Source organism: Dioscorea cayenensis, chromosome 5 (assembly GCF_009730915.1).
Source record: "Dioscorea cayenensis subsp. rotundata cultivar TDr96_F1 chromosome 5, TDr96_F1_v2_PseudoChromosome.rev07_lg8_w22 25.fasta, whole genome shotgun sequence".
Classification (NCBI taxonomy): Eukaryota; Viridiplantae; Streptophyta; class Magnoliopsida; order Dioscoreales; family Dioscoreaceae; genus Dioscorea; species Dioscorea cayenensis.
In genome coordinates, this window is record NC_052475.1 from 30,390,993 (window position 1) to 30,441,508 (window position 50,516).

A 50,516-nucleotide genomic window follows, 5' to 3' on the forward strand; every position below is an offset into this window, starting at 1 on the left:
CACTTTAGATACACACACACATACATATAATACATACACACAAGCATAAAATTAAAAAAAAAAAAACATAAAATAAATATGAATATTTTCACTTGTTTATTTCTCGCAATATATATATAATCCATCAACCACCATTAACTTGTGATCCTGAATTACCCTCATATGTTGTCGTGCACGTGCCATCTGTCTCTCCTTGCACGTGTGAGTAACTTGTTGTATGTTCAACTTGTTCATGTGGTACTATAGTTGGCAAATCAGCTGTCGCCATGTGTTGCTAGTAACATCATCAAGTAAGATTTTAGAGTGACAAAAGATATTATTCTCATACATAAGTTTAAGTTGTTTAACCCCATAGAAATGCATATTTTACATCCCCATGGTCCATGGAGGCATATATATGACTCGATGGTGAAAATAACTAATTACTTAAAAAGCTATTTTTTACCACTATATTTTTATTTGGTAAAATGAGTTAGGGTAATGTAGTATATGACATCCGAAATAAGTTAAAGGCTTAGAATTACTTGGAGTAAAGGGAAGGGGTTATTGGCTGCAATGAGGTTGGAGAGGAGTTCTGTTGACGTGTATGCTTGGTGCCATGCTGGGAGGTTGTTGTCACTTTGGTTGCTTATATGGCACCCTCCCATTTGAGGGTCCATTTGAAGGCTTGTGCCTTGTGAGATTTGGTGGGCATACATTCCATGATCTCTATAATTAGATAAAAAAAGAAAACCATATATATATATATATATATATACATTACTCACAGCACATGCATTTATTTAAAAACAAAATAATAATAGATCTTGGGTTTCATTACCTGAGAGGAATGAGAGATTCTGATCCTACAAATATATGCTGATTAGGGTTTGTTGCATTCTCAGGGACCCAGTGAACCATTTCATTCCCAAATGTGGCTTGCATGTGATCTTCTTGGTGTGGTTGTAAATACATCTGCATGGCATTCAACATAAACACAAAAAATTAGGATAAATCATACCGATCAATCTACTAATCTATTTTTCATTTTTTTCCAATATATATATATATATATATATATCTTACTTGCATGCCTGTGTTCGAAGTATCGTAAGACGAAAGATGATCGCCGAGCAAATATTTCTGTGATAATTTGAAGAGTAATAAGTTTCATTTGGTGTATAAAATTCACTAAATTTATTATATGAGGAAAAAAAAAACCAAGACCTTTCTATCTGTGATTCTTGTCAATGCCTCCGTGAGAAACTTCTCACATGATTCTAGCTCACTCATGGATGTTGCACTCATAGGATCTGGCTCAAAATATCTGAAAATTTTCAGAAAAATAAATAAAAAAGATTTCTTTGCGCTTTTGATAATTAACATCCATGTATGAAAAAATGGTACAAATTAAAATGAAGATTAAAACCTTAATCTCTCTTCAGAAATCTGAAGCTGGTGTTGAAACCTAGTAATCTCTTGATGAAGCTCCTACAAACAGGCTTTTCAATTAATCTTATGAAACAAGGAAAAAGTAGAACAGCAATGTTTACTAATTACCTCCAGATTAGGGTTGGCATTCCCAGAGCTGTATCTCATACAAAATAAATAAATCAATACAAAAGTTTATCTCATGAGATCATTGATGAAAACAGAAGAAAAAAACAAGAGCAATTTTATAGATGACAAACTTGGAAATTTGTGTGGCTATATCAGTCTCACACTTGAGTTTCTTCAGCATCCTGCTCAAATACTGCAAAAATGAATCCAATTCATTGTAATTCTCATGAGGAAAAATTATTCAAATATAAAGAACAACAACATTGGCTATTACTCACATCTCTATTTTGAATAACCCTGCATGAAAAGAAAATGCACATAAAATCAATCAATCAATAAATCGAAGGTACGTACATTTAATTAATCGAAGATTTAAAAAAGAAGTATATATGTGTACCCTCCACGGTCATGCTCAGGGAGATGAATAAAACGAGCAAGAACATCTTCAATCCTAAGGATGAAAAGGACAAAGACCTGAAAAGGAGTTGCATTGAAGAAGAAGATGAAGATGTAATGGTGGTAGAGTTGTGGGGGGAGGGAATGCACCTGCGGTGGCCGGAGAAGTGGCTGAGACGGCCGGAAGGGGAGAACATGATAAGAGCAATATCAATGTCACAGAGGACAGACAGTTCATAGGCTTTCTTAATGAGGCCATTGCGCCGTTTGGAGAAGGTCACTTGCCTGTTTGTGTTGTTTTCTATCCTTTTTATTTGAAGCTTAACTCTTCCCATTATAATTATCTATTGATTTATAACTGCATTAATCTATAAGATGATGTTGATGATGATGATGATGAATTACTTGAGAGAGAGAGAGAGAGAGAGGTTATGAGGAGAAGAGAAGAATGAATGAATGAAGGAGAGGGAATGTAGAGGAGAAGATGAATGAATGAAGGATGATTGAATGAAGGAGAGGGAATGTAGAGGAGAGGAATGCTTGAGTGTAGACACGCTAATGTCTCATGCATGCATGTAAATGCTGTTTGATATGTATTATTACGTGGAGAATATGGAGGAGATCGGGTTAATTACAACCAAGCTGAGAAGTTGTTGGATGGTCGTTTTGTCCGACAGCTATTGCTTTAGGATTAGTGTTTTTTGCTTTAAGATTGAGCAGGTATTTTTACATTTGAATCCCTTGATGATTAAATATTTATGCATTAACTTGTGCATGTAATAAGTTATTATATCATCATTGTAATATTATCAAGTACAGAGAAAAGTTCAAAGTAATCCAAAAATATTATTAATAAATATTACGGTCTACTGTTGACAGAGATTAAGCGTGGAACAAATACATTAAATCGTCCAACACTTGTTGTGCAATTTTATATACACCTATAAATAATATAATGGATAGACAACACAGGGACATAAGCATTTAAACAAAAACAAAATAAAGACACCAAAGAATTATTAAGTTTTAAGAATTTTTCTTCACCTTAAAAACAAATATCTTATTTTACTTTAATGAGATTAGGAAAGAAAACAAAAATTCTTCTCTTCATCTTTTTTCACTCTTTCTTTTCTCTCTATATGGAGAAATTCATTTTTCATCTCTATCTTTTTCATACATGACATCCAACAAATATAACTTTATAGAGAAATTTTGACCATTGGATTAAATTATGATGCAGTTTAACTTTCATCCCAACAATCAAACCATGTTCTAAGTGATATCAAGCCAATATTTAACATCTACCACTTTAAGCTATTTTTTTTAAAATAAACATACATGTGTTGATAATATAATTAAATCAAAGTGCAACAATGAAAACAAAATCATAGTGGGAAGGAAAGACGAACAAGTGGATTCAGATACAACACTATTCTAAGAAAGGCCATCACTAAATTACACCATAGAAGGTGAAGTTTTTAATTGTCTTTCCATCCCCAATTATCACATTAAGATACATAGAAATACGCTTTATATTGCTCACCGTCAATGAACTAGGGGGGAAAAAAAATCGAGCACAAACAAAAATTATTAAAACACACAGATTTATAGATATAATTACTAGAGATTTGAATATTCATTCTGAACAATTTTCAGAAAATCAAACATGGAAATTTAGAATTACATCACCTCCAAATTTCACCAGCCAAACACAACAATGATTAATTACATTACAGAACAAGCATTAGGGTTGTCATCACTAAACAAGTTAGTTAACTGTTCCTCCGGTTTAGTGACCTGAAGTGATGATGCATTGACAACCTCCACATTCCTCACAAAACCAGGTGGTGCCTTCTTGTCATAAGACTGAACAGTGTAAGGATGTGCCACTAAATTATAGGGCACATAAGGCCACATCTCAGCCTTCTTTCCAATGGATATAACCTTCTTCAACACCCTGCTTGGCTCCACAAATCCAATTACTGTCACCTTCTGTTGTTTTCTATCAACTTCAACTGATTTAACTCCTACAAACACAATAATATAATACATTTCCATTTGGAAGGTCTACTTATTAAGATTATATAAGAATAATAAAGTTTCATGTATACCTTTCATGGAGAAGAGGACCTTCTTGATTTTGAGCTCACATCCATCACAGTCCATCCTGACCTTCAACTCAACAGTGTTGAGATGTTTCCTCATTTTGGTTTTGTGTCCACTGCCAAACATGGAAGAGAAGTAGTCAAAGGTGCCTCCCATGATTAGAGTGTGGGGAAAGAGAAGATGAAGGGATCGGAGAACTTAATTTCAAACAAGCCACTCTGGTTAATTTATTGAACCAACCTGACCCTCTTTTTTTTTTTATTGAGGGGCATTTGCATATGTATCATCCATCCCTCTATAAAAGTAGAAAATTATGCATATGCCCAATATTGTTAAAGAAAAGGTTATATATTTCTTCTCACAATGAAATTTAAATTTTTGGATATATAAAAGTATTTACAGGGGTGTGCATATAATTTTTTATAGGAAGAAGGAAAGGTAGAAGAGGAAAGGGGGCACTTTTTTAGGAAAGCCCAAAAGGGTCCTAGGAAGCAATGTCCTTCTCATGTTTTTGTTGGGACTCTGCCCTTCAAATTAAAAAATGGCTTTGTGTGCATGAGTGGAGAAATTAAAAATCCTTGGAGTTGCAAGAAAGCTTTTGGAAATTGGAACAGTGGCAGGACTCATGACTCTTTGCTCTATTCTTCATGGTAGAAAAGAAAAGGTAGTGTGGTCCTTGTATAAAACTGGTTTGGGTCTCCATGTAACTTTCCTTTTGCCACCTTTGAGGTTATTGGGAAGTCCATGTTGGATTTTGAAGCAAGTAAAAATACATCAGTTGTTCCATTGTGTTTGCTGATTGTGATTAATAGTTGATTGTTTTTTGTTTAGGAGTAAATGGATGAACTCACTTATGATCATTTCCAAAACAAATTGAAACAATATAATTATATTCAAATAAAAAAAATTTAGCTTGATTTTAGAGGCTTATAACAATCTTGTCAAACTAATTACGTAAAGCCCAATGAATGGAGTCGTCTTGAATACATTATGGAATGTGCATGCTTCAATCGGTCAGGTGCGAATTATCGGTGGGAATTTTGATCTGCCAACCAAAACCATCACAAGATCAGTATGCGAAAAGAGTCTAAAGGAATGAATCCTGGCTGCATACCTGAGAAGAACTAAGCTTCTGAGCATTGAGTTAAGTTCCAACATATCGACGAGAAGGATCTGTGAACAAGTTATTAACAAATCTCACACAAAATATTGAATGCCAAGCACAAACAAACCCATTTAAAGGAAACCCTTTAGATTAAAACACTGAGATTTACATTATTGCTGAGAGACTAGTTTATCAGAGACTTTCAACCGATAGAAAAGATGGAAACCCCAGTTATTACAAGCAACAACAAGAGAAGGCAGGGCGAAAGAGAGTTGGATGTAGCAGCTGAGTTATTGGTAGGAGCCCGGACAGCAACAGCTGGTGAAACGGCTGTACCATTGGGTGAAGCCAACTGCTGATCAGATGGCAAGGGATTCTCAGGCCGGTTGTGTGACCCTGCTGGGGGAGTTAGCGGTACAGTCCTGCTGTTGTTAAGATCATTGCCTGGGTAATTGAATACAGATTCAAATGATAAAGAAAGTTGTTAGTGAACAATTCAATTCTTTTTGTCCTAATTGCAGTATGCCAAGCGGCAGATACATGAAGAAGATAAGCAGTAATCGACGTGTTAGAAAAATAAGTTAATAGATATCAAGAAAGGTGATGGAGTCGTATCATTCAACATAGAGAACAAGGAAATGAAGTCTTACAATCAGAATGTGACCATCCTAGTTTTAAATTTTCTCTGTCAAAGACCATTTTGTATCCCTTCATGAAATTCTCTGGACGGGAAATGTAAAAGCTGAGTAAATAATTGACATGATACTAGACAATAAGGTATGAAAGTTGTGACAAAGGGTTTCCAGAATACTCACGCCCAATGGTTCCCAGAGTTTCCCCAGATGACTGCACAGCTAAACACACTGCCACAAGCCCTCCCTGTGTGAAATATTAGGATAAATTCAAGACGGAAAGATAGGTGTGAATGTGACTAATTGTATTTCAGCAAGTCATGCCAACTACCAAACAACAAAATTTCACTTATGGCATGAAATTTGGCAGAAGATTGAAAGCCTTAGAAAATTATAGTTTTGGTAGAGATAGTTGATCCTGTGTAACTATGCCTACTAATGATAATTTGGTAGAATATATTGTTAAGCAACAACTACAGAACAACTCACCTCCTTACTATATAGCGGGAAAAGCGGGTAGGTGACTTCAAAGCTCTTGTTGGCGGCAAACGACAGTATCACAGATGGTACCTTAGGCATCTCCAGTAGGCTGTGGCAGCAGCAATTAGAAACCAAGAGAGATGTTGAACACACTGGGGTTGTTCATTATAAAGGCTTACCTGGCTTTGTAACAGTACTCCCAAGGAGGTGCATCCTGCTCAAGTCTTGGGGCCTTAACTTGTTTGTCAAACTTCAAGTTTTAATAAGAAACAGGTTTAAGGTCGAATAAAGAAAGAAAAATGTATATCCTCCAAGGAAACAAAGATACCTCCTGACTAACACTCTTATAAACATCAGAAGGAAGAAATGTGAATGATGATCCACTGTCGACTAATGCTTGAAAACCACTCTTTCCAAGACAGTGAGCACCAATGCAAAAGCTCTCCACCTCAACAATGTATGTGACACTGTACCAGAAGGCCAAATTATGTTAGTTTCTGTAAGTTAACTTTTTGGAATTTGATAGAATCAGATAGGGTTTAAATTTTTCTTACAAGGATCAACAATTAAACATAATGCAAACATTTTTAAGCTCAAACATCTAAAGGAAAAATAAGTGAGATTGTGTTGATGGCCCTATAATCTAGGAATCTCACTACATGGTTACCTTTGAGAAATCAAAATGGATGAAGTCCAAAGTATCAGAGCATATTTATTCCTGTGATACACAAAGTGCAGAATACAAAAAAATTCCCACAACTTAGAACCTCCCACTAGAGTTCTAATTATTGTTGGATTATGCCTACTAGTGGATTAGAATGAGGGATAGTGAATTCACATGTTATTAGCTGATTATTATTCTACATTTTTCTGATAGTTATTAACAAATTAATGCAGATATAGTTCGTACAAAGTTATACAAAAGTTTGGACATGATAAATAGAGTTGAAGACTGGGTGGCATTACCAAGCATAAGACATGAAAAGCATGATTCGCATGCATATAACAATAGCAAATAGATTGAAAAAACAACAACAAACTTTGGCACATAATAAGAATAGCATCATCGTTACAGATGGTACAAGCTTAAGCCAATTGCTGCAAAAAAAAGCTTAAGTCACTATCTTTCTGGTTAACTTACTATTTTCCACTCAAAGGAACAAATGGAGTTGACTTTTGTTTGGCAACCCCTTGGTCTCCAAATAGAATTCTCCCAGAATCATCTTCTCTAAAGCACATTGAAAACGAATTGCACACTAATCCAGCCTTTGCAAGGATGCTAGGGAGAGATATCTCTCCTAACCCCAATCCAAGAAGACCATCAGGAGCTATGCCATCCAAATATCCACCACTTTGATTCCTACCACAACTGAATTTGAGAGTGGAGGAAATCCGTGAGTACCAAATTAGAGAAAAGGAAAAGAATTGAGCAAGCAGCAAGCAGCAAGCATAAGTTGAACTAATAAATTCTAGTGATATTATAGCCCACCCTATGATCACTTCTGCCTGGACTGCCGTTTTGTCTGTAGCAGTGGCCAAATACAGTTTATCTTTAACCAGCACCCCCGAACTGGCTGTGTTCTCTGAATAGTAATCAATGGTGTAAGGGCATGGCTCATTTGGATTTTCGCAGTTGGGACCAGAAGCACATAATTTATGGTTGCAAGAAAGATTCTTGCTGGTTCTTGATTCTGCAGGGCTATATATCCCAAGATCTTTAACCTGCATAATAGATGCTCCACATATGATGGAGCACCTGCCAATCAATCATCTGAAATAAGTGCAAAACATGCGTCCAAATTTTAGCTGTATAGCCAGTGTTTCTATTTAAAAAGTGAGACTTTGTAATACCTCCAATGGCTTTATTCAGTTCTATTTTAAATTTCAGGTGACATCAAAATCAATAACCTCATACACAAGTAACTTGTCTGCATTACAACTACCTCCCTATAAGGTAACTTAGAAGTTTAACACTGTATCAGAATCCAATAATAGAGTAATGAAACTGCAAGCCTTTTTTGGACAGCTAGTATTTCTTAGACAAAATAACAATTAGAAGATATATGATAATTGAAAACATAAACTGCATGCATGAAATATAAATTAGGGGAAAAATTATAGTTAAAATAAATAATGTTCTCCTAACACCAAAAATCATAAAAGGTATGGTTGGCTTACCAAACTACCCTGATATCCAGATAAAGGAGCACACTGTATGCAATCGCATGGTACCCACAACAGATCACTCCCCGCATCTAGAGCAACAAGAAAAGAAACTTTGGGTGTCCCCAAGTCGATCCATGTGTAATGCAGCCTGCAGTATGTCACCAAAAAAAAAGAAAAAAAGAAGATTTAATACTTGCTTATGCAAAAAAGATACCCTACCATAACTTAACAAACTAGCATCATTTAAAATCTTTACATAAGTAATTATCTGACAAGATACAAACTCTTCACTTTCAGCAATTCCCAATTTAATTTCAACAGAAGTGGACGGGAATTAAATTGGGCTCGTTTCAAAATTGAATATGTAAAATATTTTCTTTTGATTGACGGCATACTCAAATCTAATACATCTCTTAGGTTGTGAATAATGCCATAGAAGTCAACAGGTTTCTTATTTTGTGACAGCCATTCATCAGAATCCACAAAGGCGACAACTCACAGTTTATATCTAAAAGGATTCTTCAATACAAGTCCATCATTTAAGCTATCTAAAATGGATATTGATAACAGAAAATTTGCACACATTGTCTTAGTGTAGTCCTAAGGTGAGGCTTCAGTTTAAGCATGACATGGACAATAAACGACATATAAAGAGGATACATTGTAGAGGAAAGCATGTAGATAGTCAACAAAACAAACCGAATACGACAAAAGTATATAAAGAATAATTTGCAAGCCAAAGAAAAATTCTAACGAGTCATGCTTGGCTCAACTCATGATTCTAACCATATTCCTGCAATTACAAAATGAGACTTCTAGCAAACCAAAGAAGAAGCTTTCAGCTATTACTGAAATAGCAGAAACAATTTCCCTCAAGCTCTCTTTCGCATTCTTAGGCAATGCAGGTTTCAACAGTTACTGAAAATGGAACCTGTGGATGCAACACATCATCTATCACCTTACTACACTATCACAACAATGCAGCTTCAACAATGGCCACATTCAAAGCCTAGGAATACTCAAACATATAAAACATAAAAGATTTCCAAAAAAACCAATAAAAGAATAGAGCAATTGGGAGAAATCATTGATAAAAGAAGCTCTTTTTTTTTTTTCTTAATTTTTGCTATCAAATATCAAACGTTGCGTTCATTTTCAGGTATCTCATCCAAAAGATCTATTGCAAAAACACTTCAGATAAGCAGACATGAAAACATTAGAGCTCACCATCCGAAATCGTTCCCAAGCGACATCGTCTCGCTGCCCTCGGATGGGAACAACATCGAGAAGTTCGACCCACCAAACCGCCGGTTCCGCCGGGCGAGGTCACTCTTCACCAGAACTTCATAGAACTCCAAACTCCTCCTCGGTGGCGGCGCCTCTGTTCCCTTCACGGCCGCCACCGCCACCTCGTCGGAGAACCGATGAACCAACCTCGACGACAGCGTCAACGATTCCGACCCCCAAACGAAAAGCAACAACAAGAGAAACGAGGAGAAACCGAGAACGGACATCACGCTCAGAACCGAAGGCCGGGAGCTCGAACGGAGAACCATCATGGGTTCAATGAAGCGGCGACAATGGGGGAAGATGAGAGATCCAGTGATCGGGAGAGATTTGGAGATGAGAAATGGGAAATGGGAGTAGATCTAAGGAAGGAAGCGGTGTTCGGTGCCAGTACCAGTGACAAAGAGTGAGAAGCTTGCTTGCTAGCTTTTCAGCTTGCAAACCGGCGAAACGGGGATGCTTTTTAACATTTCAATCCTCATAATATTTCATATTTATTTCCCGAAAGGCTCTTGATAAGGGTTCCTATTTCCATTGTCTTTTTGTTTTGGAAAATTTTAATAAATATTTTTTAAATTTTTTGCCGTGTACTTTTCCAATGAATATCTGTTTTCTTTTTTTTAATGTTGATGCAATATTTCATTATTTTCTTTTAAATTTTGAGCCACGTGTCTTTTTAGAGAAGTGTTGAGTTTCATAATAGACAAATTTCTTCCACACGTAATATAAAAAAATTTGAATGCGAAAGCATTTACTTAAATGATTTAAATCTGTTGTTAATTTATCTATTTTGACATAACATTAAAAATTTTAACAAAAATCTATAAAAGTGTTTTAGAAATTGATTATCATAATATATATATATATATATTCTAGATTGAAAAAAAGTTTAAAAAAAAATTACAAATATCGAGATTTGTTGTTAACTCATTGAAAAAAATTGTAATAACGTCTGATAATTAAGATTTAAAAAAATTAAAATAATACAATGGCCATTAAAAGCAATATATTTAAAATTTATTGATTTTATATTTAAATTTACCTCAAAATATTCTCTTCTTTGTTTAGCATTTTTAATATTTCCTTTGTATATGTATAAATTTTAGTAATGTTTCTTAGATTTCTCACATCTTTATTTTATTGCAAATTATAGCTAACATACAATTTAATTTTATTTTAAAATAATAATTTTAATTTGTAATCATATTAATTTATTTATTCCTTAAGGGGTTTTTTTAGGAATATTATTTGTAAAATAATCAAAACCATTTATATGAAGGCCTTTAACATTATTATTTCAAATCAAACTTAAGAATTGTCCATAATACTTCTGATAATGCATAATTTAGATTAAAAATTAGAACTTAAAAAAATGGCATCTAAACTTAATACAATCATTTAATGGCTATACATTGACATTCTTTTTGTAGTTTGATTAAAAAAAAGGGAATGAATTTGATGTGATATATTCTTCATCTAAATTTTTGAAAAGTTTAATATTTTGATTCAAGGTTTTTTTTTTTAAATATTTGTATCGGCAATAAAAAAAAAAATATATATATATATATATATTATAATTTAAAAATGGAAACAAATAAGAAATAAATAAATAAATTTGAAGAGAAAATTCTAAAATTTTGGAAAAGGAAAATGTTTAAATGCCCCCATAAAAGTTTTGAAATTAGTTATGAGAACTCAATGATTTCTCAGGGACCATAATTAAAAACTTCGGCCCAACACCGCCTTCATTGTTCTTCTCTTCTTCGCTCATCGGTGATCCCGAGCTCGAGCTACATCGATGGCGCTCCTCCCGCGCACCGCCCGCCTCGCAGCGCTCTCCTCCCAGCGCTTGGCGGCGATCCCTGCGGCCCTCCCTTATTCATCCTCGACCTCGCCATCTCCGACGCCATACGCACGCCCAGCCCCGCCCGCCACCAGCTCCCCGGCAGGCCTCTCCAAGGCGGCGGAGTACGTGATCTCGAAGGTGGACGACCTTCTTAATTGGGCTCGCCGCGGTTCCATCTGGCCGATGACCTTCGGCCTCGCCTGCTGCGCTGTGGAGATGATGCACACCGGAGCTGCGCGGTATGATTTTGATCGATTTGGGGTTATATTCCGTCCTAGCCCTCGTCAATCGGATTGTATGATTGTTGCTGGAACTCTCACCAACAAGATGGCCCCCGCTCTGCGCAAGTAATGCTCAAAACCCTAATTTTTATGAGAAATTTCTAGCAATTGTTTTGGTTTCGATTGATTTAGCTTTGGATCTATTTTACATAGTAATTCCAATGACTTGTTCTTGCCATTATATCAAGGTTTCCTGTGTCAATTTGTATAAAACGTTAATTTGTGATCTTGATATTTGGCCGTCCAAATGTTACCTTTGGTTTTGTTGAATCACGAGTGACTTCTTAGAGCTCACTGTTTATATAATTGAAAGATCTAATAAAAATGTCTTTTTTCCCCTCCTGGCTGTTTATTTCTAGTGCTTTCATTTTGAGGGTATTCTCTCTGGCTTTAAGTAAGGTTTGTTCAAGTATTCTGTGTCAAATTTTTTCAAAATGGATGCCTTCCATGCCCTAAAAAAATTGCAAATTGTCTAGGCTGTGTTCTCTGCTATGTGGAAAGCAGTTGGCTGAAATTCCTTGATGTTCTATTCTTGCCTTTAGAGTTCTGGTATGCCAACTGCTCTGCAATATTGAATTTTGTTGTAATGTGATTTGCTTGCTTGTTTGTGTTTTAGTAGCACCATAGTCTAGGTTTGACCATGGAGGCTACAGGTTTTTATGAAAATGATTTGGATTTGCTTGAAAATTGTTATAGTGAAACTATATTTACCTGAGTCTTGGAAATGCTAAAGTTAGTATTAGGTTACCAGTTTTATGGTTCTTTTGATCTTGGGCAAAATCTTTTTGCTAAAACTGTTTACATGCATGATGTGCTTTGCTGGTTATATCTCAAGTTGTTGAACCACAATACTCAGATGACATATCTCTGCTCATATTAAAGTCTCCAGGCTTCTCACTCTTTTGAAATTATTTATATTTTTTGGAGGATGAATATAGTGTTCAGGGAAGGATTTTGTTCCGTAAATAAGTAAACTATTATAGACTGAAGGCTTTGTTGATTTACCATCTATGCTGCTTTGTTTTTTTGTAGAGTGTATGACCAAATGCCTGAACCCCGCTGGGTTATTTCCATGGGTAGTTGTGCAAACGGTGGTGGGTACTACCACTACTCATACTCTGTGGTTCGTGGTTGTGATCGGATTGTTCCAGTTGACATCTATGTCCCTGGATGTCCACCTACGGCTGAGGCATTACTCTATGGTGTTCTCCAGCTCCAGAAGAAGATTAATCGGCGCAAGGATTTCCTCCTATGGTGGACCAAGTGAAGCTTTGAATTAGTCTCCAGTGGCCAAATGATATCCTTATGTGTTTCTTTTGTCTTCTTCAACTAATAAGAGAGAACGTGTGTCTTTGTTATTTGTGTTGGTGCTTATCATGGCTAGTAAACCTGGTGTATTCCTGGAAATTTGTAATGATTATCAGATGAAAACAATGTTTCTGGAAATTTGTAATGACTATCTGATCAAACCAATGTTTCTCTTTACCTTGTTTATGCTTTGAAGTATGAATCTTGTTGATTTGTATTCTGAGAGGACAGATTTTCTGAAGCATCTCTTACATGTCTATGGACACAAACTCCTTGAAGGTTGCTGATCATTAGCGTTCAAGAGTCAAAACTTTTGTAAGTTTTGATTTCAACTTCTTTGCTCAATATTCATCATGTTGGCATCTTTATATGATGACAGTCAAATTGCAGCTTAAACATGTTCTGCTGGCTTTGTGCCAATCATCTTTTTTCAAAAAATAAGAATTTTTTTTTAATAGTTGTTCTGCAAAGTTCCAGTGGACTTGAAAAATAACTAAAGTAAAATGCTGTAGTTTTGATCGTTGTTACCATATTCTTAGACTCAACAAATATCACATAGATTTGGTTGGAGAGAATATTAAATTAGATATGTAATCCAGCAAGTCAACAAGTTAAGAATCCTGTTCCCAAGCCTTAGAATTTAGCAAGTGCCGTCTCAGGCCATTGTATTAACTGTTTGGAAGAATATCTTGCATTGTTAAGTTCATTACCCCAGAATCCTATTCCTTTCAAAATAAACAGCATTGTTCTTCATTCTAAATTGTTTGTTGTTTGTTGTTTGTTTATTCAGTATTATATAGGAGGCTGTATAATTTTCTATACAGCACAAATATCTACAGTAATCTTGACATTATCTCTTGCGTGTATGACGAACTATGAGAATTGTCTTGGATAAACACTCATGAATATAGTTCTTTATCTTCTTTCATTCCTCACTATCTTGAAGATTTAACATGTCAAAGTAACCTATAGTGGTAACTTTACTTGTCTCTTTTGTTCCTTTCTTGTGGTTGAGAGGAAACTGCTCAGAATCTTCTCTTGTTTTTTTCCATTTGATTATGTGCAATCTCAATTAGCATTTTGAGGAACGCATGATTGATTTTTCCAGTTATGCCTGATGAGATCTCTGTTGTTGAGAAGGTGACTCAACACTTTGTTAAAGCAACCTACTTTTATCTATATTGTCATAAACACTTCATTGGCTCTTTTTAACATGCAAATCATCGAATACCTTAGTGCTGAAGATTATGTGACAAAGTTTAGTGGTGTCAAGTGCCAATTCTCGTCATGTATTAAATTTAATCAGTAGAGAGTCTTGATTATTAATCAGTTTATTTCCCATACTGTTAGCATGGAATTAAAGGAGGCCATCATCTACACGAAATCTTAATGGTGCGATTTAACAGGACTATCTCCCCACCACATACTGCAGAATAAATAATGTAAGTGCAACTTCATTATCACTACTATTTAATGCATGATTGCACTGTTTGTAACCTTTTGTTGCAGTGGCTCTAACACCCTGAGAGATAACTTCAACCTGAAGAATCTTCTGGTTCATCTTTTAAGGGATGATTTGGCATCACTAAAGTTAACATATTGACCATGTCAGATTCTTTCCAGTTCTCATGACTGTTTTCATTTCTCACATTGATGCTCTACCTTTATAAATATATATATATATATATTAACCCATATAAATCCTATAGTCAATGTTTTTATATTGTGTTTTAATTTCCAGATAAACTGTTTGATAGACTCCGTTTCTGCAGATTCACATCAAAATACCAATTCAAGATTGAGGTTTGCAGGTTCTCACAACACATCTATGGCCACCTTTTTTTCATGTCTTCAAATGTGGCTTTGCTTTGATGGCTGTCTTGGCTTTCAGCAATTAAGTGACTGCAAACCTACCAGTGATGGTGATGCTGATACTGATGTTGATGTGATAATATGTGCCATAAAAAGGAATATGGCGCAAATTGAAAGGATTGAAGCTGTGGGGGCCTTGAATTATTGTGTCAATTCAGTATTTTAACTTCTAGCAATGTCTGGGAGTTGGAGTCCACAGCCATCAAGCAGTGAATGAATAAAAAGCTGTGAATGAAGAATGTTATGCCTCAATAATGTATGAATGCCAGCAAGAAATCATCTCTTGTTATATCTCTAATTGCTGAACTGCATCTTAATTCTCAGTCTCTGAACTAAATCTTTTATCTGAATGTTTAAAATCTCTTTTCAGGTTCTGAATATGATTGAACAAGTCTCTGCATCCATATCCAGGTTTTAGTATTCCAGGTCTTGTGATCAAATAAATTTGCATTCTTGATGGAAATTTTTGAAAAATTTCTTGTTCTTGATCTGTTGGCTCTGGGCAAAATGAAATTCACTCAGAATTGTACTGTTTGATTGCTGACATTGTGCTTGGTCTCAAATTCTTTTGTGAATTTTTTTTATGTAATTCAGCATATAATTGTTTAAGTAAAAAGACAAAGTATCATCTGCTTCTTGTCTTTTTCTTGCATGTTTGTTATGAAGATCATATGATAAAAAATAAAGTATTTGGTCATATCAACTTTCTTTTTGCCACTAAGAGTGGTGTTCTTATTCGTCATCATTAGATACTATAGCATTTAAAAGTTGGCATTTGGATTGAGTTTTATTTTTCATTTTTTATATATGTTTTAATGTTTTATTTTTAATTTTTTGACTGGATGGTTATACATTTGATAATAAACAGGCGAGAGCAACTTTAATGATCAATTAAATGAATTCCACATGATTGCTTTTGGTTACAATTAGGCCACTAAGTTCTTGACTTTGTCGATAACATTGTCGTTATTATTATATGAAGCCCATGCATGTGACTAAAATTTTAATATCATTTTGAAATAAGATTTGTCTGTATGATTTCATTTTGTTTTGCCTGTTATTTTTGTCTAAATACTTTACTTTTTTTTAAATATTTTTGTCTGAATGTATAAACATGACTAAAGTTTCACAAAAATATGTATATATTTATTATCTTTAAGAACAAATTCTCTGAAATTTATTTTGCTCATGTAACTTTATAAAAGCAGCAATTTAGGTTTATGATTGATTAGGCTTTTTGAGGGTTTTTAACTTTTTATACATTTATACCCTTTGTAGAATCATAAACTACATGTACACTTCTCCATAGGTTAGATTCAGGTAAATTTTTTTCATGTAGTTCTCGTGTTATCTTTGATTTTTCGTTTTAGTCGTTATGTTTTCGATTTGTTTTTGTCATTAGATATTAATTTGTTTTTCATCGATTAGGGACTGGGATTTTCAGCCCAAATTTAGATGACGTAACGGCCGAAAATGCCACGTCGTCATCTAAATTTGGCCGGAAAACCCCAAATGACCAACCGGTGAAAATAAATTAATATCTAATGACAAAAAAAAAACAAATTGAAACATAATGACCAAAATAGAAAGCAGTCATAACACAATGACCACATGAAAAATTTACCCGCTAGATTCTTGCAAAACAACGTTCAAATGGGTATATATATATATATATTAATATATAACAAAAAATGTGAGTATTCAATGAACATTTGAAACAGTAGAAAAAATTGAAATTGAGAATTTGCACTTTAAAACTGATCTTAATTTAAATTTAAATGTAAATTTTATTTTCAATTTTTCAAACCCGAACTAAAGTGGTGAAGACGTTGCCACTTCCACACCCACTTCACTCCTAACAAATACAATCTTGGAAGCATAGAAAAAGTTCATGACACTCAATCTATTTCCACGTAAATCTTGCTTACGTAATTACGTTTTTTATAAATCCATTTCATAGATTCTGAAAATTTTTCATTTAGCAAGCTAAGTTTGACCCACATGCTTTTATTTAGCAAAGTTGTTAGACCCAGACCGATCCAACCGGTTCAACCGAAAAACCAGGAACCGGCCATGTGACCGGTCTGGGCATTCCCCTTTGAATCGGGTGTAAAGAGACCTGGTGTTAATTTGATAACCTGGTTGAACCAACCGTGACTCGGCCAGTTTACCTATAAAATTATTGACCCTGCTGCATCTCTTGAAAGTGAGGGTGGTGGTGACTAGTGAGAGAGAGTGAGGAGTAGAGCAAAACGGCTGTGAAAAACAGAGGCCTGGCAGAAGAGAGAGAGAGAAAGAGGGGAGCAGCGTCGGCGAAAAGGATCATCCCAGCTCTGCCTTTGTGTGTAAGAGAGAGTGAGAGTGTGAGTGTGAGAGAATTTTTGTTTTTAAATTTTTGTAAATATCGAGAATTTTTGTTTTTAATTTTTTAGGATAGAGATCTTGGTACTTGACGAGGATTATAAGATTATTAGATTTTTTTTAAAATATTTATATTTTTAAAAATCAATATATATATAAAACTTAAATATTAAATTTAATTATATTTGAGATATTTTAAAAATAAAAGAAAGATATAAAATTAAAATTTATAATATCATATTTAACTAATTATTTTATTATTAAAATATAGTTTATATTATTTTTTTATCATAATTAATTATTATAATATATTTTTTTTAATATTTTATTATTGACCCGGTTCAATCCCAGTTTGACCCGGTCGAACCCATTGACCCCTGACCCCTTAGTTTGGCCGGGTTAATGCCCGGTCCGGGTCTAACAACCTTGTTATTTAGTGTTATATTTCGTTCTTAATTATTTAAAATAGTTTGTTTTATGTTTTTCTATACATATGATCTATCTTCGTATTTAGTGTGTAATAGACAATTAGTTTATTGTGCATTGCATTCGGTTTTGTTGGCGTAGGATCTTTTGTTTTTAATAAATGTAGTTTATTTTTTTTAAAAAAAAAACACAATTTTCACTTATAATCATTTTTTTCACTTAAAAAAAATAGTTAAATTTTATTTCTTCATTTTATTATATTAAATTATTTAAAAAAAATACTTTAATCTTTTTTACATCGGTAAGACATAAGTGTAATTTTTCATAATTTTCACTTAAGTTAAGGGTGAGAGTACATGATGATTGAGCTGGCTTTTTGTTGGTAAAGTTAGGCTCTACAAGAAAGTTTTCTTCTGTACATTTTCATGCAATAGCGTCTTAATTAAAATCAATGTCTTTTGTTAAAAAAATAAAAATAAAAATTACTAAATGAAAGAAATTTGAGGACTGCCGACGACCATTTGGTCTATTGGCATCGGATCCCTTGGATAGGGTGTTCGTTTTTAGTGTCAAACGTGACTCCCTGAATTTGATCCCCATCTCGGACAAGGTGAGGTCACGATTCGGTGGTGAGCTCACACTCCACGTGTTCGTCCCTGGATTTTGACGCTTGTTGCCTTTCTTAAAAAAAAAAAAAAGAAATATGAGGATTTGCTTGCGTTGCTTTGGGTTTTCAGTCTACGTATCCTTGTTGGAGTAAGTTTTCCAATTCCATATTCGTTAGCTCATAGAATATAAATATAAAAATACATAAATAAAAAATATATAAATCAGTTTTATATTTATGAATAAAGCTTTATATGCCAAGTGTGAGCGACACCAAGAAGGTGCCTTTTCCTTATTCCAGGGGAAAAAACAGCAAAGGAGTCCTCTCGGGTTGATTTTTATCAATTTTTGGAAATTTCACCTGCCAAGATCCATTCTTGACGGTTTTTACTCGATCTGCAACTGGAAAAATTCAATCCCAGCTGGTATTTTTGGAATGATATTTGTGAGTTTTGGTGGTTCGTTTGATTTGGGTTGCAAAACTTGCAGTTTTTTTCTTTTTTGGTTTGTGGTTTTGACTGGGATTGGATTGAGTTCTTTTTGGGCAAGAGATCATGAGATCTTAGGTGTTGTTGTCTTGTTGTAGTGGATTGGTTGTTGGAATGGCTGGAGAGGGTTGGATTGAGCTCAAGTTCAGGCTTTTTGATGGCACCGACATCGGTCCTAACAAGTATGATGCTTCTTCAACGGTTGCGTCTCTCAAGGAATCCATACTTGCTCGGTGGCCCCAAGGTGAGAGCTTTTTGGTTTTTGATTTATTTATCTAGTTGATTTTTATCTGCATGTATACTGAGATCTAATTTTGTTCTGATTCAACTCCTGTAGATCCATCCATGCATATGATTTTTGTTTTAACTGTCCTTCATTCTTGTTTCCTTACATTAAATGGTGAAATTTGAGTCAAAATTATGTATACTGGACCTTGATGAATTGCTTTTGAGTTGTCTGCTATATTTTCTATGATTTTTCTCATTAGCATTGGTATGGTGCTCACATAAGTTGCTTTGGTTTACGGATTGGTTGTGGGATGTTGACAATCTTAATGGTTCTGTGTTCCTCTTTTGTTATCATCCCAAGGATTATTGTAAGATCTCTTGATGTAGGTTTATCTTTCAAGACAATTGATAAAACATTTCTACTTCCGTTTCTATTTTTAAACTTTGTTGTGGGTTCTGGGTGGGAGTCTGCTAATGAGGAATTCTGATTCCATAAAACCTCTTCTTGCAACCCTTCTTAATATTGTTTTTTTTTTCTTTTTATAATTTCTTTTGTGGAAGGTGTTTATCTATTTTTTTAGTTTTGAAACTTTGCTGTGGTTTCTAAGTGTGAATCTGCTAATGAGGAAATCTGTTTCCATAAAACCCACTCCTTGCAACCCTCCTTAAGGCTCCTTTATTTTTATAGTTTCTTTTTTGTGGAAGATGTTTACTTTATGTTTATCATATACGTTTTCTCTTTATGGCTTGCTCTTTCTGTAAATTCTGTTTTGCCAGTCAACTAGGGTGTAGATCAAATTCTAAAAGATTTCTATTTATTTATTTCCATCAAACTCAGGCAATCCAGTCATGTCTTTCTAATAATGCTTGTCAATCTATACTCTATTTTCTTTTATTTGTTATTATACTCTGAATAGTTTTATTTGGCATCTATATTGATGTTGAGTAACTTGTAAATGTTATGAAATGCACTTAACATTAGTATAATTTACATAACCTAATTTGTGGCTATCCATTACATTATCGTATTCATAAGTTATCCTGCTAGTTCACTTGAGGATTTAAACTTTTTAATCACTATGTAGGAATCTTTAACATCGACAGTAGAATATAGGACATAGATTTTAGTGAGACACAACTAGTTGCTAAACTTATACAGTGGAAAATCATTGTATTATGAAGAAGGCTGTTTATACCAAAGCTCTCAATTTAACACCATTTGCTTCTTTGTATGCTTAATATGATTAGATAGTGCTTTGCTTTACTTTTGTTGTTTTCATTTCGACGATTATGTTTTGTCTATGCTTTTAGTACAGAAAGGAGGTTGCTGGTGATTTATGAATTTGGATAATGACAGGATTGTAATTGTACTTGACTTTTCAAATGTCTTACCTTTAGATAAAGAACTTGCTCCAAAAACAATAAATGATGTCAAGCTGATTAATGGGGGAAAAATACTGGAGAACAATAGGACGCTTGCTGAGTCTAGAGTAGCAGTTGGTGAACTTCCAGGTGGTGTAACCACTATGCATGTGGTTATTCGGCCTCCCCTACCTGATAAAAACAATGGTATTTTGTGGATCTATGTTCCAGCTTTTTGCTACTGCTAATGATTATAAACTACTCACCAATTAGGATGTTCTATATGCATAATGAAGCTTGAAAGTATAACTCTGATCAGGTTATTTACTGTGTTATCTCAGGCTGGAATTTCTCTGTTTCATTGGAGTTTGTTTTAACTGATATAACTATATATAACATCTTCCTACAGTTTATCAAATAAAAAAAAAAAAAAATTCTTACAGTTTAATGTGCAACCACCAGAGTCTTTGTACTTGAATTAGATTGGTATAGTTTTAGTCTGATGCCATTCCATTTTGGTATAGTTTTGAGCTGTTCCATCTACTCTGGCGTACTATGATTCATTAATTGTTAGAATTTCTTTTTGTTTTTTTAGAAATCAGTTATTTATTATTTATGATTCAACTAACTCCAACTGGATCAATGGTTTGACTTTGTTTTCAATAATACATCATCTCTATGCTCTTGAGTAAAATTTACAATTTTTAAAAGCTTATCTTTTTATAGAAATTGTTGATTTCTTATATTTACAATTCTCATCAACCTGCTCAGTACTAGTAATCTGTGGCTAGAACTGCTCTTAATATTACACCATCTTTATGAAAATCCTTCTTAATCAACCAAATAGGAATGCAGTATTTACTCTGTCATTTCTTCTTTTGTAAAATGCAGTGTTTAAATTAATCCTACTCTGGTCCGATTCTCCGGTCATTCACTCAGCCTCAGAGAATGATCTTTTAATCTAAATTTTTGTTGTTTTCTCTTCTAAAACTTCACTTCTAACAACTACTACTAATTCTTTCGGTTCTTGCAGAAAAACAATTGGTGAATGCTCCAAAGCAGAACAGATGTGTATGCAGTATACTGTGAATCTAATTTTTAGCTTGATCATATGTATTCATCAGCCACAGCAAGTTTATTTAAATGGCTGCAAAAATTATGTACACAAGTCTTTGCTGTTGCACGACGAGCTCCACAATGATGACTGGAGATCATTTTTTGGCACCCATTGTTTCTTCCTTCCAATGGTTGTCCTTCCTAGTTTGAATCTTTCGGTTTCTGAATGGTCAGTCTTCAAGCCAATCATGCAAGATGAATTGGAAAGGATACAACAGAAAAATGCAAGATGACTTTTCTTGTGGATTTTTATGTCGTTTGTTAGTTATTGTTGTTGTTGATGTGTTTGTAAATATTGTGAAGGTTTTGCCATGAACTAACTTCATGTTATGTTATTTATTGGTGTTATGTCACTTGGACAAATAATTCACATTTAACTCTCTCTCTCTCTCTCTCTCTGTGTGTCATAATTGTTATTGAACAAATTATCTAATGTAATATGTTAGTTCCGGAGGGGTAGGTGTGTGTAAAGTAAACACTCAATTTCATAAGAAATTAAAACACCCATATGCAAGAAAAAGAAGGCACACAAGTTGGTTACCCAGTTTGGCACAATTTTGTCGGGGGTTGGAAGGGTTTTATATTTTCACTGACTAAAAATGTCTTTTTTACACTTTTAACAATTACATACATGCCTTATATTTTAACTCACTCTAAGCTAAGAATTTTGTTTCAAGTTTTACCATTTATGGTTATAATTTAATTGTAATAAATAAAAATATATTACTAAAAAGTTATGTTTGATATGTATATATTTTAATATTCAAAGGGTTTTTTTTGTAATTTTAATATATTACTTTACCTTACCTTACCTTACCTTCAAACCAAGCACAACATGGTTCAAAAACCTTCATTTACTCTACTTTTGTCCCAAGCACGGTATGGTTTTCAACCTCATTTACCATACCTTACCATATCATACCATATTTTATAAAACCTTCCCAAACCTCTAAACAAGCAAAGTATAACTCTCATTGAAGGGTCTTTCTCAGTTGTGACTCATCCTAAATTTTCAAGCAGGATATCTTATATAAACACACCTAAGTCCTAATAGATCCTCCTATTTTAGACTTCTCCGCGGCTTCCTAACTTGGACACCTTCTAAAGTTAGATGTTGCAACACCCAGTTGCAACACTGCCTACTTTACTGAACATGACTGAGTTCTAGCCAGCTGCAACCGAACTTGCGACACCTTCAACCCTCCTGGTTCCTTCTGTTCGCTTCGTAGCAGGTGACTCATCCCGAGCTCCTCCTGCCTACAACCGCTTTTTTCCTCACGTCATTTTAGCAGGTCCTTCTCCCGAGGGTCGCGCCTACCAAGGAAAACGCAACTATCTCACCAAAGATGGTCACCGAAGATCTCCCGATCTTCTTTCCAAACTTGGTTTAAGTTTGGTCTTCCCATGTGATCTTCATTTGAATCATGGATATATTGTTACTAAACTTGATCTCGTCTCACCTAAGTTTAGCCTTCAATATCTTCAAGCATGATCTCCAATCATCCATGCTTGAATCTTCAAATCTTCAATCATATCTCAAGTAATCTTCAATCAATCTCCCATATATGATTTGTTTCCTTGAATAACTTCAACCATAATTAGCATTCTTACTATCTTTTACTCCATAATATCTTTTCTCAAAAAATAATTCCTCTTTTTTTAAAATAGATCTTTCATAAAAAGAGTTTTACCAAAGATATGATTTATCATCCCGGATCTTATCAAGGATAGATAAAATCACACCTAAGATAAAACTCACTCTTTTTTATGAGATCCTTTTACCTTGATATTCCTTCCAAAAATAGTTCTTTTCCAAATGATCTATTGAGAGGTAATTTTTTTAATTATAATCTCCATCATGATTCTCTAGATGCCACGTCATTGTCCTAGTCATTTCACCTTTTGCTACGTTATCTTCCTTTGTCATGTCATCTCTTGACTTGTCATATAATGCCAACTCAAGTCTTCAGACCTAACACAATTAGGGGTGGCAAAAATTCGGGTCCGGACAAAATCGGGTCCGGACAACTACTAATATAAATAGAAAAACTTGTGTCCGGACCCGGCCCGATTTTAAATCCGGACAAACTTGCCTTGTCCAAACCCGGTTTATTTTAAAACCGGGTTGTCCGGATGTTCAAATTTGTCCGAATTCTATAAGCTATTTTTAAGTTCGCTCAAATATTAAATTATACAAAAATAATTTAATTCATATTAAATGTAAAAAAAACATCAATAATCCAAAACTCAACTCAAATTATAGAAAAATCTAAGTCTTAATAGAAAAAACAATATATGTTTAAAGTTTTTAGAAGAATAGGCTTAAAACAAATGGGCCTAAGGTTGCGGGCTTTTAAAGTTTTAGGGGTTAAAAGGGCCCGGTTGTCCGAATTTCTATGTCCGGACCCGGCCCGGATTTAAATTCGGACAACCAAGCCATGTCCGGACCCGGCCCGCATTTGCAAACCTTATGTCCAAACCCTTTTTATTCCGGGCCGGACAAAACCGGGCCGGCGGGTCCGGACAGATTATTGCCACCCCTAAACACAATACACACACACACACACATATAAGATAATTGACCATGTATAAAATATCTAATACAATAAATATTTTTTTTAAAAAAGGGACAACTAAATTTAGTTTTCTTGTCATGTTCGGAACATTTTGCAACAGTTACTTGCAACACTTGCTCGCAATTTGTTTTTTACTGTCAGTTTTTCAAAAAAAAAAAATCAAATAAATCACTGATGTTTTCTAAAATTGGGATTCATTTATTTGGAAAGTGCTTGGACATGAAATAAGGAAATGGAATAAGTAAACCACTTAGGGGCCGTTTGGTTGCAAGGAATGGAACGGAAAGAAGTGGAGGAGTAATAAAAATGAGATGGATTTGGAAAAGACATGGAAATAAAAACTATGTTTGGTTGGAAGGATTGAAAAAGTAGTTTATTGGGAATAGAAAAAGTGAAAAAAAAAGATATGATAAAATGACTGTTACGCCCTTAAAAGGGTAAATGGGTAATTTACCCATCATAACTCTTACTCATCTCCCACCCCCCTAAAAAATGAGAGGCATAGAAACTCCTCCCCCCCCACAAGTACCTCTCCCACTCCTTGCCCATACTCCACATCCAAACAAAGGCTTCCTTAATATAACTATGTAAGCAATGATTCTCATTCCTTTCCTTCAAACCAAACACCCCCTTACCCTTATAAATTTTCTTATTCAGTGCTTTTCAACCAAAACTTTTCTTAATTATCTTGAGAAAAGTAAGCAAATTATATTATTTCACCCAAGATTAAAGGGTGTTAGATTTACCATACTCACCCTCATTCCTTAATTCTTTCATATTGGTAGACAAAAAAAGGTTTACATCAAAATCATTAAACCGTTTTTTCATTACTAAAATCACATAGTACAGTCTTCAGCTAATAAGAGGGAACATGCTTGTGGAAAAGAACATCCCCAATCATGGAGTCCTGGCTTTATAATGGACTCTTGAGCTAAGAAGTGTGCAAGCTTGTTAGCCGATCTGTAAACATGGGAGAGAGTCATCATTGGTCTTTGATTGAGTAGGCAAATGCAATCTACTATAATGGAGCCAAGCACTGTGTTGTCTAAAATGTGAGAATTTATTTCTTGGACTACTGTTAAGGCATCTAATTCGATGATGGCGGTGTTAATATTATTCCTTATGGCCCAGTTAAGTGCTTCCCGGATACACATAGCTTCAACCATATTGGGGGCTAATTTGCCTGGTAAAATTTAAGTACATACACCTATGAGTTTGCCTGCATTATCTTTGCCCACCCAAGCCAATTCGATACATTCCTTATAAGCAAAACAGGTTGCATCACAGTTGAGTTTTTGTAACCCTATTGGTGGGGCAAACCAACTGATTGTTGAATTCTCAGGTATTGATATAGTTGGTAATGTATTCCTTGCCATCTTAAAAGAGTTGGCCAGTAGCAAGTTCGCCTCAGCCATCCTGCATATATGCAAAGTTTGTGATGGGGAAGGCCTGCCATGCTTCCAAACAACCTCATTCCTTTGTTTCTAAATCCCTTATAGTGTGAACATCATCTTTTGTAATTCTTCTAGTGAGCAAACTACCAACTTATGCCCTATCCATTATTTTAGAGAGCCTTGCATTTCTCCAAGATTCCTCATTCCACGTAGGGCCCAAGTCTATTGTGCAAACAAGAAAGCAATCAGTGCATGCTCAGATGTCTCTTCTTGCATGTTACATACAAGACAAAGTGGGCTAACATCTACATGCTTGCTATGAAGGTTGACATTGGTTGGTAAGTAATTTCTCATTGATCTACAGAGCATTTGTTTTATCTTGGGAGGGACATTAATTCCCAAGAACTTGCTCCAAGAGTTGTTGCTTAGCCTGTGTTTTGTATTTGGATTAAGGGCCATGTTTCAGATATACTTGAATGAAATTATTGTTATTTAAGGGCCCGTTTGGTTGATAGGATAAGGACGATAGAATAGGATAGACTATCATATCATATTATTATCTTTTGTTTGGTGTGCTAATAGGATATGATAGTCTTATCCTATTTCTCCACTTTATTCCACCGTCCACATAATAATTAATCTTATGGGGGAGTCAGGATGGAAACATATAGGATATGATAAAAAAATTTAAATTTACTTTTTTGCCCTATTATTTGGTTTCTCTCCCCATCTAGGGTTTCATTGTATCTCTTCTTTTGATTTTTTAAATCCTATGCTTGAGACAAGAAGCTTGTCAACAACACTATTTCATTATTTGAAGTAGGGGTTTTCGCATCCGAATTAAAGGATTCTCCGTCGATCTCGTGCTTGAATAGATTATTTTTCATCTAATTTTTTTTTATCATTTCTTATTTTTAGTTTCTCTGGTCAAATGATTTTTTTTTAAAATTAATTTTGATGTGATTTATTTATTTTGCTATATTGATGACTTTGTGTATGATTTTCTCCAAGAAAATAGGTATGAACTATAATTTTTCTAAGTTGTGATATTGCGATCAATATATTTGTGGACATTATTTATAGGTTATTATTTTTTAAAAATTTAATTGAAACTGATGGTTCCGGTGGGGGTGTGAAGTGTTAAGTTCACTCAAAAACTCACTCAAAGCATAAACACTCACACACAATCAAAGCAAGATAAAGGAGACAAGCAAATTGGTAACCCAGTTCGGCACAACCTTGCCTACATCTGGGGGGCCAGGCTCGGAGAAACAATCTACTAAAAGAGGTATAGGAACAAGGAGTACAACACTCACTCACTCTCTCAATACAAAGAATATCCTCTCAAGATTGCCCGACAGCCACACACTTAACTCTCACCGAAGAGTCTCTCACTTATTGGCTCCATCCTAAATTTTCGAGCAGAATGTCTTATATAGACGCACCGACGTCTTCAAAGTTACCTCTTTTAGAATTCTCCGCGGCTTCCTAACTTGGGCACCTTCTAAAGTTAGATGTTGCAACACCCAGTTGCAACATAGCCCACCTTACTGAACATGACTGAGTTCTAGCCAGACGCACCCGAATCTGCGACCTTCAACCTCCCGGTTCCTTCAGTCCGCCTCGTAGCAGTTGACTCGACCCGAGCTCCTCCTGCTTACAGCTGCTTCCTTCCTCACATCACTTCAGAAGGTCTTCCTCTCCCGAGGGACGTGCCCACCAAGACACACGTGACCATCCTACCGAAGATAGCCACCGAAGATCTCCCGATCTTCCTTTCCAAACTTGGTCCAAGTTTGGTCTTCCAAATGATCTTCGTTTGACTCATGGAAATATTGTTACTAAACTTGATTTTGTCTTCATTCAAGTTTAGCCTTCAATATCTTTAAGCATGATCTTTAATCATCCATGCTTGGATCTTCAAATCTCTAATCATATCTTATGCAATCTTCAATCAATCTCCTCATATGACTAGTCTCCATGAATAGTTCCGTCCATAGATAGCTCTTGAATCTTCCTTTAATATAGTAATGCTAAATATGGTCTTGATGATCTCCTTGGTATGTCTTTACCTTATTTAGTTTGTGTCTTCAAATAGCTTCATACCAAACTAAATCTTTGTGTCTTCAAATAGCTTCATACCAAGTTTAACTTGTGTCTTCTAATAGCTTCACATAATCTTTATGATCTTGAACTCTTGCCAATAATAGAATATTCCTCTCTCTTCAAATAGATCTTTCTAAAAAGGAGCTCTATCAAAGATATGAATAATCATCCCGGATCTTACCAAGGATAGATAATCACATCAAAAATAAAACTTGTCTTTATAGAAAAGATCCTAGTCTTGATGCACTTTCCAAAAATAGTTTATCATCACATGATTGTATTGAGATAAATATCTATAAAATCTTCCATATAGATCTTAATCAAATCTCCACCTTGATCTCCATTAAATGTCATGATAACATCTTTTGCCACATCATCATCCTAGTCATCTTTTCCTTTGATGAGTCACCACATGCCACGTCATCATCCTCTGCCATGTTACCACTTGGCTTGTCATATAATGCCAATCCTACGTCATCAGACTTAACAGAAACTAATAAATCTATCGATAAGTAAATTTTAAGAAAAAAATTCAAAAAAGTCTATTTTAAAAAAGAATATATAACTATATTATAAATGTAATTTTGTCTATTTACATACCATTCATATCATATCATATCATTATCTGGTCCACTTCAAACGTAGAATAGGATAACAAAATGCTATGTAATGGCTTATCTAATGCACATCAAATATAGGATAGGATATGAGATTATCATGTATATATCTTTTCCTACTCTTATGTAGTCCTCATAACCGTCTATATCTTATTGTATCCACCAAATGGGGCCTAAACTACAAATAAGTTGTTGAACCAAAATAATAATAATAATAATAATAATAATAATAATAATGTTTTTCAAAATAATTACCATTAAAAAGTAAATGGCTTAAAAATATTTAAAAAAATTTCACTTTTGTGATAGTTTAAAAAATAATTATTTTAATAAGAATAACAATTTTTAAAAATGGTTTAAAAACCCAAGAAGATGTAATAATAACAACATATTGTTTTCAAAATAAATATGGTAAAAAAATATATATTTTTTTTAAATAATAACTTAAAAACAGTTAAAAAAAAATCTCATTTTTGTGAGTTTTTAAAGAAGGAGAATGCGCATGAAAATAGCCGATATCTTAATATTTTTAAATAACCAACTTATCACTTATTGATAACCTTGGTTAATGTGATGTTTTGAAATTGTGTTGGTGAATAAATTTCATATATGACCATTTTAATAATTAAAAAAAAGTTATATTAGAAAAAACTCATAAAAAAATAAATTTGACGGGAAAATGTTAAAATTTTGGAAAAGGAAAATGTTTAAAAGGCCCCAAGGAAGTTTTGAAATTAGGTATGACACCTTACGATTTCTCAGGGACCATAAGTAAAAATCTCATCGAGCTACATCGATGGCGGCGATCCCTGCGGCCCTCCCTTATTCATCCTCGTCCTCACCATCTCCGACGCCATACGAACGCCCAGCCCCGCCCGCCGCCATCTCCCCTGCAGTCCTCTTTAAGGCGGCGGAGTACGTGATCTCGAAGGTGGACGATCTGCTTAACTGGGCACGCCGCTGTTCCGTCTGGCCGATGACCTTCGGCCTCGCGTGCTGCGCTGTGGAGATGATGCACACCGGAGCTTCGCGTTATGATTTTGATCGATTTGGGTCTTAGCCATCGTCAATCGGATTGTATGATTGTTGCGGGAACTCTCACCAACAAGATGGCCCTCGCTTTGCGCAAGTAATGCTCAAACCCCTAATTTTTATGAGAAATTTCTTGCAAATGCTTTAGTTTCGATTGATTTAGCTTTGGATCTATTTTCCATAGTAATTTCAATGACTTGTTCTTGCCATTACGAGTTTACGACAGGACCTCAGCGTCAATTTGTATAAACTGTTAATTTGTGATCTTGATATTTGGCCCTCCAAATGTCACCTTTGGTTTGTTGAATCACGAGTGACTTCTAAGGGCTCACTGTTTATATAATTGAAAGATCCAATAAAAATGTTGTTTTTGTCCTCTTGGCTGTGAATTTCTAGTGCTTTCATTTTGAGGGTATTCTCTCTGGCTTCAAGTAGGCTTTGTTCAAGTATTCTGTATCAACTATTTTCAGAATGGATGTCTTCCATGCCCTAAAAGAAAGCAAATTGTTTAGGCTGTGTTCTCTGCAAAGTGGAAAGCAGCTGGCCGAAAGTCCTTGATATTCTATTCTCGCCTTTAGAGTTTTGGTATGCTAATTGCTCTGCAATGTTGAATTTTGCTGAAATGTGATCAGCTTTCTCGTAAAATACATAGTCTAGGTTTGACCATGGAGGCTACAAGTTTTTATGAACATGATTTGGATTTGCTTGAAAATTGTTAAAGTGAAACTATATTTACCGGAGTCTTGGAAATGCTAAAATTAGTTTTAGGTTACCAGTTTTGTGGTTCTTTTGATCTTGGGCAAAATCAACTGTTTACTTGCATGATGTGCTTTGCTGGTTACATCTCAAGTTGTTGAACCACAAAACTCAGATGACATATCTCCAGGATTCTCACTCTTTTGAAATTATTTATATTTTTTGGATGGTGAATATAACAAAGTGCTCAGAGGAGAATTTTGTTCCGTAAATTAGTAAACTATCATAGACTGAAGGCTGTGCTGATTTACCATTTATGCTGTTTTGTTTCTTGTACGGTGTATGACCAAATGCCTGAACCTTGCTGGGTTATATCCATGGGTAGTCGTGCAAACGGTGGTGGGCACTACCACTACTCATACTCTGTTGTTCGTGGTTGTGATCGGATTGTTCCAGTTGACATCTACGTCCCTGGATGTCTTCCTACGGCTGAGGCATTTCCCTATGGTGTTCTTTAGCTCCAGAAGAAGATTAATGGGCACAAGGATTTCCTCCTCTGGTGGACCAAGTAAAGCTTTGAATCAGTCTCCAGTGGTCAAATGATATCTTTATGTGTTTCTTTTGTCTTCTTCAACTAATAAGAGAGAACGTTTGCCTTTGTTATTTGTGTTGGTGCTTATCCTGGTTAGTAATCCTGGTGGATTCCTACAAATTTTGTAATGACTATCTGATGAACCTAATGTTTCTCTTTACCTTGTTTATGCTTTGAAGCAAGAATCTTGTTGATTTGTATTCTGTGAGGGCAGATTTTCTGAAGCATCTCTTGCATGTCTTTGGACACAAGCTCCTTGAAGGTCGCTGATCATTAGCATTCAAGAGTTAAAACTTTTGTAAGTATTGATTTCAACTTCTTTGCTCAATATTCATCAAGTTGGCATCTTTAAATGATGACAGTCAAATTGCAGCTCTAGTCATGATTAAATCTTATGCTCATTGGAAAACATGTTCTGCTGGCTTTATACCAATCATCTTTTTTTAATTTTTTCTGCAAAGTTATAATGGACTTAAAAAATAACTAAAGTGAAATGTTGTAGTTTTGGTTGTTATTACCATATTCTTAGACTTAACAAATATCACATAGATTTGGTTGGACTCGTTGGAGAGAATATTAAATTAGATATGTAATCCAGCAAGTCAACAAGTTAAAAATCATGTTCCCAAGCCTTAGAATCTTACAAGTGCCATCTCAGGCCATTGCATTAACTGTTTGGAAGAACATCTTGCATTGTTAAGTTCATTGCCCCAGAATCCTATCCCATTCAAACAAACAACATAGCTTTTCATTGTAAATTGTTTGTTGTTTGTTTATTCAGTATTATATAGGAGGCCGTATAATTTACTATGTAGCATAATATCTACTGTAATCCTAACTTCACCTTTTGCATGATGACGAACTAGGAGAATTGTCGTGTAGACACTCATGAATATAGTTCTTCATCTTTCTTTCATTCCTCACTTTCTTGAAGGTTTAACATGCCAAGTAACCTATAGTGGTAACCTTACTTGTCTCTTGTGTTCCTTTCTTGTGGTTGAGAGGTTGAGAGGAAACTGCTCAGAATCTTCTTCTTCATCTTCTTCTTCTTCTTCTTTGTGTTTTTTTTCTTTTCTCCATTTGCTTATGTGCAATCTCAATTTGCAATTTTGAGGAACACATGATTGAGTTTTCCAGTTATGCCTGATGAGATCTCTGTTGTTAAGAAGGTGGCTCAACACTTTGGTAAAGCAACCTACTTTTATTTATACTGTCATAAATACTACATTGGCTCTTTTTAACATGCAAATCATTGAATACCTTGGTGCTGATTATGTGACAAAGTTTAGTTGTGTCAAGTGCCAATTCTCTTCATGTATTAAATTTAATCAGTAGGGATTCTTGATTAGTAATCAGTTTATTTCCCATACCGTTAGCATGGAATTAAAGGAGGCCATCATCTACATGAAATCTTAATGGTGCGATTTAACAGGACTTTCTCCCCACCACATTCTGCAGAATAAATAATGTAATTGCAACTTCATTATCACTACTATTTAATGCATAATTACACTGTTTGCAACCTTTTGCTGCAGTGGCTCTAACACCCTCTGAGATAGCTCCAACCTGAAGAATCTTCTGGTTCATCTTTTGCATCTTAATTCTTAGTCTCTGAACTAAATCTTTTATCTGAATGTTTAAAATCTCTTTTCATGTTTTGAATATGATTGAACAAAGTCCCTGCTTCCATATCCCAGTTTTGGTATTTCAAGGTGAGACGCTAAATTTCTTCCACTCACATCCGTCTTACAAAGTCTGGTCAAATCTGGTGTTTTTGAAAAAAAAAAATTGCCAAATGAAAGAAATTTGAGGACTCGCTTGCTTTGCTTTGGGTTTTTAGTCTACGTATCTTTTGAGAAAGGTTTCCATATTCGTTGGCTCAAAGAATATAAATATAAATATACATAAATAAATAAATAAAAAATAAAAAAAAATATTATAAAAATCATTCTTATATTTATATTTAAACCTTTATATAATTATATGCCAAGCGTGAGCGACACCAAGAAGGTGCCTTTTTCTTATTCCAGGGTGAAAAACAGCAAAGGAGTTGCCTTGGGTAGATTTTGATCAATTTTTTGGGAATTTCGCCTGCCAAGATCCATTCTTGACAGTTTTTGCTCAATCTGCAACTGGAAAAATTCAATCCCAGCTGGTATTTTTGGAATGATATTTGTGAGTTTTGGTGGTTTGCTTGATTTGGGTTGCAAAGCTGGCAGTTTTTTCTTTTTTGGTTTGTGGTATTTCAGTGGGGTTGCAATGAGTTCTTTTTGGGCAAGAGATCATGAGATCTTAGGAGTTGTCTTGTAGTGGATTGGTTGTTGGAATGGCTGGAGAGGGTTGGATTGAGCTCAAGTTCAGGCTTTTTTATGGCACCGACATCTGTCCTAACAAGTATGATCCTTCTTCAACAGTTGCGTCTCTCAAGGAATCCATACTTGCCTGGTGGCCCCAAGGTGAGATCTTTTTGGTATTTGATTTATTTATCTAGTTGATTTTTATCTGTATGTATACTGAGATCTAATTTTGTTCTGATTTGACTCCTGTAGATCCATCCATGCATATGGTTTTTGTTTTAACTGCCCTTCATTCTTGTTTCCTTACCTTAAATGGTGAATTTTGAGTCAAAATTATGGATACTGGACGTTGATGAATTGCTTTTGAGTTGTCTGCTATATTTTCTATGATTTTTCTCATTAGTATTGGTATAGTGCTCACATAAGTTGCCTTGATTTATATGGATTGGTTGTGGGATGTTGACAATCTTAATGGTTCTGTATTCCTCTTTTGCTATCATCCCAAGCATTATTGTAAGATCTCTTGATATAGGTTTATCTTTTAAGACAATTGATTAAACCTTTCTACTTCTGTTTTTTTTTAAACTTTGTTGTGGTTTCTGCGTGGGAGTCTACTAATGAGGAATTCTGATTCCATAAAACCTCTTCTTGCAACCCTTCTTAATATTGTTTTTGTTTTTCTTTTTATAATTTCTTGTGGAAGGTGTTTATCTATATTTTTTGCTTTTAAACTTTGCTGTAGGTTCTAAGTGTGAATCTGCTAATGAGGAAATCTGTTTCCATGAAACCCACTCCTTGCAACCCTCCTCAAGGTGTTTTTTTTTTCATCCTTTTATGTTTATGTTTATCATATGCATTTTCTCTTTATGCTTGCTCTTTCTACAAATTCTGTTTCTCCAGTCAACTTGGGTGACAATGCTGTAGATCAAGTTTTAAAAGATCACTATTTATTTATTTCCATCAAACTGATGCAATCTGGTCACGTCTGTCTAATAATGCTTGTCCATCAATACTCTATTTCCTTTTATTTGTTATCATAATCTGAATAGTTTTATTTGTCATCTATATTGATGTTGAGTAACTTGCAAATGTTATGAAATGCACTTAACAGTAGTTTAATTTACATAACCTACTTTGTGGCTATCCATTACATTATCAGCTTCATAAGTTATCCTGCTAGTTTACTTGATCACTATGTAGGAATCTTTAGCATCAACAGTAGAATATAGGACATAAATTTTAGTGAGACTCAAATAGTTGTTAAACTTATACTGTGGAAAATTATTGTATTATGAAGAAGGCTGTTTATACCAAAGCTCTCAATTTAACACCATTTGCTTCTTTGCATGCTTAATATGATTAGATTGTGTTTTGCTTTACTTTTTGTTGTTTTCATTTTGATGATTATGTTTTTTCTACACTTTCTGTATAGGAAGGAGGTTGGTGGTGATTTATGAATTTGGATAATGGCAGGATTTAATTGTACTTGACTTTTCAAATGTTTTTACTTTTAGATAAAGAACTTGCTCCAAAAACAATAAATGATGTCAAGCTGGTTAATGGGGGAAAAAATACTGGAGAACAATAGGACGCTTGCTGAGTCTAGAGTAGCAGTTGGTGAACTCCCAGGTGGTTTATTTACTATTCATGTGGTTATTCGGCCTCCCTTACCTTATAAAAACCAAGGTTGTTAGACCCGGACCGGTCCGGCCGGTTCAACCGGAAAAATCGGGAACCGGCCATGTGGCCGGTCCGGGTATACCCCATTGATCCGGTATTAAAAAACCTGATGTTAACCCGGTGACCCGGCCGGGTCAATCAGGTCATAATGTTTAATTTTTTTTTTACAATATTTAATAATTTATTATTATTTTTTCATTAGAAACCACAAAATCGTGTATATTTATTAATATTAATTTATAATTTATAATCAATAAATAGAATTACAATATATATATATATCATAAACATACCAACAAAAATTAACATTTAAAAATAAAATATATTAATGTGTTATGTAAATACTTTCTAAAAATTTAATTTATTAAGAAAATAAAACAATAAATGAGTGTAATTTTATTATAAAAATATAAAATTAAAGTATTCTAATTAAATAAAAAATATAAGAAAATTTAAAACAAAATAAAAACTCAATTGAGATAAAAGAATTAGTGAATTAATTTTTTATTTATTTTCACAAAATCAACCAATAAATAAATAAATAAATAACACCGAGATAAGTTCGATAATTATATATTAATATATTAAATTTGTAAATATTTAAAAAATGTAAAAATAAATGACATAATTAGAAAACTCTACTGTATATAAGGTCATTTATCAATTTAAATATCAAATTTGAGTAGGTTTTATAATATAATTATGGGTTTAATATTATATTTGCTTATTATTAATTATTATAATATTTTTTATATTTAATTATTGATCCCGGTTCAACCCCGGTTTGACCCGGTCGAACCCATTGACCCCTGACCCCTGGGCTTAGCCGGGTCATTGCCCGGGCCGGGTCTGACAACTTTGATAAAAACAATAGTATTTTGTGGATCCATGTATGTATCCTTCCAGGTTATTTAATGTGTTATTTGAGGCTGGAATTTCTCTGTTTCATTTGAGGTCTTTTTAACCGATATAACTATATCACATCTTCCTGCAGTTTAAAAAAAAAAAAAAAGAAACTACACTTCAATGCGCAACCATCAGAGTCTTTGTGCTTGAAATGGATTGGTATAGTTTTAGTCTGATGATGTTCCATTATTGTATGGTTTTGAGTTCTTCCGTCTACTTTGGTATACTATTGTTGGAAATATAGTATCACATCAGTTATGTGATAGAAGTGTAATGAGTTTATATATAGGTATAGGGGTTAAGCCACTAAGTCTTGAGACTTTTTGGTGTAAGACTCCTAAGCCCATATAGGGCCCACTAGTACTAAAATATAAAAATCTAATATGATATCAGAGCAATATAGTGGAGCCACCGATGTGGTACAAGTCCATGTGTGTATGACCTCCATGTGTGTAGGATCTTTGAGACACAAGTAATGTACAAGTCCATGTAAACAGACCTCTGGTGTACTAATCTGTACAAGTTCGACCGAGTTGAACTTGAGGGAGGGTGTTGGAAATATAGTACCACATCGGTTGTGTGATAGAAGTGTAATGGGTTTATATATAGGTATAGGGGTTGAGCCACTAAGTCTTGAGATTTTTTGGTGTAAGACCCCTAAGTCCATATAGAGCCCATATAAGACCCACTAATACCAAAATATAAAAATCTAACAACTATGATTAATTAATTTTTAGAGTTTCTTCCATCTAGTCGGCATACTCAGAATTCTTCTTTCACCCTCAATTGAACTAACTTAAGGTTATTTACTAAATTTGGTTTAGTGCTTAGAGAACCAAAGAGTGGGATTTGTAAAAACATGCCAAAGATGTTGTAGTGTGTTTTTTAATAGCTTTAATTTTTCATCTTTCACCTTCATATGAGAATTTGAGATTATCTTGAGTGTGAGATTTTGCTTGATCTGGCTCTTCAACGCCGGCAGAAGCCCGTTGCCTAGCCATCATTGCAGTGGTAAGTTAATTAATTTATTAAATTATTCATTTAACAAATAGTTTATTTATTTATTTATTTATTTATTAGGGGCCAAGAGGGGTTGAGCTAAAATTATATGACACAAGTTTATCCAAAAATTTAATTGCACGTATATATTAAACCCAACCCAATCTTAGTCATGCTGCTTAATTCGTTTTGCCTTATTAATGTTGTGTATTCATCTGGAATTTGAACTAGGAACAGGGCGTGTACGAGTGTGAAGTTAATATTTAACCATATTTATGTCTTTATTTTGTGTGGATTTTGAGTTTTGATCTCGAGTTCTTTCCGAAATAAACATGTTAGCAAAGGAACCTAGTGTCAATAGACCAAAGGTGGTTAACATCTTGCATGTATTCTATCAAGTTATTTTTATATTAATAAATACAAGAAAAAAATAATATTTTCCTCTATTTATAATTTTAAAGATTTGTAGCATTTATTTTTAACCTTTTTTTTTGTTTTCATATTTTAATATATATATTTTTATTTTTTTAAAATAAAGTAAAAAGTATTGTATAATAGACACACCTTCAGAGGGGCATAGATGCATATATTTGCAGGCCTGAATTCAGCCCACTGGGTTCTCTCTAGGCCGGGTCGGGCTAACGGATTAACGGTTTTGAATATTGGCCCAATCAAATCCAAGGATCCTGGGTTTCAGGTTCAACTAGGATTGATTCGGAGTTTATCCTGAATTAATAATAAAATATTAAAAAAATATTATAACAATCAATAATAACAAAATATGATATAATATATAAATTCACATTATATTCAAATAAATATACACCAATTAAAAAAAAATAACCCTAGATCCTCCATCTTTTGGCTAGGCAAGCTAGCCAATGAGCCACCCAGCCCATGGTCAATCCAAGGCCTACCTTTGTCAATGCTCGTTTTCTAAAAATCCTCTGATATAACCGCAATCACAACAAGCAAATATATGAAACCCCAGCTGTTTCAACTCATTTTTCAAGAGTCTCTAAAATTTAATTATTAATTATTATTTTTTATATTTTGGCAGATCACCATGCATCCCATTATTTTTTTAACACAAATTCTTATACTGGCATCCGTCTTAGCGGGTTTCTATGTTGTCATTGCAGGTAAGTTTTTTTTTTTTTGTTAACTATTTATTTTATTTTCAATTATTTCTTCTTTCAATATAACCTATAAATTTTTGTTATAAAGTTGATTAGAATATTTTAATCTTAACAGGACCTCTATCTGGCATTACCCCAGGTAATTATTTGTTTTATTTAAAATTTTGTTATAAAGTTAATTATAATTTCTTATGAAAATTTATATTATTATTACCCTGTTTTTTTTTTTTGAATAGATACATTTTATATTATTTGATTATCAATAAACAATGTTTAGATTATTTTTATAATGGGATAGACGGATATGACACTCCGGCTCACTTCCATGCTAGGAAGCTTCTTAGCCCAGATATAGGTATGTTTTAGCTTTTTATTTATAAACTTTTTGTAAGCGTCTTTTATTAACTTTTATATTTTTAAATGTATCTTTTTAATATCCATCAGTTTAATTACCTTATATTTTACCTCAAATTTTTTTCTACAGAGGTCCAATCTGGTTCATTGAAAGGCATAAATAAAGGTAAGCTAATACTTTGATCACAGACATTTAATATGAATTATTTCGTCTTAACATTATTAATCGGCCAATCATATTCATTGTGATTGTGGTGGTATTGGTAAAATATTTAGGCTTTGTCATTTTTTGTCATTTACAATGGGCCTGATGAAAGCCCACCAAGGTACCTCTTTACATGGATTTATATAGCCCCCATTTTGACATTGAGATTGAGTACCAATCTCAATGTGAAAACCTGGCACCCATCAAAACATTGATTTTCAATGTTGTCAAACCTGCCTTGGATATTGGCCCAGCCAAGTCCAAGGATCTGGGTTTTACGTTCAACAAGGGTTGATTCGGAATTTATCCTGAGTTAATAATAAAATATTAAAAAATATTATAACAATCAATAATAACAAAATATGATATAATATATAAATTCACACTATATTCAAATAAATATATACTAATAAAAAATATAAATACATGATCAAAATTATAACTATAACAAATACAATTAACATGAGTTAATGAGATAAATTTACACCATTCTTATTTCTTTATATCGATTCTCTAATTAAATGAATTTTTAGTAGAACGTGCTTTAGTTTGGCTATCTTCAATTATTTGTTGTTTTTAGGATATTTATGATTGATATATGCATTCATGATTGATGATTAGAGGCTTCTAAATTTGATCTATATATAAATTTTTTCATTAGAGAATTATATAAATCTAAATCTAAATCAATACTCCCATAGTTAGGTTTAAATTGACATTAATTTGTATAATTTCATAAAACATTATTTAAAATCTGACATTTTCACATTATAAAAGTCATTACTTGGGTTTAGGCATTTTCTACTTAGGGTTTTAGTCTTAACCATCAACATGATTTGAAATTAAGAAATTTAATCTATTAGCTTTAGAACTCGTCACCCATCAAAACGTTTATTTTGTATTATGATAATAGTGTAAACATCTGCTACATATTATTAACGAGAAATTAATATTTGCATGTATGCATGATTATACATTTTTATTTATTATTCAGTAAAACAAAATATTTTTAATATTAACTTTTTTATTATATATTATTAATCAACGCAGATGGGCATCAAAATTGGTGGACTCAATTCACAAACTTTTTTATAAAGAAGATATTTCTGTCAGCACTGTTGTTTTGGTTTGCTTTTGGGCTATTTTGTATCCTTATAGTAATTGTCATTGCACTAGTATGTTACCATATTTTTCATACATATAGTCGTCGACATGCGAGAGATATAGAGTTAATTCCAATTTCTTCGCATAGAGGAGTTGGTGATATAGAGGAGGCAGGTCAGGCAGAGTGCATTATATGCATCGAGCCATACCATGGGGGTGATGATACTCGCACACTATCTTGCGGCCATGTTTTTCATGCGAGTTGCATCACCGAGTGGCTTACACGGAGTACGATTTGCCCTTTATGTCGAAGAGTGCCTTAGTGTGTTTGTCATTATTGATGATATTTACATATAAATATTTATATCGGACTTGTATTTGTAAGTATTGGACTTGATTGTATTTATAAATATTGGATATCATAACTATAAAATACTTACTTATATTGTGTTAATATGTATATTTTGATGTAAATAGGTCCACGTTGTCAATATATATATCAATAAATATTTGAAAACTATTGTTATAACAAACTATTTTATTAATTAAATTAGCTATAGTTAACCTCCAAACCCAGGTTTTGCTTTGGTGGGCATGCCCAGCTTGTCTAATTTTTTTTTTAATTGGAAGTATTATTTATTGACATTTGTAAAAAAAAAAAAAAGGCTTTTAAAATGCTTCAGGTATTTAAATCATGACCTTAATCAACAGACGTAATAAATTCATAATAAATGATGTCATTTAAGATGTATTAATAATAGGTTAACAACATCATAAGTGCACAATAAATATGTAATTAAGAAATATTTATTCAAAACAATATATAAGCATGTTTTAGTATCTTAAAATTCAATGAAACACATGGATCTTCAAATGGGGTTTTTGTTACAATTTATTATGTTGATTCTTATTTTAATTAGCAATGGAAGAGTTGAAAGTATTTCAGAAAATAATGTAGAATATGGGAGGCAATTTGGTTCTTTGAATAAAATTTCTATCAAGACCATTGAGGTAAGTAGGGTTTTAAATCTTTTTTTCTCCAAATATGATGGTTATGTATTTATTTTTAGAGTTTTTTTTTATGTGAAAGTAAAAGAAAATCCTATTTAATATACTTGATTATGCATTTAATTCTATTTAATTTTTTTGTTGTTAAAGATATAATACTTGGTGATCTATTATCTATATATTCTTTTTAATACATTTTGTTAATGAAAGTTGTAGGATTTATCCTGGTTATTTGCATTAGCATTTGTTATTTCTTCACTATTTTAAAATATGGAAATGCAAGTGGCTTCTTTTATTTTAGTTGAATCTTTCTATATTTCAGTTAATCTATTCTCTACATGTAAAGTTATGAATTAGCTATTTGCATCTTGCACTCTTTTAAAAACCTAGTTGGTGACATGAGAGAATTAAGAAAATAGAGATTGAAATATCTCGTTTTATCACATTTTGTGAGACTGCAATTTTTGTGCAGGTGTATTCGCCAAATTTGGATGATACTAAAGTAGCCACTAGTTTTTTTTTTCTCTTGATGTTTTAGGTGTGGAGTTTCTAAAGATTTTACTAGTAAATATTTAACCATTGTCTTTTTTTTTTCTTTTTTTTTTTAACAGTCAAAGTTTTTTCGATTTAAACCATTAAGGAAAGAGCATAACTATGCTTAACATTTCCCCAAGCATCTAATTGGTCTTGTCTTATCCATATTTTCTATTTTACTCATGGCTGTAAAAAGTAGATTTTTAAAAATAATTATTTTTATTACTGATTTATATTTGGTTTGTAATAATATATTTTTTTTTTGGAAAAGTACAAAAAACTCCCTTATGGTTTTTGGCTTTTGCAAAATAAGGACACATGTTTTTTTTCAATTCTATGAGGCATAGTTCCCAGATTTATAGAAAGGGAAAATTGTCAACAATATTAAACTTTTTCTTTTTTGGTATTGGCAAAATCGTCCATTCACCTGAAAACCAGCAACACGGCATGAAAACATGGTTTTCAAGATGATTTTGTATGATTTTTGGGATTAAATTTTGTGAGAGATTAATAAACTTTATATATATATATATATATTTATGTCATATGAGTTAGGTTTTAAATGAAATAATGATTTTGCCAATGCGAGTTAACACTGTTAAACGATTTTTTCTCTTTTTGTAAATCTGCGAAATCACATGACATAGAATTGAAAAAAAAAACTTTGGTTCTTATTTTGTAAAAGGCAAAAATCACAAGAGTTTCTTTTTTTTATATATATTTTCTCTCTTTCTAATTTTATATAGTGCTCACAAACATGACTATTTTATTGTTTAGGACAAACATGGAGAAAGATTTCATTGTATCAACATGTATGAACAACTTGCTTTCGATCATCCTCTTCTTAAAAATCACACCGTTCAGGTTAAATTATCTCAATCCTTCTTTATAATACTCAAAATTTAATTAATTTATTAATACAGTGGTAGATGTTTTTTTATAATTGAATCATTGATATTAAATATAATTCAATCATTGGATTGCATGTTAATTGCACTGAAAAAGCTCAAAATAATGATGATGATGATCATCGTTATTGTTATAATAATTATTTGTAATTTTTTTCTTTCATGAACTTTCCAATCATAAATTCTTATTTGCTTTACTAATATCTAGATATCTTATTTGAAAATTTTTTGAGTAAGACTTTGTTAGTACATGTGCACAGGTAAGTTGTATATTTCCAAAAGAAATATTTGATGAAGCTCCAGAAAGTAGAGGATTGTTTGAAATTGATCAAAATACAAAATGTCCACATGGAACCGTCCTTGTACAACAATATCGAAAGGGTTATTTTCAAACAAGGGCAACATTTGGCTCAATTCTGAAATATAAATATACAAACCCACCGGAAGCTCATGTAAGTATTTATAACTACATTTTCATAGTGATTATCAACATGCAATGCAATCAACAAATAATATAAAGAATAAATATCATGGACAAATCAATTCCAAAAGAGTCAAAAGGTTAATAGCCCAATACCATCGGTCCCACTGCTAAAAGTGAGTGGGAAGATTTAAAGTGTCTCGAGTTCAAGTCTTGTTGAATGCAGTGGTTGTAACAAATCCACAGTTGTGGGTTCAAGCTTATAATCTGCACCTCGTGTCACCTGATGAAAGTGCACGTGATGAATGGTCAATAACCTACCTCTCTGTGCATACCCATTTAATTAACGGTGTTTGTCACATTTGTCAAAAATAAATAAATAAATCCAAAAGATTTTATTTTTTTGATTTAATTGTAAAATGTATTATGAAATTAGTTTTTATTTCTGGTACAAGAATTATCCTACAATCAGCCCAAAAAAGAATTTATGATTTGAGATTAATTATGGTTTTGAAATTTTGACATTTTAAAGGTTGTAAATTTAAAATGATGATGGATTTCCTTTTAGGAATATAATACAACTAAATAATTGTAATCAATAACATATGAAATATAATGAACTTGTTCCATGTATCTTAGTAAATGAATTTAACTTTGGACTATTATTAACGTAGTTATGATGCAATTATGATAATATACAATCAAATATAAATTTTTTTTTATGAATTGACGACAAGTACCTTTTTATTTTTGTTGCATTGTGCTTGAGAAGTTTCGAACTCGAGACCTCTCAAACACAAGTAAGGTAGGAAACCACTAGGCTATGCCTTCATTCCTCAATCAAATATCATTTTTATAAGTATACAAGAAATTTAGGCCATCATTTGTTTTAAAGATGTGTTGTAATATATTTCAAGTATCCAAATGTGTACTCTATGTTATCCATATATATTATTATTTTTTAGTTTGCAGGTGTTGATTTTACAACAGGAATGAGTTGGAAATATTATGGAGCTCAATCAATAATGGATGTATTTAACATTTCAAATATTTCATCTAACCAATCTAGCGCTTTGACAATTAATATAGCGAAAGGAGCATCCGGCCCTATTGAATATGTGAATTTCATATCCTCTGGTTGGGAAGTAAGTGATCTAACTCGAGTTACCATGGGTTTATTTTGTAATTTGCATAATTATATAAAATATTTAGAGTTTTTTTTCTTTGTCTGTATAACCCTAAAAATTCACCTAATTATGTGTAAACCATTCCAAAAACTAAATGCCATGTGTATTCGTTAAAATTAGATTTGTTTCATATATACATCTCTACCTCACATACAACATTAATGTATATTATAAATTATACACATATTGATTTTATTATAATAATAAAAAAATTATTTAAAATTCTAACCTACCCTTAGTTAATTTTTATTTGAAAGTAATAAACAAAACAAGCTTAATTCTTTTTAGGTGCAAAATTTTTGATTTAATCACTATCATAAGTTTTAAAGATTTAGATGTAATAAATAAAATCTATTTAGTTTTATTAATATATATATACACACACACACATATATAGATATACATATATGCAAAAAAAAATATTAATTTAATGATTATTAGAAATTTTTGAGAGTGTATGTGCATAGGTTTTTTTGGTTGTTTAACAATAAAAATATATTTTAATGATGTATATTGCATAAAAAGGTATGTATGCAAATAAATCAAAATTTAAGAACTATACATTGTATTTTATTTTATTGAAAGTTATACACATAATTAAGCTATTTCAGGGATATACAAACAATAAAAAAAAATCCTACTATTTAATTAACATCACATTAAGTCTTTTATAAATTCAAAACTTCAACACAATTTGCACTTAAACTTCGAACTTCATCATTATCAAAATGATATTTTTATATTTTAGGTTGTGCCTAGACGGTACGGTGATAAAAGATCAAGATTTTTTATTTCTTGGACGGTATGTTCTAAAAACACCATAAATTAATTTTGATTGATTACTCCCAACATTAGTTAGTGCTTATGATACATAATATTAATGAAATCTAGTTAGTGCTTATGATACAAAATATTAATGAAATCTTTTTACTTTTTTCAGAGTGACGGTGGTAAAAAAACAGGTTGTCATAATTTATATTGCCCAGGTTTTATCCAATTGAGTAAGAGTGTGGCTCCCGGTATGATATTGCCTACTGGAAAAGGTGTTCTGAAACTTAGTATTTACAGGGTAATTCAATTTCTAAATTTCCAAACAAATTTCTACTTTTGTTTATTCTATCATATAAAGTGACATTTATACAACACATTAAGATTTATATATTTTTAGAGAATTTTCACACTTAACTCAATGGATTACATAATAATTAACATGATACTTATGAAAAATTGAATTATTTGTTTATTGATTTTTATAGCAAGAAAAAATGTTGATTTATGTGATACAAATACTAAAAAAGATTTATTTTATGAAAAAATATTTTAAAAAGTGTTTTCAATTTAAATTCCCCATAAAGGATATAGTATTTTTGTGATAATTGTTAATGATGTTTTTATTTAAGTTTAAAGCAAACATATTCATTTTATTACTTGATTTTTGCAAGGATGCAAAAACACTAAATTGGTATTTGATAATGGGAGAACGAGAATTTATAGGATATTGGCCCAAGGAAATATTCAATAATTTAGTTGATGCTGAGGATATTCAAGCAAATGGATATGTATATTCACCCTTGCATGAGCCTAGTCCACCAATGGGCAATGGAGTGTTTCCCAATCTGGATCCATCAAAGGCATGCGAAATGAACCACATAAAATTAGTGAATAAAAATGGAGATCTTATTGTACCAGGAGGGGATATTATTTCTTATTATAGTGAATCTGGTTACTATGATGTTGTTAATGTGCCAATGGTTGATGATTTTTCCATTAGTGTTGGTGGACCCGGAGGTTATAAAGATTAATAAAATATCAATATGCTTGACATATATAATATGTCTGGCATTTTTTTAGCTTATTTACAATTTGTGAAACTAATGATAATTTAATGGTTTAATTTTCATATTTTGACACATGCTTGTTGCAATAATTACAATTAAGAAATAAGGGCTTCATATCTCATTACACTTTTGTTGCCACTTATATGTAGATCAATTTCTAAAAGCAATTAGTTGCTCCAATGCATTGATCTTTAATTTTTTTTTTATATAAATAGTAATGCAACATTGCAGATGCAAAAAAATATGGAGGTGAATCACATATATATTATTTAATAATTAAATTAAAAATTGATCAACTTTAACTACAAATTCTTCTAAAAAAATAAATTTAACCCACTAAACCTTATTTTATTTGTACGGACCCCAACACAAAAGGATTCAATTTTGCTTTTTAAATTGCAAAAGTAGCATTAAATCTTTAGCCCGCATAGAAATGTTTACATTGGGGTTGAATTTGTAAGTATTAATCATATCTATGCTATATTTACAATGGTTCCATTTTAAATGCAATATGTATAATACAATATGTTGATGATTGAAAATATAGATTCGTATCTTGTATTCAATGAATTTGTGATTTAGGACTTTCCTAAAATAGTGTTCGGTACTTTTCTATTAAAAATATTTTAAAAAGAGTAATAGATGGGAAAATGATTATTTGAAGTTAAAATCTTAATAAATTAATATCACAATATTTGTTGTGTAAAAGAAAGTGGTAATTAAAATTCATGGAAAATCTCATTTCAATGTTTGGTAAATTAGCACTTTCTTAGGGATATTTTGGTAATTTTCCAATTACCCTTCAACTAATTAACTAATTCATCCATGAATAGTTAAAACTAAACTATGCAAAATGAAGTAGCCTTTAACATTCTCTCAATTCCTAAACATGATAAATCTATTTAATTATATTTTAATATTTATCTAATATTTAATTATGTTTTCCTATTGTATTAGTCCAAATTCTTCCAGAGTAATTAATGTAATATGCATAATGTGAACAAAAATATATGGTCTTCTAATAATTGAAATTTCTCATTAAATTAAACCAAATTTAACTAAATATATTGTCATCACATAAGAATATATCTTCTTAAAACATCTACATCAATTCAACTCCTTAACTTTAGGAAAATCATGAAAAGCCTTTTAAGTTCAAGATCAAACCAAACTCAATTTCTTTTTTCTAAGTGAGGGAACAAAAAAGATTCTACAAGAAGGAAGAGGGGTAAAAAGAAAAATGGATAAAGAAAAAGAGAAAAAAAAAAGAAGAAGAAGAGAATTAGGCTTTAGTGGATGAAGATGAAAGTATTTTATCCAAACCAGAAATCTATCTTTACAACTTTTTAAGATGGAAGTATTTTACCAAAATCTATCTTTGTAACTTTTTATTTCACTTACAAACTCAACCCAATATGATTTAAGAAAAAACCGTAATTCTATAAACTCCACCAACTTTTGGTTTTCTTTTAATATTACAAATTTTTAATTACAGTAATGAGCAAATTTAAGAAAAAAACACACACACTAGGCAAAACGGTAATTACGCGTTTTCCATTTGCATTGAACGCAAACAGTAAGGGCTCTTACCATTTTTCAGATTTTTTTTATTTTTTATTTTTTTATATAATTTTTCTTTTTAACCTCTTTAATGTTTTTAATTAGATTTTTGTGTTTAATTACTGCTTATTTACATTTTAACCTATCATCTTTTTTATAATTATTTAAATAGTTTATTTGTAGTTTTTTAACCCAAATTTTTTAAAAATTATTATTAAAATAGAAAATATTATTTGAAATTAGAATTATTATTCATTATTAAAAAGAGAATTATTTTAAATTAATTTATTGGTGATTTCACTATTATTAAAGAAAGAATTATTTTAAACTATTTTATTAATATTTTGATTATTATTATTATAGTGAGTATTATTGAGGTAGGAATTATTTAAACTTATTATTAGAGTGAGAATTATTTTAACTTATTTTATTGATGATTTCATTATTATTAAAGTGAAATTATTAAAGTGTGAATTATTTTAAATTACTATTATCATTATTAATTCCATTGGAATCATTTCATATTATTATCATTACTCCAACTGTAAATATCTTCCTCTAACCCAACACAACACCCTCACTTTAAAAACCCAATTTGGAGGGTTGAGAAATGAGAACTTTCCATTTAACCCTTACCATATCCTCTATTTAACCCTACATCTAACCATGGGTTGTGGAACAATTTTACCTTATAAAACTCTCAAAAACCTCCTTCCAAGCAGAGTCTTAATTACTATATATTTATGAAACTAATGATAATTTAGAGGTCTTGGGGATTGTTTTTGTTTTTTGTTTTTGTTGTTTTTATTTTATTATCAAATTTTTTAAAACAAAAATATGTTTATACACAAGTTGTTCTATGTGTTGGAAAACACAAAACAAGTTTGGTTAGACAAAAATAATTATTTTGAAAGATTTATTTATTTTTTTATAAAGTTTTTTATATTAATAAACAAAGGTATATATACATTATAAATATATAAATATATAAAAAAATCTCTCATTTGGTGACTCACCGCCACTTGACCATCGAAGACTCGTCGCGGCATGACCATGCGGCCACCAGCAACCTGCAGTCCACTGTTGCCTCTCTAGTCTTCAACACTTGGCACTTGTTGCCACCAGTTGTCAGCTGTGGCTGCCAATAGGTGATATAACGCCAGCAACGGCTCACTACCACTGCATGCTGGTCTCCAGTGACATTAAATATTAGGGGAAAAATATTATGGTTTTCCGAGTTTTGAAAAGAGAGGCAAAAGTTTTTTTTATTATTATTTTATGACAAATGGTTTTCCAAATTTATAAAAAAAAAAAGAAAAAAAATTCATCAATGGTTTTAAATTTTTCATTTTTGACAGGGGTAAAATAGTTCATTCATGTAAAAACAGTCAAGTGGCATAAAAAAACATAATTTTTCAACATGATTTTAGAAATTTAAGTTTTATTTTGTTTAGTAGAATGTTGGGAGAGATAAATAAACTTCAAAAAATATATTTTTATATGTCATATAAGTCAATTTTTTAATGAAATGATGATTTTTCCCATGTAAATTAACACTGTTAATGACTTAATAGTGAATTTTCCTTTTTTCTTTCAAATGTAGGAGACCACACGTTATAGAATTTAAAAAACAAATCCTCTGTTTTTATTTTGTAAATTTAGAAACTACAAGCATTTTTTTTTTTTTTTACTTTTCTCTAAATATTATACAATTACTTTATTGAAAGCTAATTGTACTTAAAAAGCTCAAATGTAATGCTCATCATCTGTGGTAGTATAATATCTATTTATATTACTTATATTGAGATATAATATTATTGGGTGATTAGATCAACAATTAATTGCACCTTAAAAGCTCATTGTGATGAGCACCATGATCTTTGTTATTGTTATAATTATTCATAGTATTTTCATGGGTGGCCCAAGATAATTAAACCTGTAGAAACAAATTTTAAAATTTGATCTTTGATTTATTTAATAAAAACTTGATTTTATTTAATTTTATTATAACAAATTCTTAATGCATCTAGGTCATTTTTAATTTCTCTTAATTCCTTCGTTCCGTTTTTTACATCCAGACACCACATGGTGCAACATTGTACATCTAACATAAGACTCCTGCCCATCGACAATAATTTTTAACTTTTGAAATTTGATATGCATAACCCTAACCCCCAATATTGTGCAATTAATGGTGAACAACTTTACTATTGGTGAACACCAATACCTAAAACTAACTCAAATGCCTCTTAAGGTTCTACATTGTAGTTGAACATCAAGAAAAAAACAACATTGTAGTTGAACATCAAGAAAAAAACAAAACAAAAAAAAAATAATAATAATAATAACCTATGGCAAAAAATACTGTTGCACTTATATTTTCCATTACAATACAAACATGTTCTCAATTATACTGCACTTATATCTTCCAGTAAGATACAAACACAAGAAGGAGATATTGAAAATTCATCTGCATTGAAAGAATCATGAGTAGAAAAATAAATCAAGTAAGGAAAGAAGGTAAATGCAATAAATCTTTAGATGAAATGCAACAGTATATCTCAGCTAATCTATGCTTATATACAATAACAATAATTCATTTATGGATCACAAAACATTTTTCATGTTCTGGTCCACGTGGGACCAAAAGCATTCACACATGTTATATTCCACATATAAGAATATCCCACATATTATATCTAACTAGTGTTCCATCTAACAACAATTCACAATCTAACACTTGGACAACATCCACATCTAACACCAAACAACAAAAACTAACCCTTGAAAGTGACAACCCTAAACCAAACAACAAACCCTAACTCTTGATCTATATTGGAATGTAATGCCACAAATGAAATAAGAAAGAAACTAGAAGCAAAGTCGGGGTTTCCTTACAATACTCTGGCGGCTCCTCCCTTGTTTGTCGGATCTCCCAATTGATCAACATTATGCGCGATTAGTTATTTCCTTTCACAGATGAAGACACCGCTTTTTTCCTCCTAATCACCAATTCATATAGTCAAAGATGAAACTCCAATCACCGGTTCAAAACTCTCCAGACCATTGGCGAGAAGAAGATGAGGGTAGTAAAGAAGAAGAAGAAGAAGAAGAAGGAGAAAGGGAAAGTTGTCTGATGTGCCCTTTTTTTGCCGACTCAGCTTATTATCATGACATGGACAGAGAACAGTGCTTGATGATGCGGACATAAGTTGGCTGAGTTTGGATTTCCGGTGGCCACGTAGGTTTTTTTTGCCGAAAATCCTCTGATGACTGCCCGGTGAACTTTTTAATAACTCGAGTGACTATTTTGATACATTTTGAAGTTGGATGACTAAAACGAAAAAGACAAAGTTGGGTGACTATTCATAAAATTAACCCTTTTTTCTTATAAGCTACTATCTTTATCATCTTTGTTGTTCTTTTAATTTTGTCTACTTTTTACTCTGCATAAGCAGTTATCTTTCTTTAATAAATTTGGTAGTTTATCCTTTTCTATTTAAAAAGAGTTATTGTCATATTTTTTAAGTACAAGTACAAACTAACAAATATAAGTGAAATAGAGATGTAAATCCCTTGAATCACACAAAATATTTAATAATTGAGTTAAGAATTGATTAACTGTAAATAATTTTTTGGGAAAATAAAAAAACTTGTTATTTCCCAATTTTACAAAATAAGGACTTTTTTCTTTTTCTTTTTAAACTATGTGGTTTCTCTAACTAAAAAAAGACAAAACTATTAACAATATTAATTTT

At 32.4% G+C, this 50,516-nt stretch overlaps 6 protein-coding genes, 1 long non-coding RNA gene and 2 pseudogenes across 9 annotated transcripts; 5 read left to right on the forward strand and 4 right to left on the reverse strand.

The window, feature by feature from the left end:
* Positions 1–506: 506 nt before the first annotated feature.
* LOC120260257 (agamous-like MADS-box protein AGL104) lies at positions 507–2,270 on the reverse strand. Its single transcript, XM_039267701.1, has 10 exons — positions 2,086–2,270; positions 1,937–1,990; positions 1,818–1,836; positions 1,671–1,732; positions 1,540–1,567; positions 1,409–1,470; positions 1,207–1,306; positions 1,066–1,122; positions 821–954; positions 507–708 (listed from the first exon to the last, which is right to left on the reverse strand). The coding sequence occupies exons 1-10, from the start codon at positions 2,268–2,270 to the stop codon at positions 507–509; spliced, it is 903 nt and encodes a 300-aa protein (XP_039123635.1).
* A 1,390-nt stretch (positions 2,271–3,660) lies between these two features.
* On the reverse strand, positions 3,661–4,197 carry LOC120261199 (heavy metal-associated isoprenylated plant protein 23-like). Its single transcript, XM_039268982.1, has 2 exons — positions 4,047–4,197; positions 3,661–3,962 (listed from the first exon to the last, which is right to left on the reverse strand). The coding sequence occupies exons 1-2, from the start codon at positions 4,195–4,197 to the stop codon at positions 3,661–3,663; spliced, it is 453 nt and encodes a 150-aa protein (XP_039124916.1).
* Positions 4,198–5,261: 1,064 nt separating this feature from the next.
* On the reverse strand, positions 5,262–10,185 carry LOC120261197 (aspartic proteinase-like protein 1). Its single transcript, XM_039268980.1, has 10 exons — positions 9,652–10,185; positions 8,437–8,572; positions 7,748–7,980; positions 7,400–7,627; positions 6,587–6,725; positions 6,438–6,508; positions 6,268–6,367; positions 5,962–6,025; positions 5,797–5,868; positions 5,262–5,590 (listed from the first exon to the last, which is right to left on the reverse strand). Exons 1-10 carry the CDS (start codon positions 9,981–9,983, stop codon positions 5,349–5,351), a joined length of 1,617 nt encoding a protein of 538 aa, XP_039124914.1. The 5' UTR covers positions 9,984–10,185; the 3' UTR covers positions 5,262–5,348.
* A 1,233-nt stretch (positions 10,186–11,418) lies between these two features.
* Positions 11,419–13,332, forward strand: LOC120261198 (NADH dehydrogenase [ubiquinone] iron-sulfur protein 7, mitochondrial). Its single transcript, XM_039268981.1, has 2 exons — positions 11,419–11,904; positions 12,871–13,332. Exons 1-2 carry the CDS (start codon positions 11,510–11,512, stop codon positions 13,103–13,105), a joined length of 630 nt encoding a protein of 209 aa, XP_039124915.1. The 5' UTR covers positions 11,419–11,509; the 3' UTR covers positions 13,106–13,332.
* Positions 13,333–14,350: 1,018 nt separating this feature from the next.
* Positions 14,351–15,563, forward strand: LOC120262519. Its single transcript, XR_005536791.1, has 3 exons — positions 14,351–14,588; positions 14,919–15,274; positions 15,389–15,563. It is a non-coding gene; the product is annotated as an uncharacterized LOC120262519 (long non-coding RNA).
* Positions 15,564–18,656: 3,093 nt separating this feature from the next.
* On the forward strand, positions 18,657–21,999 carry LOC120262296 (membrane-anchored ubiquitin-fold protein 3-like). 2 transcript variants are annotated; one of them, XM_039270389.1, is made up of 4 exons: positions 18,657–18,836; positions 18,998–19,143; positions 20,526–20,696; positions 21,523–21,999. In XM_039270389.1, exons 2-4 carry the CDS (start codon positions 19,014–19,016, stop codon positions 21,576–21,578), a joined length of 357 nt encoding a protein of 118 aa, XP_039126323.1. In that variant the 5' UTR covers positions 18,657–18,836; positions 18,998–19,013; the 3' UTR covers positions 21,579–21,999. The 2 variants fall into 2 exon arrangements, with proteins under 2 accessions (XP_039126323.1, XP_039126322.1); XM_039270388.1 differs by having other exon boundaries at positions 18,658–18,856.
* A 7,025-nt stretch (positions 22,000–29,024) lies between these two features.
* Positions 29,025–30,787, forward strand: LOC120261217 (annotated as a pseudogene).
* A 1,841-nt stretch (positions 30,788–32,628) lies between these two features.
* On the reverse strand, positions 32,629–36,502 carry LOC120260259 (annotated as a pseudogene).
* A 965-nt stretch (positions 36,503–37,467) lies between these two features.
* On the forward strand, positions 37,468–39,625 carry LOC120259834 (RING-H2 finger protein ATL56-like). Of its 2 annotated transcripts, none has more exons than XM_039267280.1 (5): positions 37,468–37,642; positions 37,755–37,778; positions 37,917–37,994; positions 38,124–38,159; positions 39,249–39,625. In XM_039267280.1, exons 1-5 carry the CDS (start codon positions 37,567–37,569, stop codon positions 39,623–39,625), a joined length of 591 nt encoding a protein of 196 aa, XP_039123214.1. In that variant the 5' UTR covers positions 37,468–37,566. The 2 variants fall into 2 exon arrangements, with proteins under 2 accessions (XP_039123214.1, XP_039123216.1); XM_039267282.1 differs by having other exon boundaries at positions 37,938–37,994.
* Positions 39,626–50,516: the final 10,891 nt, after the last annotated feature.

What these genes read in the sequence shown, in the direction of transcription:
- LOC120260257 (XM_039267701.1), bottom strand. Translation starts at nt 2,270, where the DNA reads ATGGGAAGAGTTAAGCTTCAAATAAAAAGGATAGAAAACAACACAAAC. An exon ending in ATTTCTGAAGAGAGATTAAG is followed by an intron (nt 1,307 to 1,408) that starts GTTTTAATCTTC and finishes GAAAATTTTCAG; the next exon opens with ATATTTTGAGCCAGATCCTA. An exon ending in CAAGAATCACAGATAGAAAG is followed by an intron (nt 1,123 to 1,206) that starts GTCTTGGTTTTT and finishes AAATTATCACAG; the next exon opens with AAATATTTGCTCGGCGATCA.
- LOC120261199 (XM_039268982.1), bottom strand. Translation starts at nt 4,197, where the DNA reads ATGGGAGGCACCTTTGACTACTTCTCTTCCATGTTTGGCAGTGGACAC. An exon ending in GGTCCTCTTCTCCATGAAAG is followed by an intron (nt 3,963 to 4,046) that starts GTATACATGAAA and finishes TTGTGTTTGTAG; the next exon opens with GAGTTAAATCAGTTGAAGTT.
- LOC120261197 (XM_039268980.1), bottom strand. Translation starts at nt 9,983, where the DNA reads ATGATGGTTCTCCGTTCGAGCTCCCGGCCTTCGGTTCTGAGCGTGATG. An exon ending in CTTGGGAACGATTTCGGATG is followed by an intron (nt 8,573 to 9,651) that starts GTGAGCTCTAAT and finishes GACATACTGCAG; the next exon opens with GCTGCATTACACATGGATCG. An exon ending in GTTCCTTTGAGTGGAAAATA is followed by an intron (nt 6,726 to 7,399) that starts GTAAGTTAACCA and finishes CTTCTGGTACAG; the next exon opens with TGTCACATACATTGTTGAGG.
- LOC120261198 (XM_039268981.1), top strand. Translation starts at nt 11,510, where the DNA reads ATGGCGCTCCTCCCGCGCACCGCCCGCCTCGCAGCGCTCTCCTCCCAG. An exon ending in ATGGCCCCCGCTCTGCGCAA is followed by an intron (nt 11,905 to 12,870) that starts GTAATGCTCAAA and finishes GTTTTTTTGTAG; the next exon opens with AGTGTATGACCAAATGCCTG.
- LOC120262296 (XM_039270389.1), top strand. Translation starts at nt 19,014, where the DNA reads ATGGCTGGAGAGGGTTGGATTGAGCTCAAGTTCAGGCTTTTTGATGGC. An exon ending in ACTTGCTCGGTGGCCCCAAG is followed by an intron (nt 19,144 to 20,525) that starts GTGAGAGCTTTT and finishes TCTTACCTTTAG; the next exon opens with ATAAAGAACTTGCTCCAAAA. An exon ending in CCTACCTGATAAAAACAATG is followed by an intron (nt 20,697 to 21,522) that starts GTATTTTGTGGA and finishes CGGTTCTTGCAG; the next exon opens with AAAAACAATTGGTGAATGCT.
- LOC120259834 (XM_039267280.1), top strand. Translation starts at nt 37,567, where the DNA reads ATGCATCCCATTATTTTTTTAACACAAATTCTTATACTGGCATCCGTC. An exon ending in GCTTCTTAGCCCAGATATAG is followed by an intron (nt 37,995 to 38,123) that starts GTATGTTTTAGC and finishes TTTTTTCTACAG; the next exon opens with AGGTCCAATCTGGTTCATTG. An exon ending in ATTGAAAGGCATAAATAAAG is followed by an intron (nt 38,160 to 39,248) that starts GTAAGCTAATAC and finishes TAATCAACGCAG; the next exon opens with ATGGGCATCAAAATTGGTGG.